The sequence below is a fragment of the Coregonus clupeaformis genome, chromosome 11, assembly GCF_020615455.1.
Source record: "Coregonus clupeaformis isolate EN_2021a chromosome 11, ASM2061545v1, whole genome shotgun sequence".
NCBI lineage: Eukaryota > Metazoa > Chordata > Actinopteri > Salmoniformes > Salmonidae > Coregonus > Coregonus clupeaformis.
In genome coordinates, this window is record NC_059202.1 from 45,160,312 (window position 1) to 45,232,400 (window position 72,089).

Below are 72,089 nucleotides of genomic sequence, written 5' to 3' on the forward strand. Positions count from 1 at the left end.
CAGTGTTGTGGATGATGTGACAGCGCCATGCAAGGACATAGATGTTTGGATTTTCCTTTAACATTCTGGACGCGATGGAATTCATAGCACCTTTTAACAGGTCCCATGGTATGTTGTTCTCCTGCAAGCCCTATCTATCTTCTGGTAGATAACTTCACCTGTGCTGCACTTCGGCCCAGTGGTAGTGCACATATCAAGGAACCTGTGCACCCTCTGTTAGTGTCATATAAATGCACTGTGAGTGGGTTCATCTTTTCTCTTCCTGCAATGACAACATATAGGCTTATCAGTTTAAAGACTCACTCCTTTTGAGTGCATGGCCTACTATATAAAACAAGAGGGGAAAATAAACAAAAGGCCAAGATGTCAAACTTTGGAAACTATATCCATATGCGTTAATAGGCCTACCTGAATCGTTGGACCATCCGTGATGATCGTGTAAGGATTGTCTTTCATCTTCATCACCAGTTCTTTTTTAAAAGTGTGGTGCGACAGATTCTTTGATTATACAGGTGGTCTTTGTGCGGGCACAATCTGGGAATCAGTGAAACACTCCTTGAACAGAGGCCCAAGGTGATCCGCCAGCTGCACATTGTGCTTAACCAATGACATGGCCACCTTAACCTCTGCCCACCTTGTCTGCAACAGAAAATGGTTATTTGTATTAGATTTAAGTGTTACAAGTGTTCATGTTACATTCAGTATTTTTGTTGTTGTGTTGCCTATCCAGTACAGTCTTAAGCCTTACACTTTTCCCCCTGATTTATACTGATAGTGTGTATACCTTTGGCTTCTTGTGTAGAAAACCCACCAACAGAAGCGGCTACTGGGACAGAAAACCAGGCAATGTCACTTGCAGACTGCAGCACCTTTTGTTTCTCCTGGTGGCCCTGGCTCTTAATGTCTGATGACATCTGTAATGCCTTGGTGAGAACATGTGTTCTCCTGCCGACATATTGAACACCAATAATGCATGCTCGTGGTTCCTTTATTTATAAATGGCCATTTGGCTGTCCACTCATTTTTAAACATGGACTTATACTTAGCAGCTCCACTCAGGGCACTTTGCATTTTCACCGCTTCTTTTCTTGCTACCGTCTCTGGCTGGGTCTGCTGTACTGTCTCTTTGTCATCCTCTCTCTCTAGCTGCTCTGAAGGATAGGGCCCAGCCTCTCTCTAGCTGCTCTGAAGGATGGGGCCCAGCCTCTTGATCCAGCTGTTCAGAAGGATGGGCCCAGCCTCTCTCTCTGGCTTCTCTGAATGATTGCTGGTGCCTTTTTTGTTGGGGCCTGATATTTTGCTGCCCACATTAAAATGTATGTTATCTTCCCTGCCACTTTAGAAAACATATTTAAAACAGAGATTGATTGCATTAGCTAAACTCCAATCTGTTTTGATTGTTCAATGTAACTTTGAGATTGAATCAATCTAAAAAATGCTATAGCTAGCTAGCTGATGCAATTCATCACCACCATCATTTCTCAAAGGAGAGAGGGATGACTGACTGACTTCCCCAATATCCAAAGTAAACAAAGGGTGGATGCTTTTACACTTTTTAGGGTGAACTTGACTCTTTTGCAAGCCAGCACTAGCAGGCTAGCTAGCATGTAGCTAAGCTAACCTACCAACGTTTTACTAAAATAAAATGTTAGCTAGCTTTTTAGCTAGCCAACATAAAAGGTATAACGTGGTTCCAGGGACATCACCGGATAGAAAATCCAATATGGCTGCCAACTCATTGCAGCCATATTGGTAGCTCTACTCTCATTGGTCCTAACCCTTTGTTTATGTTTTTTGCATTTAGCTTGCAACACAGCCGTCAAGACATCATGGATTAGATCAATGGATCATCAGAAATGGGTATAGGTAGATATATAGCTACTTAGCTAGATTGCAACAAGTAATATATATATATAACGTTATATTTTTTAATAAAAAAGCAAATCTGAATGCGATGCTCACGAGTTCTGTTCACAAAACGATCAGCTAGCTAGCTAAGTTTAGCTGATCGTTTTGTGAACAGAACTCGTGAGCATCGCATTCAGATTTTGCTTTTTTATTTAAAAATATAACTTTATATATATATATTACTTGTCAGTCAGTCATCCCTCTCCTAAGTTAAGTTAGCTACAAATAGTTAGATGGGTAATAATGGCGCATATTTAAGGTGTTAAACAGGGAAAAGAGTGTTAAAAGTGGTTTTATATTATATATATATATATATACCTCCTCCATTGTCAATACATTCACACAAACACACCAAAGGATTGGGATAACCTGGTTTGGTTATCTTGTTCTATCTGGGTGTAGTCGCTCACCTCTCTCTCTGTCATTGTCAAGTGTGTTTCTGTGCCCGGGCTGTGTTCAGTAGAGAACAACATTGTCTAAAGTTCAGATAGAAATTAATTGTCTAGATATTATCTTATGTTTCTCTCTGCCAGGTAGGTTTAGCAATTAATCATATAATCTCTATTCATTACATTAGGCCTACTACTATCTTCAATGTGTGCATTGCCATCCATCTGAACTCAACCCTGTTGATGCTGTCTTTATTGAAGCTGGGTTGTGTTCATTAGAGCACACACCATAACAAAATGTGTTGCAAAAAAAAAAAGCATTTGATAGTTCAGATAGTATTCTACCTCCTGTTTCACTGTGTTTTCTTACGTGTTGTGCCTTCTAAACATTACCCTGTCCTTTATTGACTTATTCTCTGTCTTTCTCTGTAGTGGCCTGTTGTTGTATTGACGATTTTGTCTTCAGTTCTTATTTCCCCAGAGGCCATGGCTGCGTTGGGACGGGCTGTGAGGTAGTGGTGGTCTCTGGGTGCTGGTATAGGCGCAGAGGCAGGAGGAGCCTGCAGTGGAGGAGTGATTGTGGGTGTTGAGGTGGTGCCCGTGCCAGTCCATGCCCGGGGGCCGGAGATGGCCGAGTAGATAGCAGCTGAGCTGCTTTGCTCTGCCCTCCCAACAGACACTGGTAGGAGGTAGCCTCAGCAACGGACCTAGGAACAGGTGAGGAATGGATGAAGGGGGACGACATACAGAGAGAGACACATACACACACACACACAGATGTGGTACAGTACTGTACTACAACAAGCAGGCTTAACATCCCCTCCCCTCCCCAAATACACACATACCTATTTACGCAAGGCTCATTCCATGGGAAATTAAATGTGTAGGCCTATTTGATCCGACCCCCTTTAGCGAAATTTTTTGAAGTTGACTATCAGTCTGCAACTACCACAAGACGGTCATATCTTCTTCCTTCCCATCCTGACTGTGATTTACATTGACATTTTTTGTCATTTAGCAGACGCTCTTATCCAGAGCGACTTACATGAGCAATTAGGGTTTTAAAGTGCCTTGCTCAAGGGCACAGACAGATTTTTCACCTTGTCGGCTCGGGGATTAGAACCGGCGACCTTTCGGTTACTGGCCCAACGTTCAAACCGGTGATGTAAGATACCTGCCTTTGAATATTCTCTCTCATCTTCTCTAACATAGTATAGGTTAGGTTAGTCAGAAAAATCATTGATGTGACTGAAGGGGAGTAGAGATTATTTACCTTGTCTGAAATATTTCACCTGAGGGGTAAGAAGCTATAGCAACACAGATAGGAGGAGAGATATCTTCCACTGTTCTCTTCTCGCCACAACATGCTTTTCCGCACACTCTCTCGCTCACACACACACTCTCACACACATTCCTCGCTGTTGCAGACCTTAGCCTGAGTCCCAGTCTGTTTGTGCCATCATTCCAACTCCTTGTCACTCATGGTGATGCCAAATGTTTATCTGGTTATTAGTAATATAGACAAACACTCGCACACGTAGTCACACACACACACACCTGCTGCCCTCTACCTCTCTGGTGAGCAAATTCACATACACGCACACACACAAACACACACACTCATTCCTTCAGTCTGTTTATGTTGTCTCATCTCTCTGCAGAACTTCCATCTGATGGACTACCACCTCACTGTGATGTTGGCCAGGAGACTGGTGTGGACTATAGTGTCAGGGGTACTACACCTATCTATCTCTATATCTCTCTTTCTCTCTATCTATCGCTAGGGTCCAGGAGACTGGTTATTATGTTAGAAATGAAAAGGCTGTTACATTATTGGCAGTTATTAGGAGAGGTGTCGTACCCAGTGTATTCCTGGGTGATATTAGTTTGGGAGTGGGACAGAGCTTGGACAGTGTTTTTACACATGCGTTTAAAAAATGAATGTCTGATTTTTTTCATCTCTGTATTTCTGTACATGCTGTTTTTTTCCGTTGTTATTGTCCTTCCCCCTTGACAACATATAGAGGATTGATCCACTGATGTTACCTGCATGATCAGAGGACAGGCAGACAGGTCCTCATGCATGTTGCCTGGCAGCCAGTGTTTTTATAACATAAGGAGTCTACTGCAGAACTATATGTATATGGTACCACCCATTGTGGAATAGTTTCTGTACAGCAGATATTGTAGCTAACACCTCACGAGAGATAGACTTACATGCAAGGCAGGTCTCAGTTAACCCACAGAGGTCTCATTTAACCCACAGTTTTACTCCTTGATATTTACTCCTGTACTCCCTGTTCACCCACGACTGTGTGGCCAAACACGACTCCAACACCATCATTAAGTTTGCTGACGACACAACAGTGGTAGGCCTGATCACTGACAACGATGAGACAGCCTATAGGGAGGAGGTCATAGACCTGGCAGTTTGGTGCCAGGACAACAACCTCTCCCTCAATGTAAGCAAGACAAAGGAGCTGATCGTGGACTACAGGAAAAGGTGGACCGAACAGGCCCCCATTAACATCGACGGGGCTGTAGTGGAGCGGGTCGAGAGTTTCAAGTTCCTTGGTGTCCACATCACCAACAAACTATCATGGTCCAAACACATCACAGTCGTGAAGAGGGCACGACAACACCTTTACCCCTCAGGAGACTGAAAAGATTTGGCATGGGTCCCCAGATCCTCAAAAAGTTATACAGCTGCACCATCGAGAGCATCCTGACCGGTTGCATCACCGCCTGGTATGGCAACTGCTCGGCATCTGACAGTAAGACGCTACAGAGGGTAATGCGTACGGCCCAGTACATCACTGGGGCCAAGCTTCCTGCCATCCAGGACCTATATACAAGGCGGTGTCAGATGAAAGCCCAAAAAATGGTCAAAGACTCCAGTCACCCAAGTCATAGACTGTTACCGCATGGCAAGCGGTACCGGAGCACCAAGTCTAGGACCAAAAGGCTCCTTAACAGCTTCTACCCCCAAGCCATAAGACTGCTGAACAATTCATAAAATGGCCACCAGGACTATTTACATTGACACCCCCCCACCCCCATTTGTTTTTACACTGCTGCTACTCACTGTTTATTATCTATGCATAGTCACTTTACCCCTACCTACATGTACAAATTACCTCGACTAACCTGTACCCCCGCACATTGACTCGGTACCGGTACCCCCTGTATATACAGTTGAAGTCGGATGTTTACATACGCCTTAGCCAAATACATTTAAACTCAGTTTTTCACAATTCCTGACATTTAATCCTAGTAAAAATTCCCTGTCTTAGGTCAGTTAGGATCACCACTTTATTTTAAGAATGTGAAATGTCTGAATAATAGTAGATAGAATGATTTATTTCAGCTTTCACCACATTCCTAGTGGGTCAGAATACACTCAATTAGTATTTGGTAGCATTGCCTTTAAATTGTTTAACTTGGGTCAAATGTTTCGGGTAGCCTTTCACAAGCGCCCACAATAAGTTGGGTGAATTTTGGCCCATTCCTCCTGACAGAGCTGGTGTAACCGAGTCAGGTTTGTATGCCTCCTTGCTCGCACATGCTTTTTCATTTCTGCCCACAAATGTTCTATAGGATTGAGGTCAGGGCTTTGTGATGGCCACTCCAATACCTTGACTTTGTTGTCCTTAAGCCATTTTGCCACAACTTTGGAAGTATGCTTTGGGTCATTGTCCATTTGGAAGACCCATTTGCGACCAAGCTTTTACTTCCTGACTGATATCTTGAGATGTTGCTTCAATATATCCACATAATTTTCCTTCCTCATGGTGCCATCTATTTTGTGAAGTGCACCAGTCCCTCCTGCAGCAAAGCACCCCCACAGCATGATGCTGCCACCCCGTGCTTCACGGTTGGGATGGTGTTCTTCGGCTTGCAAGGCTCCCCTTTTTCCTCCAAACATAACGATGGTCATTATGGCCAAACAGTTCTATTTTTGTTTCATCAGACCAGAGGACATTTCTCCAAAAAGTATGATCTTTGTCCCCATGTGCAGTTGCAAACCGTAGTCTGGCTTTTTTTTATGGCGGTTTTGGAGCAGTGGCTTCTTCCTTGCTGAGCGGCCTTTCAGGTTATGTCGATATAGGACTCGTTTTACTGTGGATATAGATACTTTTGTACCTGTTTCCTCCAGCATCTTCACAAGGTCCTTTGCTGTTGTTCTGGGATTGATTTGCACTTTTCGCACCAAAGTTCGTTCATCTCTAGGAGACAGAACGCGTCTCCTTCCTGAGCGGTATGACGGCTGCATGGTCCCATGGTGTTTATACTTGCGTACTATTGTTTGTACAGATGAACGTGGTACCTTCAGGCATTTGTAAATTGCTCCCAAGGATGAACCAGACTTGTGGAGGTCTACAATTCTTCTTGGCTGATTTCTTTAGATTTTCCCATGATGTCAAGCAAAGAGGCACTGAGTTTGAAGGTAGGCCTTGAACTAAATCCACAGGTACACCTCCAATTGACTCAAATGATGTCAATTAGCCTATCAGAAGCTTCTAAAGCCATGACATCATTTTCTGGAATTTTCCAAGCTGTTTAAAGGCACAGTTAATTTAGTGTATGTAAACTTCTGACCCACTGGAATTGTGATACAGTGAATTATAAGTGAAATAGTCTGTCTGTAAACAATTGTTGGAAAAATTACTTGTGTCATGCACAAAGTAGATGTCTTAACCGACTATAGTTTGTTAACAAGAAATTTGTGGAGTGGTTGAAAAACGAGTTAATGACTCCAACCTAAGTCTATGTAAACTTCCGACTTCAACTGTAGCCTCATTATTGTTATTTTATTGTGTTACTTTTAATATTTTTTTACTTTAGTTTATTTGTTAAATATTTTCTTAACTCTTTCTTATAATATTTATAATAATATAATATGCCATTTAGCAGACGCTTTTATCCAAAGCAACTTACAGTCATGTGTGCATACATTTTTACGCATGGGTGGTCCCGGGCATCGAACCCACTACCCTGGCGTTACAAGCGCCATGCTCTACCAATTGAGGTACAGAGGACTGCATTGTTGGTTAAGGGCTTGTAAGTAAGCATTTCACGGTAAGGTCTACACCTGTTGTATTCGGTGCATGTGACAAATAAAGTTTGATTTGGTTTTTAAACCACATTCTAACCTGAAAGGGCAATATGATCCTGTTGATAGACTCCTTTGGGGGAGAGTTTCAACCTGGCTTTGAACTGGTCAAAACTTAATCCATTTAAGTTATTAAGACCATGTAAGCTCAGCCCTCTTGCTTAAGAGCAGGAAATAGAGGTGTCTGAATACAAAGCCAAATGTGCATATGTTTTTCACCATTTAGATACAACCAACTAACATTCCATTTTGGATCACCCTTCCATGGATCGTTTCTTCATTCATATTGAGGTTGTTTTTTCAAGCACTTGAATTGAATGATGTAAATAATAATCCAATCGTCTCGTCTCACGTCATCATTACATCTGTCACTCTCGCTCTCACCATAAGGTCACGTTAAATTGATACTTTTCATAACCTATTTCGCATACAAAAGTGGGATTTTATGTTATTCACTCAAGACTACTCATTAAAAAAAAAACTGTGCACCACCTTATTTTTCCCAATACTCTGTTTAATCGTCCATCATTTTAATGTATGTACGAGAAACAGCTTGTCCTGGCAACCTTTGGGGTCTAAGATGTTGAGAAAAGTGGCATTGATGAGTCTGACATGGAATATCCTGCCAACCCTAATCTGTGAACAATTAATGTACTACCACAATATCCAACCTACCCCCAATTCAGTATGTTCTTCAGTGAGGTGTACAGCTACATGTTTCTGTCCTCCATGACATCCATCTCATTAGATCAGAACAGGATGGACCAACAGTGATTAATATCTCTGGTTTACATCCCAAAAGATATTGTGTTCATTGTTTTCACAGCCCTTTATGTAATGAGAATAAGGACAGGTGTCACATGATGGTTAAACATGTTCGGAAATATGACATAGTGGTTCACAACTTGCTATACATCATGAGAAAAATGCAGTTTAAAGCCATTCACCTTTGGATAAAAGTGTCATATGTCAGTCTACAAGGTTTTCACTGTAATCCATTAGGGAGTCGTGATGCCTGTTACCCTATGAGTAAACCTGCTATTCAACATGTTTGGCTTGCAGTATGTTTGGCTTGGAGTCTTGCATCGGCAGTTATCTGGCTGCTGTGGTGATGGCAGTAATACTGGAGGTCCTTGGTAAACCCCAGGTTGTAGACCACAGGCTATAGAGTAAGTATTTTGTCAGGCCTTATCTATTCAGATTTGCCAGTCCCTCTATCTGAGAATATGGAGACACCAACAAAAAGTTGGGTCAACCTCACAAAGCAATCGGTCTATAAAGGAACAAGATGTTTTTCTCATGCTATTTTGACAATCAGGGATTCAACAGTCTTAGTCAAGGGTTTCATAAAATTGCTTTTATTTAATCAGGTACTTTTTCATACAGTATGTTAACTGTTTTCACACACACACACCCACATACTTGTTTATATGGTTTATGAGGTCAATCAGTTTATAACATGGTTTATGGAGACCTACCTTTCCCATGGTCCTATCAATGAAATTACATTTTTTTATGTAGAAGACACATCTGACCTTAGATTTGTTCATATTGAAATAACATACCTGTAAATACACACACACACACACGCACGCGTGATATCATTCTCCTCACTCCTACTCTTGAGGAGGGCTGGATGGAGGGCAACTTCAACCTGAAAAACAAACACATATTGTCCACATACACGCTCAGGTTGTACAACACATTTTAAAGTTGGTTGGCACAAAATATTTACACAACCGTTGTGTCAAATGCTTTGTATATCAGTTGTACAACCTGAAAAGCTGTAATTTCAATAAACTTGACATTTGTAAAGTCATATACACTGAGTGCACAAAACATTATGAACTGCTCTTTCCATGACATAGACTGACCAGGTGAATCCAGGTGAAAGCTATGATCCCTTATTGAGGTCACTGGTTAAATCCACTTCAATCTGTGTAGATGAAGGGGAGAAGACAGGTTAAAGAAGGATTTATAAGCCTTGAGATAATTGAGACATGGATTGTGTATGTGTGGCATTCAGAGGGTGAATGGGCAAGACAAAAGATTGAAGTGCCTTTGAATGGGGTATGGTAGTAACTAAATTTTAGAAAGGTGTTCTTAATGTTTTGTACACAGTGTATTGGTTGGTGGTGACATATTACTTACTTTTCTTTTAGCATAGGGCCTCAACAGCATTGAGGGTTAAGCCCACAGGGTCATGGAGACACGTGATGCATGCTGCCCCACTATGACAGCATACAGTCAGGTCCAAAACTATTGGCACATGTCTCCGTACTCTGCAGCACACACCCTAAACCCTCACCCCAACAATGATCATGCCTTCATTTGGAGAATTTGTAGAAATGCTATTCCTTTCTACATTACCAAAAACTGTAAAAATGTTACTTCAAAGACACTGTTTTATCATGAACAATGCCTGAATTAACAAAATAACATGAACAGATCGAACATTGCAGTATGAACAACTGCAAAAGAAAGTCATTTCACGTGGAAAGAATATACAACTTATTGTAGCATTTATTTGGGTAAAAAGTATACTATTTGGGCAAAATATTACTATGTGATGTTGACTTCACTTTCCATGTGAAATGTGTATCTAATGATTGTTATTAACATACCTGCAAGTCTCCATGTGGGTTCAATCCCTTTTGTAGGGAAGTGAACCCAAGTGGCATTCACAAGAGGTGAATGGCCATACCTCTCCTCACTCTCCCTACACCACTATGCAGTTAACGAGGTAACATAAATGATCACTCATTGAACCACAAGATATGCTGTCTTTTTATCGATGCGATCTAAATACACTTATAAAGTCACAAATATAGGCTATATTCTATTTAAACATACTCTTCGTTAGATAAGGTAAAATGATCTGTTATCCTTAATTTATAATTCTTCTTTACAGACCTATATTGTCACTATATCTGTCAAATAACAAAATAATATTGTACTTGACAGGCTACTGTGGTATTGTAATGGTAATAATGACATTTACCTCCACTGTTTACAGCTCTCATTTCTCGGCCGGAAATTGGGTGTCTTGGAGACAGAAGTAAATATAATTAAGAAACATAATGAACACAGTCGGAATGGTTCTACAGGCATTACAGTTGTGGAACACTGGAACAATTCTCAAATACTGGAGCTAAGGTGGCTGACAGTTTTGCCATCGATTGGATGCTGGAAGACATCGGCCACAAGCTTGACCCAAGTCAGCTTGGATGCAAAAAGGGCAGGTCGACGACAGATGTCTTGATCAGCCTCCTATACATTATGTAAAATCCACTGATGCAAGTAAGACCCTTATATATGCACTACAATAACAGTAGATTTTGACAAAGGCTTCAACAAAATTGACTCAACAGTGGTAACAAAGTGCCTGATTCAGTCCCTTATCCCCTGAGCTGTAGCTTCATCTCCAAAAGGAAGCAGAGGGTGAGGTACTAAGGCACCCTTTCACCATGGCAACATCTGACCTGTGGAGTGACTCAAGGTCCACTTCTTGGACCCCTTATCTTCCTGGCCCTCATCGACAGCGCACTTCAGAAGTTCGCTCACAGGTGGAAATACATTGATGAACTGAACATTGCAGAGTGCATTAGGGTGGGGCAGCTCTCCAGCCTTCAACATGGTCTAGAAAAGTTGTGCTCCTAGGTAGATGAGCACTCCATGCAGCTCAACCCAAACAACTGCAAAGTCCTGCATGTTTGCTTTACAAACAACCCACCCCCTTTGGAACCCTTGTAACTAAATGGGAACACTCTGCAAACAACATCTGATATTAAACTGCTGGGATCCAGGATGACGGGAGCTGGACCAACGTGTGGAAAAGGGTAACCAGAAACTCTTTGTGGTTCTCTGTGGCTCAGTTGGTAGAACATGCCCATGGGGCATGCAACGCCAGGATCGTGGGTTCCATTCCCAAACCCGGCCTAGTCACCATCTACACCACCAACTTTGGGCCTGTACTAGAATACAGTGCCCCTGCATGGCACTACTATCTCACCTCAACCATGACTGGACAATTGGAGTGAATAAAGAAGCCATGATACAGCAGCTACACATCAGCACACTCAACCCTCAACCTCTGCCCACTTATTGAGAGAAGAACCCAACTCCTCCTCCAGTTTGCCCATCATCTCCTCCAGTCTAACAGGAACCTCCTACCACAACCAATCATCACAACCTCTAGAAGAAAAACACACCACTCACACAAACATCAGGCCTGTCAGAGCAAGAACTGAACGATCTAAAAGATCATCCATCCCCTACATGACTCAATTATTGAACGGCAACTCATAGCAACATCCACAACAATAGTTCCCTAAACGTATGTTGCATGCATGTTAATCTTTTTTTAAATCATGCAATTCAGAATTCTGCCATGTGAATGAATTTGAACTTGTAATATCTAATGAAAAAATAAGGACAAAGCCCTAGTCATGTCTAATAGATATGTCACTGTGTAATTTTTGCCATGAATTTGCCATGAGCCATAGCATCCCGATAAATGTTCTAGATGGCTTGTCATCCACACGCCGGACAAGGCTCCATTGCTATCACAGTATGACAGGGTCAACAACGTTAGGAGAATGGCCTTTATCTTCTCCCAATGTATTTACAGCTATCGTACACACAGAAGGAAGGGATAGAAGGAAGGGGTTCGAGTGTAAACAATCGGCTTGTGAAATCGCCCAGTGTGAAGGCTACCATCAGGCCATGTTGTGCAGTGTGCTTTGAATTTGAAGTGGAGATCTAATTGCATAGTGTGAGATGCTGCCACCATTTCAGATTGGTGAAATTGTACTTAACATACATCTTTCTCTCCACGGCCCTCCTCTCCATGCGCATCCTCTCTACTTGGCTCCTGAACTATTTCAGAGCGAGAAATATTATTAGATACACACATAATTGATCAGATACATTTTGCAACATGTTGTTGTACTGTAAAGTTTCCTCCTCCACCAAACTGTAAAGTTTGGTGGAGGAGGAATAATGGTCTGGGGTTGTTTTTCATGGTTCGGGCTAGGCCCCTTAGTTCCAGTGAAGGGAAATCTTAACGCTACAGCATACAATGACATTCTAGACAATTCTGATTCAGTTTGTGGAAGGCCCTTTCCTGTTTCAGCATGACAATGCCCCCGTGCACAAAGCAAGGTCCATACAGAAATGGTTTGTCGAGATCGGTGTGGAAGAACTTGACTGGCCTGCACAGAGCCCTGACCTCAACCCCATCTAACACCTTTGGGATGAATTGGAATGCCTACTGCGAGCCAGGCCTAATCGCCCAACATCAGTGCCCAACTTCACTAATGCTCTTGTGGCTGAATGGAAGCAAGTCCACGCAGCAATGTTCCAACATCTAGTGGAAAGCCTTCCCAGAAGAGTGGAGGCTGTTATAGACAAGTTTACGCGCTGTATCCCGGGTGGCGCCATAACTCTACACAAATGCATTTCATTTCCGCCGGAAGTTGTTTGCGCAACGTCTGCCGGTGTAAACACAGCGATGTCGACGCTAGCTTGGGAACAAGCTTGCCTGCAATGGTCCAAAAGGCTACTACATGCAGGTACAAATTGGGATGCACTGCACAGGGCTTCAGCACTCCAAGTTGGTGATCTGGAACAAAACTGAGCACCTAGAAATCGAAGTACCCTTCGACCAAGGCTTTGTCCAGGGGCATATCATAAGGCTGCGCACATTCTACTTTGCCCACATGCTCCTGAAAATTGTTGATGATTTTGTTGAGGGAAGGTTACAGTTCTGCAGTAAATATCTCAGCATTTTAAAACCAAAATAAACTGCCTTATTTAGGTCATGCCCACAGGAGCCAACAGATGTCCATTGTTTACATGATCTCTTTATGCTGTGCAATATATCAGTGTGCCTACTGTTTGAGTGAAAATAAAGTTTGATGTAATTTCAATCCTTAGAGTGCTACAATTTATTTTAACACAGTTCATAATTCATAGTAAGCTCATACTGTACATAAATAACACTGGATTAATTAATTGTTTTGAGGAAACTAAACAAATGGCTTCAACAAGAAAGATTGCGTGTTTAATCTTAACAGGTATTAAAAAGTAAAATACAAAAGCAGCCCACACAATTACATCACTATGAAAATATTCATATATAATATTAAAAAATACAATGCACGCAGTATTTGTTGTGTTTATCTGTATTTAATGAACAACATGGCTGGGTGTTGGTAGACAGGGACACAGGGCAAGATTCTAAACCTCACTGATCAGTGAACTCTTCAGGCCAGCACAGATGATTAAGATGTTGTCGAGTTTCGGTGCCATGCTGATGGGAACATTCTGGGATAAAATCTTAAACACCTTCAGTCTCTGGATTGCTCTTTCCACATGTATGCGGACATTGGCTACTCGCCTGGTGCGTGTCGTCTCCTCATTGGTCAACTGATTGCGCCTGTAGGTGAAAGCAGGGATGTTCAAACTGACCCTTCTCTCATCAAGCAAGTCTCGAATGGTGAACCCACGGTCCGCCATGACCTCATCACCAGCCCTCAGATAGTCTAGGAACCCACTGTCCATGGTGATAAACTTATCGCTGCTTCTGCCAGCATAGGCATCAGATATAAACATGATTAGCCCATTAGGGGCCACAGCGACGAGATATTTCACAGTGTTGCGTGATTTATACTGGCTGAAAGTGTCACTCCTTGAGTCGTGGTTTGTGGCTCTCTGCATGGCACTTTTGGCACAGTCAATGATGCAGGTGGTTCGAGGGTAGTTCCTCTGAAACGACAAGGGCATGGTGGCACGAATGGTCTCTCTTGGAAGCCAGGGGATCAGGACTTTGAACTGTTCACCCATCACGTCAATCCAGTGACTAATCACAATGCTTGCCATGAATGTAGACACATTGAAGCGGTGAGCAATATCTCCTAATATTAGGTTTAGTTTTAGTTTCATCAACGTCATAAGTATTTGGTCAACAACAGGAAGGGTAATTGATGGCTTACTGAAAGGCAACAACACCGTCACCAGGGTGAAGAATTTAACCATAAATACTCCTGTATACAGCCGGGACCTAGCATCATCAATGACCGTGGTGCTGGTCACAGTAGGACCCATTTCTACCTCGCACTGTGTGGCCTTGTCCACTTTAACAGACTGTGTTGTTGAACAGTAAATGTGATCAATATGTGACGGATCCTCCCATTGGGTCTGGGCATCTCGAAATTTTGGTGTAGCAGGCTCGGCCTCACAGACAGGCTGACAGGTTTCTGGAGCATCTAAAAAGGGGAAGAGAAAACATGGATGGAGCAAAATGAATGCAGGCATAGAGTCCTCTCACTACAAACATCACAATGGAAAAATGTGTACTACAACATTGCACTCACACGCACACACACAATCATCATCACAACAGCCTGGCACCTTGCATTGTATTTATGATGTAGACTAAGGCACACGCAGGCAGGCACACACACACACACACACACACACACAATTAATGATGTAGCTATCGTGGGCATTGTTTGTCCCATCTCCAAAACAATCAACTGCCTTAGCAAAATACCGGTAGCAATGTTAATGTATGACAACTTCTTCATAATTAACAGTATTGTCAACTAAAGTTGCTGAACTTACCCTCAGATTCAAGTCTGCGTTTCTTTATCTGGGGGGAGGCAGTGGTCCGCTGGGTGAGTTGACGCCTCTTTGGCTGGGGAGGGCGATTGTATCCCAACCACAACTCTGGGAAAGGATTATCCTTGGTAGGTTTTTGGTCAACAAAGTGATAGGAACAAACAAAAACGTTGAGGGGTGGTTTCTTTAGATTCTGTGCCTTCAGCCAGGTCCTTGATTCCGAGTCGGTATCAGGCTTGCGAAAAAATGTAAACAATGGAGCGCATGGACATTGCCTCTTCGTAGCTGGTTTGTGGTCGTAGCACTCTCTATCTAACCACTCGTTCAGGTGCTTTCTCAAGTTTTTGCAACCAACTACCGCACACGTCGTTCCCGAACCACTTTTCTTCATGTTGTAATTGTGTAATTTTTATATCCTCTTTGTCACTGCGATATCAGTGCTTTGTCGGCACAACGGAGCTAGCTAGCAAAACAAACCCAGCCCGGCAGAACGGAAGTGGATTGCATCGACAGGAGGAGTTCAGGAAGTAGAGCGGAAACGGCTCAAAAACTTGTATAGCAGCAAAGGGGGGACCAACTCCATATTAATGTCCATGATTTTGGAATGAGATGAGCAGGTGTCTATTTTCTCAAAGAATCTACCGATAGTTCAAAAACTTGGCATTATATTTTTGTCCTGCTGCTTTGTTGACAACTCCAACCACCTCACGCCCTGGATATTCAACCAATCAGCGGCCGCCACTGCTTTGGTTATATCACATTATCTGGCGTACAATCTGTAGCTATCTCAGGCCCTGCTGACCACCATCAACCAATGGACACTCCCTGGCCTGGCAACCAGCTTTTGTCTCATGTCACTTCTTATAAAACAGGCATCTGGGAAAGGTTATGAATGTTGAGTTGGCTGGTGGCACGGTACAGATTGAATGGCAGGAGCTAATGTGAGCCTTTGAAAATTCTGGAGATTCAGCAACACTTGGAGGACAAATCGAATTAAATAAAGCTAATTTATTGCAAAAAGTAGAACCAACATGTTATGGCTTTTGGATAATATTTATGCAAATAAATATTATGTTAACATGAGGTTAAAACAGTTATAGAAAGACTGATCGATTGTGAGTGCATGTTGCACTGACCAATTGAATAGGAAAACACATAACTCATCCAACCTATCATTTCATGTTATGTGAAGCTGACCAATTGTTATTAGCATAGACCGTTGTACTGACCAATAGAACATGTTGAAAGCATATATACCTGTTCTATTGGTCAGTACAACATGTTATCACAATATATTGGTCAGTCTATGCTAATAACAATCGATTGGTTGATCTTGCTACAACTGTTTTAACCAATCACAATGTTTTTATTAGCATATTCTTTATTGGTCCTTGAGGCCATTTTAAAAGCCTCCACTTATTTCTATAAAAATCCTCAAGGCCAAAAGCTGAAAATGCATTGGTTCTACTTTCTGTAATAAAGATTTAATGCCATTTGTCCTCCAAGTGTTGCTGAATATCCTCTCTCCCCGTTTGCTCCCCAATTGGAAAAGTGAAGTAGCGGCAGTGATCCCTTCCTGTTGCAAGATTCAAGCACACCCTTTAAAAGTAAATAATGAAATTACCATAACATGGTGTCAGTGGGTGGGGTATGCCCTACCTACATTATATGTTTTATTCCAAGGTCATAGAGGAACATTACATTGTACCAGGTATGTAAATATAGGCAGTTACCTAGTGCTTACCATAAAGGACTATATTTACTAGCTTGGTACAGGGTAATTGCATGGGAAGTAATAACAGTATATGACAACTAGAGAAACATCTAAAAAAGTGTAGGCTTTATTATCAGTATAGCATTACACGGGCACTCTGGCAGGTCGAACAGAACATACAAATAATTGCCAAATGCACTTTAACAAATGCACCTAGGGATCAGAGACTGTCATTTCTGCTAGTGTAAACATATATTTAAATAGTATTGTATAGAGTTGCCTATCAAGTGGTGTGGATGACATTTAATGATATATACACACACACACATATATATAGAAAACATATATGTATGTATGTGTGTGTGTGTGTGTATATATATATATATATATATATACACACACACATATATATACACACACACACACACACACATACATATATATATATATATATATACACACACACACATATACATAACACATATGGAATCATGAAGTAACCAAAAAAGTGTTAAACAAATCAAAAATTGTTTTATATTTGAGATTCTTCAAATAGCCACCCTTTGCCTTGATGACAGCTTTGCACACGCTTGGCATTCTCTCAACCAGCTTCATGAGGTAGTCACCTGGAATGCATTTCAATTAACAGGTGTGTCTTCTTAAAAGTTAATTTGTGGAATTCTTTCCTTAATGCGTTTGAGCCAATCAGTTGTGTTGTGACAAGGTAGGGGTGGTATACAGAAGATAGCCTTATTTGGTAAAACACCAAGTCCATATTATGGCAAGAACAGCTCAAATAAGCAAAGAGAAACGACAGTCTAAGACATGAAGGTCAGTCAATATGGAAAATGTCAAGAACTTTGAAAGTTTCTTCAAGTGCGGTCGCAAAAACCATCAAGCGCTGTGATGAAACTGGCTCTCATGAGGACCGCCACACGAAAGGAAGACCCAGAGTTACCTCTGCTGCAGAGGATAAGTTCATTAGTTACCAGCCTCAGAAATTGCAGCCCAAATAAATGCTTCGCAGAGTTCAAGTAACAGACACATCTCAACATCAACTGTTCAGAGAAGACTGCGTGAATCAGGCCTTCATGGTCGAATTGCTGCAAAGAAACCAATTGAGATGGTTTGGGATGAGTTGGACCGCAGAGTGAAGGAAAAGCTCCAACAAGTGCTCAGCATATGTGGGAACTCCTTCAAGACTGTTGGAAAATCATTCCAGGTGAAGCTGGTTGAGAGAATGCCAAGAGTGTGCAAAGCTGTCATCAGGCAAAGGGTGGCTACTTTGATTACTACATGATTCCATATGTGTTATTTCATAGTTTTGATGTCTTCACTATTATTCTACAATGTAGAAAATAGTAAAAATTAAGAAAAACCTTTGAATGAGTAGGGTGTGTCCAAACTTTTGACTGGTACAGTATACACACAGTGCATTCGGAAAGTATTCAGACCCCTTTACTTTTTCCACATTTTGTTGCCTTATTCTAAAATTGATTAAATTGTTTTTTCCCCCTCATCAATCTACACACAATACCCCATCACGACAAAACATTTTTTGCAACTTTATTTTATTTTTTTAACCTGGAAATATTACATTTACATGAGTATTCAGACCCTTTACTCAGTAGTTTGTTGAAGCACTTGGGTATGACGCTACAAGATTGGTACACCTGTATTTGGGGAGTTTCTCCCATTCTTCTCTGCAGATCCCCTCAAGCTCTCCAGAGATGTTCGATCAGGTTTAAGTCCGGGCTCTGGCTGGGCCACTCAAAGACATTCAGAGACTTGTCCCGAAGCCATTCCTGCGTTGTCTTGGCTGTGTGCTTAGGGTCGTTGTCCTGTTGGAAGGTGAATCTTCGCCCCAGTCTGAGGTGCTGAGCGCTCTGGAGCAGGTTTTCATCAAGGATCTCTCTGTACTTTGCTCCGTTCATCTTTCCCTCGATCCTGACTAGTCTCCCAGTCCCTGCCGCTGAAAAACATCCCCACAGCATGATGCTGCCACCATGCTTCACCGTTGGGACGGTGCCAGGTTTCCTTCAGACGTGACGCTTGGCATTCAGGCTTATTGGTTTCATCAGACCAGAGAATCTTGTTTCTCATGGTCTGAGAGTCCTTTAGGTGCCTTTTGGCAAACTCCAAGCGGGCTGTCATGTGCCTTTTACTGAGGAGTGGCTTCCGTCTGGCCACTCTACCATAAAAGGCCTGATTGGTGGAGTGCTGCAGAGATGGCTGTCCTTCTGGAAGTTTCTCCCATCTCCACAGAGGAACTCTGTAGCTCTGTCAGTGACAATCGGGTTCTTGGGCACCTCCCTGACCAAGGCCCTTCTCCCCCGATTGCTCGGTTTGGCCAGGCGGCCAGCTCTAGGAAGAGTCTCAGTGGTTCCAAACTTCTTCCATTTAAGAATGATGGAGGCCACTGTGTTCTTGGGGACCTTCAATGCTGCAGACATGTTTTGGTACCCTTCCCCAGATCTGTGCCTCGACACAATCCTGTCTCGCTCTACGGACAATTCTTTTGACCTCATGGCTTGGTATTTGCGCCGACATGCACTGTCAACTGTGGGACCTTATATAGACAGGTGTGTGCCTTTCCAAATCATGTCCAATCAATTGAATTTACCAGAGGTGGACTGCAATCAAGTTGGAGAAACATCTCAACGATGATCAATGGAAACAGGATGCACCTGAGCTCAATTTCAAGTCTCATAGCAAAGGGTCTGAATGCTTATGTAAGTAAGTTTTTTTTTTAATGTTTAATAAATCTTTAAACCTGTTTTTGCTTTGTCATTATGGGGTATTGTGTGTAGATTGATGAGGATGTTTATTTTATTTTATCCATTTTAGAATAAGGCTGTAACGTAACAAAATATGGAAAAGGTCTGAATACTTTCCGAACGCACTGTATGTGTATATATAGATAAAACAAAAATATAAACACAACATGTAAAGTGTTGGTCCCATGTTTCATGAGCTGAAATAAAAGATCCCAGAAATTTTCCAAATGCACAAAAAGCTTATTTCTCTTAAATGTTGTGCACAATTTTTATTTACTTCCCCGTTAGTGAGCATTTCTCCTTTGACAATAATCCATCCACCTGACAGGTGTGGCATATCAAGAAGTTGATTAAGCAGCATGATCATTACACAGGTGCACCTTGTGCTAGAGACAATAAAAGGCCACAGAAATGTGCAGTTGTCACACAACACAATGCCACAGATATCTCAAGTTGAGGGCACGTGCAGTTGGCATGCTGACTGCAGGAATGTCCACCGGAACTGTTACCAGAGAATTGAATGTTAATTTCTCTACCATAAGCCGCCTCCAATGTCGTTTTAGAGAATGTGGCAGTCAAACCGGCCTCACAACCGCAGACCACGTGTATGGAGTCGTGTGGACGAGCGGTTTGCTGATGTCAACGTTGTGCACAGTGTGTTCCATGGTTATGGTATGGGCAGGTTTATGCTACGGACAACAAACACAATTGCATTTATCAATGGCAATTTGAATGCACAGAGATACCGTGACGAGATCCGCACGGCCCCATGTTGCGAGGATCTGTACACAATTCATGGAAGCTGAAAATGTCCCAGTTCTTCCATGGCCTGCATACTCACCAGACATGTCACCCATTGAGCATGTTTGGGATGCTCTGGTTCAACGGCGTGTTCCAGTTCCCACCAATATCCAAGAACTTCGCACAGCCATTGAAGAGGATTGGAACATCATTCCACAGGACACAATCAACATGCGAAGGAGATGTGTCGCGCTGCATGGAGATGTCACCACTGACTGGTTTTCTGATCCACACCCCAACTTTTTTTTTTTTTAAGGTATCTGTGACCAACACATGTACAGTGGGGGAAAAAAATATTTAGTCAGCCACCAATTGTGCAAGTTCTCCCACTTAAAAAGATGAGAGAGGCCTGTCATTTTCATCATAGGTACACGTCAACTATGACAGACAAAATTAGATTTTTTTTCTCCAGAAAATCACATTGTAGGATTTTTAATGAATTTGTTTGCAAATTATGGTGGAAAATAAGTATTTGGTCAATAACAAAAGTTTCTCAATACTTTGTTATATACCCTTTGTTGACAATGACACAGGTCAAATGTTTTCTGTAAGTCTTCACAAGGTTTTCACACACTGTTGCTGGTATTTTGGCCCATTCCTCCATGCAGATCTCCTCTAGAGCAGTGATGTTTTGGGGCTGTCGCTGGGCAACACAGACTTTCAACTCCCTCCAAAGATTTTCTATGGGGTTGAGATCTGGAGACTGGCTAGGCCACTCCAGGACCTTGAAATGCTTCTTATGAAGCCACTCCTTCGTTGCCCGGGCGGTGTGTTTGGGATCATTGTCATGCTGAAAGACCCAGCCACGTTTCATCTTCAATGCCCTTGCTGATGGAAGGAGGTTTTCACTCAAAATCTCACAATATATGGCCCCATTTATTCTTTCCTTTACACGGATCAGTCGTCCTAGTCCCTTTGCAGAAAAACAGCCCAAAAGCATGATGTTTCCACCCCCATGCTTCACAGTAGGTATGGTGTTCTTTGGATGCAACTCAGCATTCTTTGTCCTCCAAACACGACGAGTTGAGTTTTTACCAAAAAGTTCTATTTTGGTTTCATCTGACCATATGACATTCTCCCAATCCTCTTCTGGATCATCCAAATGCACTCTAGCAAACTTCAGACGGGCCTGGACATGTACTGTCTTAAGCAGGGGGACATGTCTCGCACTGCAGGATTTGAGTCCCTGGCGGCGTAGTGTGTTACTGATGGTAGGCTTTGTTACTTTGTTCCCAGCTCTCTGCAGGTCATTCACTAGGTCCCCCCATGTGGTTCTGGGATTTTTGCTCACCGTTCTTGTGATCATTTTGACCCCATGGGGTGAGATCTTGCGTGGAGCCCCAGATCGAGGGAGATTATCAGTGGTCTTGTATGTCTTCCATTTCCTAATAATTGCTCCCACAGTTGATTTCTTCAAACCAAGCTGCTTACCTATTGCAGATTCAGTCTTCCCAGCCTGGTGCAGGTCTACAATTTTGTTTCTGGTGTCCTTTGACAGCTCTTTGGTCTTGGCCATAGTGGAGTTTGGAGTGTGACTGTTTGAGGTTGTGGACAGGTGTCTTTTATACTGATAACAAGTTCAAACAGGTGCCATTAATACAGGTAACGAGTAGAGGACAGAGGAGCCTCTTAAAGAAGAAGTTACAGGTCTGTGAGAGCCAGAAATCTTGCTTGTTTGTAGGTGACCAAATACTTATTTTCCACCATAATTTGCAAATAAATTCATTAAAAATCCTACAATGTGATTTTCTGAAGAAAACAATTCTCAATTTATCTGTCATAGTTGACGTGTACCTATGATGAAAATCACAGGCCTCTCTCATCTTTTTAAGTGGGAGAACTTGCACAATTGGTGGCTGACTAAATACTTTTTTTCCCCACTGTATATCTGTATTCCCAGTCATGTGAAAGCCATAGATTAGGGCCTAATTAATTTATTTCAATTGACTGATTTCCTTATATGAACTGTAACTCAGTAAAATCTTTGAAATTGTTGCGTTTATATTTTTGTTCAGTATATATATATATATTTATATACACACACATACAGTCTTGTACGGCTAACCTTGTGGGGACACACAATTCAGTCCCATTCAAAATCCTATTTTCCCTAACCGCTAACCCGTATTCTTACCTTAACCCAAAAACCTAACCTTAACCATAAACCTAACCCTAGCTCCTAACCCTTAACGTAATTCTAACCCTAACACTAATTCTAACTTTAACCCTAAATCCCCTAGAAATTGCATTTGACCTTGTGGGGACTAACAAAATGTCCCCAGTTCGTACATTTTTTGTTTCTTTACTATTCTTGTGGGGACTTCTGGTCCCCACAAGAATAGCTAAACACGTCCACACACAGACACACTGCAATAAAAAATAAAAAAATGAGCGCAACCTGGCGCAACATAAACATTGTAGCGGCTTCTCTTTCAGGGTGCAACCTCGCACAGAAGCACTCTGTGCTCATTACAGCTAGCACCAATTGAATGACTTTGCACTCCCTGTGTGTGCAGGTTAACCTTATGAAAATGATCACAAAATGCTGGGGCCTGGTGACATAGAAACCTGTTTGTATGTCTTGTGCGCACTGAATCACCTACAGTACACCCCTTCACCTTTTAGTTATGGTTCATTTTTCACAGCTTATCAACAAGTCTCTCAAATATGGAAAGCAGTTTCTCTCTCTTTTCTATAGTGGTTGAGTCCAGTTCCACATCAGCAGAGCCGTTGTTCCTGGAAATCTTGTTTTTCATTAGGGCTTCCTTTTCTTTCTGCAGCTCTGCCCTCTCTCTCTCGATTGACGCCCTATCCCTGTCCAGTATGGCTCGCTCCCGTTCCATCGCTGCTCGCTCCCTGTCCATCGCTGCCCTGTCCTTGTCTAGTGACGCTCTGCCTCGCTCAACAGCCACCCTCTCTCTGTTCACTACATCCCTCTCTCTGTCCAGTATCAACCTCTCCCTGTCAAAGTCTGCCTGCTCCCTCTCTAACACTTCTCGCTCCTTCTCCAAATCTGCTATCTGCCTCTCTAGTTCAGCAGTCTCCCTCTCAATGTTCCTGCCAGGGTTTCTCACCAACATGGCTCTTCCGTCTTCAGCTATGGTCTCTACGTCCTCAGCCATGGTCCTCCCATACCCACCCACTGGCATCTTGTCAGGCGCGGCCCTCTCGTTCTGAGCTGCACCCCTGCCCTCCTCTCGCAGGGCCCTCTCGCACTCCACCGCTGCCCTCCGGATCTCCTCTGTAGCTGCGTCTGTGTACGCCACCTGTCCATCTGTTACCGTGTTCGCAGCACCAACACTCTCCCCCAGCTGTGCCTTGGCCCAGAACTCAAAAATGTTTGTCCCCTCACCCCCCTCCGGCCTCATACATAGTCTCTTGTTGGCTATGGGAGAGGTAGTGGGAGAGGATGCAAATGAAACGTCCCCAACTTCCCCAAAATCAAACAGTGAAGGGTTTAAGATACGGGCAGACCCAGCTAGGCGGCCCTCAATGGCATCGTCCATGAGGTGGAACCAACGCCAGGACATTGGATTGACTTTCTCCATGCCAAGAGGAGGGTACTTAAAATCCTACACAGAAAAGGGACAATGGGTACAATCAGGTTAATGCTCTATATTGGTCTTGGGTCTGCAGGAGTTTGTACCAGGCAGGCCTTATGACACACTTGATTCAACACATCATTGAGCCGTTGATTAGTTGAACTGGGTTAGTACTGAGCTGGAACAAAAGCCTGGAATCGGTGTTTAAAATAGTGAATTCAAACAGAAGGCTGTTGCCTGCTCTCACATGCATTCATAATCATTACCTTATATTTCTTTTTAAGGTTTTCCCACTTCTTTTTCAACTGCCCGGTTGTAAGCTTTCCTTCGAGACCCAACTCCACTAACATTGCTCTGCAGAATCAAAGTGAGACAAGTCAGATACTACAGATAGGGTTTGATCTTCATAACCAGCTCCTACTTAACACAATGACTTTCGCATAGTCCTTTTTCAAATAACATTGTAAGTAAAAGCACATCAGTGAATCAGTGAATCAACATTGATTCATGAATTAAATGGATACATATTTTGTCCTCAAACATCCATTACAGTCAACAAAATGGCATGTGACAGTTCATTTTGAGGTACAAACAAAAGCCAAAACAAATTGTGCTGGGATTATCATGCCAACAAACAGAACATTCACTTGAGCATCATTGTATCACTCACCTCCAGGCAGGCATGGCAGAGTTTCTCTTCCCAGTGAAGATGGCGTCATTCGTTGCACGCAATTTGATCAATCTGGATATGTCATTTTCCGACACTTATTGGGGAAAAATAAAACAATGTTAATCCATCAGCACACGCATAACTTTGACAGACCCCAACTCAGCGACGTCGCAAACGAATATGGTTAACATTAACAATATTAACATTATATTTGAGAACGACATTCATTGTTAGCAATACCATAACACTTACTTTTATAGTTATATTCTGCACCAAAAGGTCTTTTATCCATTGCTTCCATCATGATCAAATACAAGTGTACTAAATTGAAGGGTACTCGAAACAAAGCCCGTATCTTGTAGTGCACTAGCTAGCAAGAGCAAATATGGCGGCGTCCCTCGATCCCCTCGTCCTCCTTCGTGAAGAGCCCTATTTATATAATCCACATTTAAATGAAACAATATACGGGATTTCTTACTATGAATGATTTACTGGTATGTGATTACAGACTGATGTGTAATCAAGTAAAAAGTCTGGATAAATTCGACTCAGAATCTAACCTATTTGATAAGTGTGGAGGAGGGTTTTTCACAAGGGCGGTAGAGAAGAAGGCTGCGTCGAGAAATAGACAAATTCAATTGGTTGTGCGCGATACTTCCTTTTAGCTTGCTCAGTAGCTTACGTCCCAAAGGGTAGGCCACAAAAAACTATTAAACCTACAGTACCACAATATTTGGTAATGCCATTCAACATATTCTATTTCCAACTAGGCAGAACTGTCATTTTACGATTAAAGTGTGAAACCTCACAGAATACAGTTCAATCCCCCAATTGTGGCCTATGAACAACCCCGTAATAACGTTTATATATTTTACATCATATAATGCACACTATAAAGTAAGCAATGTGCAATAAAAATACAAAATTCCGAGTTTAATTTAGATTTATACTATATCAAACAGAGCGTTCCAGGGTTGATTGAGCTGGCTGAACGCTTTGGAGATAAATGTGTGAATTTATTAAGTCAGTAAACTGCTTGCTTACTGCATTAGATTCCAAAGGTCATCTCTCATTCTCATTTATAGGAGAAGTTGACTTTATGATCTTCATCAAAGACAGTAAAACTGTAAGTGGCCTTGCACAAGCCTTGGGTTGTGCGAACTGAACGGCTCAAACGGCAGGACAATCTCCTGTTTTTGAAGCATGTACCAGAAACAGGAAATGTTGTAGTGTTATGTATATTATGTATGTTATGTATATTATATTATATTATGTATATTGTGTATTTTATTTGTTGTTTTGTTTCCTGTTTGGACCCCAGGAAGAGTAGCCGCTGCCAGGGGATCCTAATAAATAAAAAAAGAACCCCATTAAACTACAAAAATACTCAGTTTACTATTCCCTTAATCATTTAGCAGACTACGCACTGTAGTATCCCTTGTGTAGTACTTACTTTAGAATGTTGTAGTATAGTAGAATACTATACTGAACAAAAATATAAACGCAACATGCAACAATTTCATTGATTTTACTGAGTTACAGTACATATGAGGAAAACAGTCAATTGAAATGAATTCATTAGGCCCTAATCTATGGATTTCACAAGTGGGAATACAGATATGCATCTGTTGGTCAAAGACACCTTTAAAAAAATGGGCCTCAGGATCTCGTCACGTTATTTTTGTGCATTCAAATTGCCATCGATAAAATGTATTTGTCCGTAGCTTATGCCTGCCCATACCATAACCCCACCGCCACCATGGGGCACTCTGTTCACAACATTGACATCAGCAAACCGCTCGCCCACACGACGCATACACGTGGTCTGCGGTTGTGAGGCCGGTTGGACATACTGCCAAATTCTCTAAAACGACGTTGGAGGCGGCTTATGGTAGAGAAATTAACATTACATTATTTGGCAACAGCTCTGGTGGACATTCCTGCAGTCAGCATGCCAATTGCACACTCCCTCAAAACTTGAGACATCTGTGGCATTGTGTTGTGTGACAAAACTCCACATTTTAGAGTGGCCTTTTATTGTCCCCAGCACAAGGTGCGCCTTTTTAATGATCATGCTGTTTAATCAGATTCTTGATATGCCACACCTGTCAGGTGGATGAATTATCTTGGCAAAGGAGAAATGTTCACTAAAATGGATGTAAACAAATTTGTGCACAACATTTAATAGAAATAAGCTTTTTGTGCGTATGGAACATTTCGGAGATATTTTATTTCAGCTCAGGCAGGGGTAGGTAACCCTGTGCTGTAAGTACTGCAGGATTTTGTTCCAACTAGGCATCACACGTGAGCAACTGAGCAAATTTATCAGTTTAGTGATTTCCTAAATTCAACACACCTGGTCTTCCAGGTCGGTTAAATCAAAAACATGAAGTGTCTGCGGCACTCCAGGACTAGGGATGCCTACCACTGCACAGGTATCGGCAAAACGACAAAATACAGATCAAAGTATCAAAAATAATACTTGTATTTTTTAATGTATTTAATTAAAATACATATATTTTGTATTTTAAATACAAATACATTTGTAACTAGCCGGCCTGAACAGCAACAATATTCTCAGTAACGGTTACAGAAAAGTTTTACTTGCTAGGACTGTGATGTTGTTGTTTATCTACCTTAATTCACTGACTAAGTCATTCTGGATAAGAGTGTCTCCTAAATGACCAAAATGGAAAAGCTGTTCAAAAGAGGACATTGTATTATTTCTTTGTACTCCCTGACGAAGGCCATGCAGCCGAAACGCGTCAGATTTAAAAAAAAACTTGTTTCTATTGAACATGCCATACAAATAAAGCAATTTTAATTAATTATATGAAGAGTGCCTTGGTCCTCCTTTCTTTTTGATGACACTATATACAATATTGAGCCTGATTATGGGTCAGGGTTCTCTGTCTTCATGCCAATGCATTGAAAATATTGTAAATATACAGGTCAAATGCAGATACTGAACTAAACAAAGGTCATGTAACAAAGAGTGAACAGAGTAAAACTAACTATTTACACATACCGGTACACAATGTATGACACTTCTGGTTCTTGAGAGCAACGGTATTGAAGGGATGCCACTTTCCCAAGGGAGCGGGGTCCCAATGTTCCAAAGAAAGGTCAAGATTGGGAGCAGGACTAAGCTGGAGATAACCAGCATGTTTGAAGGGAACATTTTGAGCAAGGCAAGGCACAGAATCACTAGTCCTGATCACATAATGAGGAGTTATTTGGAATGCAAAGTGATTTGTAGAATAGTTATTCTGAGCAGTTCATGCCTTAGCCATTCTGGGACATCAGTATCGACGTGAAAAATGGTGGGGTCATAGAAAGAGTGAAACTCCTCCTGATCCTCTTCATCCGGGTGGGAGTCACCCGACTCAACCCCATCATCAGTATTGTCAGAGTCCCAGGAATCCTGCACCACCCGACGCAGCATATGGGGTTTGGGCACCGGTACCATCTCCGACGGAGCCATCGCTGATGGTGGCGTGGCATCAGGTGGCAGAAATGTCTCACATACAGAGGTACTCCATGACACGAGTCATCCAGGTCTCATTGTGTTGTACTTGCAGCATCCTGTAGAACCCGGTGATATTTTCTCCCCACATTATCCTCACCACATCTTGTTGCAAGACAAGCTGTTGTACGCAAAAAGACACACACAATCAAAGGTTAGACAGGATCATCAAAAGGAAGTGAGCAGAAGCAATAAACGTAGATGAGGGAGTTCGATTAAGCTGAACCGCGGTGCATTGGGTTATGGCCCGTGACGTGAACGGGCAAAAGCGGTGAGGGAGAAGCACACTTCTCAAATCGAACGTAATATGCACCGTTCGGTCATGTTGTCAACAAGGCAGCATGATACATCGTTCAGAAACATATCTCTTTTCAATAAAATATACACTAAATTGTACAAAACATTAGGAACACCTTTCTAATATTGAGTTTCACCCCCTTTTGCCCTCAGAAAAGCCTCAATTCGTCGGGGCATGGACTCTACAAGGTGTCGAAAGCGTTCCACAGGGATGCTGGCCCATGTTGACTCCAATGCTTCCCACAGTTGTCTCAAGTTGGCTGGATGCCCTTTCGGTGGTGGACCATTCTTGATACACAAGGGAAACTGTTGAGCGTGAAAAACCCAGCAGCGTTGCAGTTCTTGACACAAACTGGTGCGCCTGGCACCTACTACCATACCTCGTTCAAAGGCACTTACATTTTTTTGTCTTGCCCATTCACCCTCTGAATGGCACACATATACAATCCATGTCTCAAGGCTTAAAAATCCTTCTTTAACCCGTCTCCTACCCTTCATCTACACTGATTGAAGTGGATTTAACAAGTGACATCAATAAAGGATCATAGCTTTCACCTGCATTCACCTGGTCAGTCTATGTGATGAAAAGAGCAGGTGTTCCTAAAATTTTTTACACTCAGTGTATGTTCGAAGTTTCAAACTAGTTTTCATTGAGAAAGCAGATAAAGTGTTTTTATCAGAAGCAATCATTTTTGCATGTGAAAACATTGAATCCTACTCATTACTCCACGTGCTTAACCTACGTCACTTTTGTTTTGAGACGACTTCGCCGTCGGCTCACGCCTGGGAGGCAGTCCGGTTCCAAAAATAATGCAATTAGCGCTAACCCGGTTCACCTGGGGAAGGCCCAGTGAATTAATCGAATCCCCACATTAGCGCATCAGGTGTGCGGACAGACAAACTTTAGGGGACACTTTCCCAGAGATGAGCTGTTGTAGGCCCTGCCCCCACCTATGTGTTCTTTGTCACCTGGGGCCAAATGGCATAATTGCCCCAACTCTCTCTCACACTATCACCACTACACGTCAAATCAAATCACATTTTGTCACTTGCTTCATAAATAACAGGTGTAGATTAACAGTGAAATGCTTACTTACAGGTCCTTTTCCAACAATGCAGAGTTAAAGATAAACAAATATTTATATACACAGTACCAGTCAAAACTTTGGACACACCTCATTCAAGGGTTTTTCTTTCTTTTTACTATTTTCTACATTGTAGAATAATACTGAAGACATCAAAATGATGAAATAACACATATGGAATCATGTAATAACCAAAAAAGTATATTTTAGATTTTAGATTCTTCAAAGTAGCCACCCTTTGCCTTGATGACAGCTTTGCACACTTTTGACATTCTCTCAACCATCTTCATCTGGAATGATTTTCCAACAGTCTTGAAGAAGGAGTTCCCACACATGCTGAGCACTTGTTGGCTGCTTTTCCTTCACTGTGCGGTCCAACTCATCCCAAACCATCTCAATTAGGTTGAAGTCAGGTGATTGTGGAGGTCAGGTCATCTGATGCAGCACTCCATCACTCTCCTTCTTGGTCAAATAGCTCCTTACACAGCCTGGAGGTGTGTTGGGTCATTGCCCTGTTGAAAAACAAATGATTGTCCCACTAAGCGCAAACCAGATGGGATGGCGTATCGCTGCAGAATGCTTTGGTAGCCATGCTGTTTAAGTGTGCCTTGAATTCTAAATAAATCAGACAGTGTCACCAGCAAAGCACCCCCACACAATCACACGGTGGGAACCACAAATGCGGAGATCATCCGATCACCTACTCTGCGTCTCACAAAGACACAGAGGTTGCAACAAAAAATCTCAAATTTGGACTCATCGGACCAAAGGACAGATTTCCACCGGTCTAATGTCCATTGCTGTGTTTCTTGGCCCAAGCAAGTCTCTTCTTCTTATTAGTGTCCTTTAGTAGTGGTTTCTTTGCAGCAATTCGACCATGAAGGCCTGATTCACGCAGTCTCCTCTGAACAGTTGATTTTGAGATGTGGCTGTTACTTGAACTCTGCAAAGCATTTATTTGGGCTGCAATTTCTGAGGCTGGTAACTCTAATGAACTTATCCTCTGCAGCAGAGGTAACTCTGGGTCTTCCATTCCTGTGGCGGTCCTCATGAGAGCCAGTTTCATCATAGCGCTTGATGGTTTTTGCAACTGCACTTTAAGAAACTTTCAGTGTTCTTGAAATGTTCCGTATTGACTGACCTTCATGTCTTAAAGTAATGATGAACTGTCGTTTCTCTTTGATTATTTGAGCTGTTCTTGCATAATATGGACTTCTATAGGATTGAGGTCAGGGCTTTGTGATGGCCACTCCAATACCTTGACTTTGTTGTCCTTAAGCCATTTTGCCACAACTTTGGAAGTATGCTTGGGGTCATTGTCCATTTGGAAGACCCATTTGCAACCAAGCTTTAACTTCCTGACTGATGTCTTGAGATGTTGCTTCAATATATCCACATAATTTTCCTTCTGATGATACCATCTATTTTGTGAAGTGCACCAGTCCCTCATGCAGCAAAGCACCCCCACAGCATGATGCTGCCACCCCCGTGCTTCACGGTTGGGATGGTGTTCTTCGGCTTGCAAGCATCCCCCTTTTTCCTCCAAACATAACAATGGTCATCATGGCCAAACAGTTCTATTTTTGTTTCATCAGACCAGAGGACATTTCTCCAAAAAGTACGATCTTTGTCCCCATGTGAAGTTGCAAACTGTAGTCTGGCTTTTTTATGGCGGTTTTGGAGCAGTGGCTTCTTCCTTGCTGAGCGGCCTTTCAGGTTATGTCGATATAGTTGTCGTTTTACTGTGGATATAGATACTTTTGTACCTCTTGCCCCAAGCATCTTCACAAGGTCCTTTGCTGTTGTTCTGGGATTGATTTGCACTTTTTGCACCAAAGTACGTTCATCTCTAGGAGACAGAACGCGTCTCCTTCCTGAGTGGTATGACGGCTGCGTGGTCCCATGATGTTTATACTTGCGTACTATTGTTTGTACAGATGAACATTGTACCTTCAGGCGTTTGCAAATTGCTCCCAAGGATGAACCAGACTTGTGGAGGTCTATCATTTTATTTCCTGAGGTCTTGGCTGATTTCTTTTGATTTTCCCATGATGTCAAGCAAAGAGGCACTGAGTTTGAAGGTAGGCCTTGAACTACATCCACAGGTACACCTCCAATTGACTCAAATGATGTCAATTAGCCTATCAGAAGCTTCTAAAGCCATGACATACTTTTCTGGAATTTTCCAAGCTGTTTAAAGGCACAGTCAACTTAGTGTATGTAAACTTCTGACCCACTGGAATTGTGATACAGTGAATTGTAAGTGAAATAATCTGTCTGTCAACAATTGTTGGAAAAACTACTTGTGTCATGCACAAAGTAGATGTCCTAACCGACATGCCAAAACGATAGTTTGTTAACAAGAAATTTGTGGAGTGGTTGAAAAACAAGTTTTAATGACTCCAACCTAAGTGTATGTAAACTTCCGACTTCAACTTTTTTTTTTTTTTTTGTAGGTAGGGGTAAAGTGACTAGGCAACAGGATAGATAAGACAGTAGCAGCAGTGTGTGTGGCTTCAGTATGCATGTTTTGGGCCTTCCTCTGACACTGCCTGGTATTGAGGTCTGACTACTTAAACTGAAATGTTTGGTATCAGACCAGCAGTATAGTATGCAGTATGCATTGATCACCTATAGAGGGTGCTGTGAGCCAACTATTCAACTACAGCTACACTGACAGATTTGCAGGCTCCGAGCAACTCATGACCAAGAATGAGTTGTGAATACACTTCATGACTGTTACTACTTACAAACCCTTAAAAATGATGTCTTATTGGTAGAATGTTCTAAGTTATCACATGTATTGTTCATTGCAATTTTGTGGAGCGCATTTCCCATGCTTAAAGCATTAAGAACACCTGCTCTTCCCACTGATCAGGTGAAAGCTATGATCCCTTATTACATTTACGTCATTTAGCAGACGCTCTTATCCAGAGCGACTTACAAATAGGTGCATTTATTGATGCCACTTGTTAAATCCACTTTAAATCAATGTAGATGAAAGGGAGGAGACAAGTTAAATAAGGACTTTTAAGTTGAGACAATTGAGAAATGGATTGTGTATGTGTGCCATTGAGGGTGAATGGGCAAGACAAAAGATTTGGGTTCCTTTGAACGGGGTATGGTGGTAGGTGCCAGGCGCGCTGATTGCAAGCCAAAAGGTGTCAAAAAAATGTAATTTACCCAAAATTGACACGAAACACAGGTCATCATTGTGAAGGATGCCGTGGTTTCACCACAGCAACTCTTTTATTAGCAAAAGAATGGAAATGAATCCACTAACGTCCCCATCCAATGGAAACAGAGGGGTGAGGTTAGGGGGATATGTAACCTGAAACCATTACAAATCATATCGTCATCATCATAACAGTGCACTTCCACCCATCCACCTCCTGTTGTCTATCTATGCACTTCATATCTATGATCCGGTCTGCTACAAGGCTGTAGTTGTCATCCTCTTTTCAAAGTTTCTTTAAAATGATTTGGTGTAGGAATGTTACAGCCCGAAACATCACCAACGACCTGACGTCGCGTTACATTTGAAGTTGTGTTTTTGGTCACTTTTCCAGAAACCAGATAGAGAAGGATGACAAGTAAAAATAAGAAAGTCCCTTTGTATTTATATCCACACACATTCAAACACATTCATGCATGCAAAGTCACACAGCCAAACACACAGCTGCACACATGCACTCACTCACACAAGCAAACAGTGATGCAGCAAAGGCACTCACACACAATCATGCACACAGACACACAGCTCTCACAGTCGAGAGCAAGTTGTTCTTAAATTGGCCTATTCCATTATTTCCATGGACACTAATTCTCTAATGCCATCATAGTCACGGAAACCAAATATTGATATAATGTTGTTGTTTTTTTGGGGGTGTATTCAATTATAACATCTACCATTTAGCCCCAAAAACTGCAACTAATTCGCAAGTACCTACAAACAGAAGAAATTAGTGTCCATTCCAAGAAAGGAATGCAAAGGCCCCCCCCCCTTTTAATTTTTTATAACTTGACTGGTTAAAACAAAAACAGTGAAAAACTCCAGCCATAGTGACAGTTGTACAAATATTTTACACAAACGTTTTTCTACATGGCATTTTAAAAACTTTTTGAGATGAACATAAGTTAAGAGGTTAAAATTGATGTTCTCTACAAAGTGTCCATCATCCGACCCCCTCCAGCCACAGACGTCCCCAAGAAAAGTCACTGAGCACACGCTGGCCACCACATTGCCTGTACAGAAAGAGGGTAAAACACAATGTTAAGAGAACACCTCTGATATACTAGGTGCCATGCCATACTGCCTAAGCAATCGTTTCAGACCTACACAACTGCGTCGGGCTAGGGGGGCTGATTTGGAATTGAGCATCTGTCCAGGCCTGACTCTAGAAAGTCTTATTACAAACTTTATTACTGTATGTATTTGCCTTTCAAGAACATTGAGTGTAACAACACGTTATAAGATATATCCATGTTCAGCCTACCCTAGAAGAGGCCACAGTCCTTCAGGTTGTTCTTGATGATGACGTCGGTGACTGCGTCGAAGACAAACTGCACATTCTTGGTGTCGGTGGCGCAGGTGAAGTGGGTGTAGATCTCCTTGGTGTCCTTCCTCTTGTTCAGGTCCTCAAACTGACACTGGATGTAGGCTGCAGCCTCCTCGTACGTGTTGGAGCCTTGGAAAGTTGGGGCAAGGAGGAAGTGAGACAGAGACCGAGAGAGAGAGGGAGAAAGAGACATTCCCATAAGTTAGTTTAGGTATTTTAGGGATGACGGTGTCTGTTTTACCTTCACCATTGTGAGTTCCTGAGATGTTAAAGGCCCTATGCAGCCATTATATCCATTTCAAATCATTTCTGGGTAACAATGAAGTACCTTACTGTAATAGATTTCCATTTTTAAAAAAAAGGGCAAAATAGCTTGTTAGCAAAATATTTCTCAATTTTGTAGGACTGTCTGGAAGTGGTCTGAGTGGAAAACTGAAAACGATTAGTTACCGGAGTGTAACTCCAGTTCTATGAGTGGAGCGGAGCCCCATAGGGGAGCTCTGCTCCTATTGGTTTACCCACTGCCCTAAGGCAGCATCAGCCTGAGACAAAATTATGCACACACCTGCAGCCAATAGGAGTACAGGTGTCCCTATAAGAGGGGATGCCTCCCCTCAATCAGCCTCCCGAGATATTTATCTTCAGCGAGACTAGAGGGGGTCGGCAGGGCCTTAAGTCCTATGGGGCTCTGCTCCACTCATAGAACTGGAGTTACACTCCGGTAACTAATCGTTCTATATTGTGGAGCTCCGCCCCATAGGGGAGCTCTGCTCCTATTGGTTTAAGGCGGAGCGTAGAGCCCAACACTTCCCATCCAAATGAAAAGGTCAGGCCTAGCAATGGCTGCAACCAATTCCCGCAGTACTGCAACCACTGTAACCATACAAGTGTCACAATATACTGCGTCATCGGTTAAAAACCCGCCCCACCTAGTCCAATGGCAACACCAATGACTAGTGGGCAGATCACCAGAATACAGGCCATACTAATCTGTACTAGCAGATAGATGGTACCCTAATATCCTGTCACAATCATACCGACCACTAATGGAATGACACAAAGTGTCACTCTACATTGTGTATACGGTAGGCCGCCTCACTCAATCAATGGAATCCCAGAGATTAGTGGGCAGTTCCCAGAACATGATTTATACTAATCTGAACAAGCAGATAGATGACGTCACATTCCGTCAAATTGTCATGACCGGTCTAATAGTATCGTAACCCAGGTTACTACTATTATCCCTCATCATTCCGCCTCAACCCAGTGAATCACTGGTGGGCAGATCAATACATGCCCTCTACTGTACTGAACCTGTCAGTCAGGAGTCATGTCAAACATGATGTCCTTCTATCAGAAGCGGACCTGAAGGAGACCTGTCTCCACAGTCCTGCATTCCTCCCTCCTAGCTCAAGTTCTCCCTTCAGCTACGCTGAGTACAGACTGAGCCAAAGAGTTAGAAGACATATCCAAGAGATAGAAACGGATAAATGGAGACGGTGTTGACCATGACGCCGCTCTACATATATCCTCTACCCCTGTTCCTCTGAGAACGGCAGTAGAAGCTGCTACTCCACGAGTGGAGTGAGCTCTGATACCCTGAGGCAATTGTCGCCCGCTGCCTCATAAGCTGTCTCAATGCCCTCACAAAGCCAATGAGACAGACGCTGTTTCGAAAGTGGTCTACCTAGTGCAGCCGCACCGTGACACACAAACAGCTGAGGCGATGACCTAATCGCTGCTGTGCGCTCAACGTAACACGCCAAAGCATGCACTGGGCACAGGCGATGGAGCCTTTCCTCACTCCTCTCCCTCTGAGGAGGGGGAGAAAAAGCCCACAGCTCCACGGTCTGTGATCTATATGAGCTCTTAATAACCTTCGGCACAAATGCCGGGTTAGGACGTAACACCGCTCTGCTCAGATCGCCATTAATGGCAAGGCAGTCGGGTCTCGTCGAAAGAGCACACAAATCACTGACACGCTTAGCAGTAGTCAAAGCGAGCAACAGTGCCGTCTTCATAGACAGCATCTTGAGGGGTATTTGATTCAATGGCTCGAACGGCGACTTACATAGCGCTTCGAGTACCAAAGCCAAATCCCACTGAGGAAGCGTGGCTCTAGGCGTTGGCCTAAGCCGCCGCGTTCCCAATAAGAAACGTTTCACTAGAGGGTGGCTGAAGACATTGTCTCTGCCATACCCCTCGTCACAAGCTGAAATCGCCGCTGCAAACACCTTAATGGTGGCGGGCGATCGCTGCTTATCAAACATAAGCTGTAGGAAAGAGAGAACACTCTCAACCTGACAGCTCATGGGGTCTACACCTTGTGTGACACACCATCGTGAAAACACATTCCATCTCCTGGCATACATCCTAGAAGTGGAACTGGCACGTGCACCCTGTATGGTTCTGATCACTGCATCAGATAACCCACGGCGCTCTAGCCTGTCCCTCTCAGCAGCAAAGCCTTCAGTGGTTGGCAAATTATGGGCAACTGCCCTATCGAGCCCCCCACCTGAGACAATGCGTCCCGTCGATGTGGAATTGGCCAAGGTGGCGCAATCAACATCTGACTCATCTCCGCAAACCAAGGAGCCCCTGGGCGATCGGGGGCTATCAATATCACTGACAGCCCTCCTGACCTCACCCTGGCTAACAGTGGGAGAATGCAGGACAGCGGAGGGAATGCATACAGAAGAACTCTCGGCCACGGGTGGTGCGCAATGGCGTCTCTTCCCAGTGGCGGTTCGTCCTGTTCCCTCAGAGAGAACCATAGGGGACATTGCGCGTTCCACCTCGGCTCTTCCGAATTGTTCCCAAATTTTTAGAACAATGTCCGGGTGCAGACACCACTCGTCATCTCGAGGACCCCCTCGCGACACGAGGTCTGCCCCTGCGTTCAAGTAGCCCGGAATGTGTGCTGCTCTCAATGAGCGAAGGTGCTCGTGAGCCCACAGCCACAATTCCTCTGCCGCCCGATGGAGAGCAGGAGACCCGACTCCTCCCTGGCGATTTATGTGGGCTACTGTGGTCCGGTTGTCTGACCAGACCAGCACATCGCGACCCCGAAGGGTAGACGCGAAGTGGGTCAGAACCAGTCGAACCGTTTCCAACTAAGAGGTTGATGTGGCGACTCGAAAGAGGCCACACACCTCCTATCGCTTGGGTCTGACATGTCCCTCCCCATCCAGTCAGAGAGGCATCTGTGAACACTGGAATGTAAGAGGACACTTTGCCTATCGGGACTCCGTGCGTGAGAACGCGTGGGTTTCTCCAATAGTTCAGATCTGCGGAACCACAGAGTGGGCTGACGACATGAGACCCAAGAGTGACATGATCGACAGTGCCGTCACCGTGTGATTCGGACGACACTTCCTCAGGGCTAGCAACAAGGCTACCCTTCGAGGGTCCGAAATTCGAGCCCTCATCATTACAGTGTCTAGCTGTATCCCCAGGTAGACAATCTGATGACTGGGCCAGGGCGCGCCCTTTTTCCAATTCACAGCGAACCCCAGACGTGTGAGATGAATCACTGTCTGTGTTGCGTGAGTGATCGCCAGCTCTGCTGACGGGGCGAGAACCAGTAGGTCGTCTAGGTAGGAAACTTCCTGTGACGTGGCTGTACCGGCACATGAAAGTACGCGTCCTTTAGGTCTATGCTTGTACAAAAGTCTCCCTTCTGGACACATTCCAGCAGACGTTTTGTTGTTAGCATTCGAAAGGGCCGTTTGGTTACGCTCTCGTTGAGAATGCGTAAATCCAATATCGGCCTCGTTCCCCCCGTCTTTTTGGGCACCAGGAAGTAGGGCGAATATAGCCCTTTGTTCCTTTGCTCCTGGGGAACTACTGTGACCGCCTCCTTCGCCAAAAGTTCCGTAATCTCTGAAACCAGAGCGGCCACTTTTTCGGGCGTTTTCATCACCGTCTCCACCACTCCCCTGAATGGGGGTGGGGTCCGATGGAATTGGAGGGCATAACCCTTCTGCAACGTCTGGTCTAGCCAGCGTGAGAGGGTACAGCTTCGCTGCCACTGCCAGCAATGCAGAGAAAGCGGGCGAGCGCGAAGCTGTGGTACATTCAGTAGGAAGGACCTGTATTCCTCTATGGCCCTTGCCGCCGCTGTTCTCCAACACTGAGGTGGTGGAACAGTCCAAGGTGGGCCTCCCCTGAAAGGGAGAGGAAACATCAGTGCGCTCTGAGAGAGGAGGGGCAGAGACATCGGTTAAACCCGTAACCGTCGTATTCCTGCCCTCCGTGAACGCAGCGCGGGTCTGAACTGCACTGACCGAGGCCACAGCCTGCGACAGGGCACCATCCCCAGCGAGCGATTGCGTCATCATCCCAGACTCTGGCTGTGACTGCAATTCGCTATTAGAGCCCCTCACTACAATACTCCTAGGAGTCTGTAATGTGAGGTCTCTGAGGTAACACAAGGCGGCGCCTTGATACCTTCTTAACCTTCACCTTCTGTGTGTGTTCAACTCTGCACCTCTGGTGGGTTGAGCTACACTCAGCGTGGTGAGCATTAGTGCGTTCTGTGAGAAACGGGGGCGCCGATACGTTGGTTATTCCCGTAACCGTAGTAATCAGGCCCTCCGTGAACGCAGCATGGGTCTGAATCGCACTAACAGAGACCTTAGTCTGCGATAGTGCGCCATCCCCAAATAGCGGCTGCGTCATCATGTCAGAGTCTGACCGAGACTGCTGCCTGCTATGTGAAGCACATCTTATACTTGAAGTGTTATTTGTACCTACTCTGAGTGCCTGTTCAGCAACGCACCCTTGGTGGGCTAAACGGCGCTTAGAGTGGTAGGAAAGAGAGGGTGAGATATGAACGCTCTCGGACGTATTATGGAAAAGGGGCTCTTTTTTGACAAAGTCAGGTGGAGCCAACTCTTTATTGTACACATCACAAAAAGCATTATCATCATCACCCATCCCTTCAACCGAAGGGTGGGGGGGGGAACAGTGGCCACGTTCGAATCCGACGTGTCCTCCATCCGCTCCCCCGCGTCCCGTCATGTGCGCCTCCTCTTGTGGCCTCCCTTTGGGGGCCAGGTCGGCGCTCTCACCACTTCTCTCGCCGGCTGCAATGGGGCCACCGTGGCTGCTGGGGGGCTGGGCCCGCTCTCCTGCCTCCTGTGGCCGCCGGATGCGCCGCAGATCCCTGTCTACCCTGGGCGGCGGAAGTGGACGGTCTTTGTTGAGGTGCAGGGCCTAACCTCCCTGCCAGTGGCAGGTGTCTGGCCAGCTGCTTGTTCTCCTCGTCCAATCTCGAAAACCTCTGTCGCCTCTTTGACGGCAACTCCGAAGAGCCAGTCGTCAGAGAGGGGGGCGTTCAAGAGGGACGTCCTGTCTGCCTCTTTCATGGTCGTCAGAGACAACCAGAGGTGTCGCTCCGCGACCACCGAAGTGGCCATGGACCTCCCCGAGCAGACGGCCGATGCCGGTGTTAGGTGCAGGATGGCGCCAGAGATTCTGGACGCTTCCTCCACCTCCTCTGGTTCCAGCTCAGTCTTACCTGTGGTTAAACGGGACAGAGCGGCTGCCAAGAGGGCAATGTTATTGGCTGCTGCTACAGCCTGGGCTCCCAAATTGAAGGACTTCTCTAACAGCTGTGCTGTGAGACGGTCCTTCTGAGATGGCAGAGTGGCCTTCTTGGAAGAGGGCCAGGGACTCGAACCCGGTACGAGATACGCCGCCATGGCGCTCTCTAACCTGGGGATTCCTCTCGCTGGGCCCTGGAACCTTCCCTCCACTCTAGTGAATGGGAGGTACGATTTAGCCGGCGAACGCGCCGCTAAGGGTGCCTCCCATGAGCCCTCGACGTACTTGGCCAACGAAGGCATGGCTGGAGCCAGTGGCTCTGCCGCTCTCCTTGGCCTGGAATAAGGGCCGCCCTCCATTAAATCAACCTCCGGTGCGGAGGGAATAGGGGGCAGCGCTATATCCAGCCGTCTGGCAGCTCTCTCAATGAGACCGGGAAAATCCGACCTCAGAGAAGCTGCGGCGAAGGACAGGGCTTCTGATTTCTCAGAACCCGTGTCGTCATCACCATAGGAACTGCAAGCCCTCTCACTAACCAAAGGAAAGGGGGGCTTGAACGTATGAGGGACGGGGTCAGACTGTTCCATTGGAATGCCTGCCTCCTCCTCATAGTCCCCATCATCTCCAGAATCTGCGCCGTCAGATGACGCCTCTGAAGCAGAGGCTAAAATTGACAACACATCTTCTAGAGGGATATCCTCCCTAAAAAAACGCCCAGCGCTGCTTCCTCTCCCTTATAGAAAGGAGGGCGCAGGAGGCGCAGTTCGAGGGACTGCTGACGCCCTCTCTGGCATGCTGAGACCCCAAACACACGAAACATAAGTCGTGGGAGTCACCAGCCGCCATGGAGGAGCATCTGCATTGAGCTCTGAAAAGAGCTTTTGGGGGTGGAAAATCTCCTGGTGTGCTCATTTCTATGGACGACGTCGATGAACTGGAAATCGACGGCGTATCTCGTCCTGAGTCTTTCTTTGTGTCTTCTTGGCTTCTCCAGTCTAGTCCAGTCGCTGAAGATAAAGAGAGGCTGATTGAGGGGAGGCATCCCCTCTTATAGGGACACCTGTACTCCTATTGGCTGCAGGTGTGTGCATAATTTTGTCTCAGGCTGATGCTGCCTTAGGGCAGTGGGTAAACCAAATAGGAGCACAGCTCCCCTATGGGGCGGAGCTCCACGATATAGAACTAGCGGTTATTGGCAGAGGTTTGGAACTCTTATTGGTCTATTAAAACAATTTAGCACATGGTGATGTCACCATGGAAAGCCGAAACTTCCGCCCATGCAAACCTGCTGATTAGAAGGTCCTGTGTAGATAGTTGCTGGTTGAAAATTCAATCAGGAAATAACACTGAACAAATGTTTTTACACTTAAAGTGATAGTTTCATCAGCTGTTGTACAATATGATATAAAACACAGGAAAAACAGAATTGACTGCAGGTGTTGTGAGATCTGATAATCTTCACAACGCGACTGCAATTAAGACGACCTGGAACATGCTGTGCGATCAGTCTGAGCAAGGCTTAGCACGGTATCACTAAAATGTGGGATTCAAGATGATTTGTAGAGTAGCTGATAGTGATGTGTGTGTGTCTCTTACCTGCGTACTCCGGGTAACAGATAGTGAGAGGACTCTTTTGGATCTTCTCCTCGAACAGATCCTTCTTGTTAAGGAAGAGGATGATGGAGGTGTCTGTGAACCACTTGTTGTTGCAGATGGAGTCAAACAGCTTCATGCTCTCATGCATCCGGTTCTGAGGGACAATAAGACAACCACACAATGCTTTTAGTTACACATGTCCATCGGTCCCATTATAGCCTGGTCCCAGATCTGTTTGAGCGGTCTTGCCATGAGAATGACCATCGTATTGGCAAGACCGCACAAGGAGATCTGGGACCAGGCAGGCTAGTCACATTATCCCAAGAAAGGAAATTAATCTGTTTGTGGGTACCACACCATACAAGTTTGCTCTTTGAAATAAACCGTTTTTAAAAATGCATATAACATATTTCACAAGTGTTGCTATCGTTCTGATGACGTCGTTGTCTTCCTGACGCAATAGGGGCAGAAAATGTGAAACTGAATCTGTGGATAAATGAACACTTGTTTCATACGAGAAAGAACGAAAGATGACTGAGGGATGACAGTAAATGAGACGAGAAAGAGAAGGATGACTGAAGCGTGAGTGAGAGTCGAGGAGGGGGATGAACAAAGGATGAGAATGAACAAGGTATAAGGATTACAGAGGGAGTGTGGGAGCGCAATATCAATGACTGATGAGCAAGGGCTGAGTGAGAGGGATGAGTCTCACCATCTCCTCGTCCTCGGCCAGCACCAGGTCGTAGTCACTGAGCGCCACACAGAAGATGATGGCGGTGACTCCCTCAAAACAGTGGATCCACTTCTTCCTCTCAGACCTCTGACCCCCCACGTCAAACATCCTGGGGAGAAAATACACATACTGACTGTTAGCATCCATGTGCAAACGCACAAAAAACTAAACTCAAAGTATTTTCAAACAGCTCTACATTAAAACATTTTGCCATCTCCCACAAACCATCACACTCCTAATGAACACTACAGCTAGTAAACTTCAGCCCTGAACTGAACCCTCTGTAGACAAGAGGGTGTCATCAGCTGGCTTAAGGCATCGGCATGCTTCCCAGCTGAAACAGTTCGGAAGAGTTTGTGCAAATATTATGACAACATTTTGTGACGTTTCTGTTTGTTTTGGACTTCGGTAAGGACTTTTTCGGCTGTTCGGGCACACAGAATTTTTTCTCGAGGCCAGTAGAAGTTCGGGAGCCGAAGTCTACGCCCCTTGTCTGTGATTGGTCAACTGTAGGGATTCTTCAATAAAGTCTTTGTTGTCATTCAACGAGAGACTAGTCGTTTTCATGCACATTTTTTCATTGAGAAATACTGCACCAATCAGCTTAGATGTAAAATTGCGCGACTAAGATCTCCTTGACAAAAATGTCAAAATTAATGACAGATTTCACAAGTTATCTTAGATTAATTCTGACAGCATCTCAAAATAGACAAACAGTACATTATGCTGCTTTTTTCTAGTTTTTAAGGGAGTTTGCGAGCACACTTGTTCGGTTCGCCTAGCCACCAGCCGAACTGAAGCATGCAGACGCCTTTTGGCCTGTTGAGAGACCCTTATGGCGCATTTCCAAACAGGATTTACCCCAGTGTTTTACCCAAAAGGCTCAGACTTTTCTGTTTCCATCTACGCGGGCCGGCACACGTGTCTCACTGGGCCATGGCGGCGGCAGCGGACCTGCTCTCACTTGGGGCCAAAGCCAGGCCACTGGTGCTTTTACATAACAATGGCTAACTGAACTTTAACACCTTCTCACAAAGCAACTGTTTTGATTATGCAGAGGTTGTTGATGCTGCTCTTCACAAGTCCTCACTGCCAGCCCTAGCTATGGAAACACAATTTCCCTTGTATAACGTAAGGGTGTATACACTAGTGTTAACACTGGTGTTAGTCGAAAAGCAGCACTAGAGTGGGTACAGCTGTTAAAGGATGTTGTTTCAGACACACTATTGAGATGCACCCTTAGAGTGGGTACACAGGAGACTGTCTCACTTGAAGTGGAGATCTTTGAAGGTGAAATGAGTCTCCACGATGCCGGTGGTCTTCACCCTGGTCCTCAGCACGTCCTGCTGGGTGGGCACGTATGCTCCGTGGGCTATCCTGTCCAGGTCATTCAGATAACTGAGAGAGAATTATGGATAGGGAGGTCAGTGTTAACGGTTTGTTGAATGTTGCAGTTGTGTGAAGGAGGTTAGTGTACTCTCTGAAGCAGGACTGTGTGTGTGTTACTCACTAGGCGGCTGAGTCGTTGAGCTGGTACTCTCGTGAGCGGCCGAAGCAGGCCTGGACCCCCCTGTCCTTCCAGAGGCGCTGGATGACTCCGGCCAGCTCACCGGTCATGAAGCCCTCCTCTGCCGATCCCGCCAGCACAAACAGCTGACGAGCATCATCCTGGTGGGGGACAGGAGACACAACCAACGGTTAGGAGGCAGAAGCAGTAAGGTAGGGTTTATTCAGACATCCTCCCTATCGTTTTAAACCTAAGATGCCTTGCAGACCCTCTGGTAACCTTTCTGGGTGAAGTTGCGCTATATTGTTTACGTCCACCCATCAACATCTTCCATCTATGAAATAACACCAATTTGTATATTTTTTAGGTCAGGGCTAGGGGTTGCGCTGGGAATTACTTTTCTTCACCTCTCCATTAAAACTACCATCAACCCTCCCCGTGCTTCTTACAGCCAAACCCTATCCCCTGCCATTTGACCTCATTGACTAACCACCTCCACCACTCCTGAACTCCCAGGCACAGATCTAAGATCAGCTTGCCCTCACCAAAACCTAACCTCAACTATAAGGAGTTAAAAAGCACAAAACTGCTCTTGGATCAGTGTCTAGAGCTCCCAGTGTCCTACTCCACTCACCGCTCTGGCTGCTTCGGCGAAGTCGATCTTGAGGCGCCCCATGGCTCTGATGATGGCGATGATTGACTGGATCGTGTTGCTGTACACCACCGCCTTGTACTGCTTACACTCCTCCTCTGAATAGCCCGCCTCATGGATGATCCTGGGAGAAAGAGTGAGTTGAATGGGAAAGTAGAGTGGAGGAGCAGGATAGCAGGAGAAAGAAAGCATGAATAAACAACTAGGCCTATTGCCTGTTATTCAAATGTGTTATGGAATGACATTGGATAGATTGATACATAGAAAGTTACATGATCATTTCACCTAAAGTAAACATTTCCGTAAACTATTTAGATAACGAGAAACTTACTTCATCTGTTTGACAATGGTACTCTTTCCTGACTCCCCAGCACCTGATAGAGACGGACAGAGAGGGAAAGAGAAGGGAGGAGGCCAATTAATGAGTGATAGACATTACACATTATCCATTCATTCATGGCTGTTTTGACTTGAGCTATTGGGCTGGATCCTAATTTGAGATCCACACACGTAGGCCTAACTCACATTTTGCACAAACTTACAGTCCAGAGACTGAGACTGAGTAGCTAATAGCTATTCAGCATTGGGAAACCAAGTGTCTGATCTGCCCAAACAGGAGAGTTAGCCAGGCTTTAGTTTAATTGGATTAATCAACTGGATCCTCCTACCAATGAGATTATAGCTCTGGCGTGCCAAAGATTTAGCAACCTGCATTATACTCGCTCAGACCAACTGGTTGTGTACACCATCCACAGAGTCACATCAACTTTGGCAAAGATTGATATGAGTAGGATTGTCACGATAACAGCATTTTACAAACGATACCAGGTCAAGTATCATGATATTGAGTAGCATCGCGATACCACAGTAAAAAAATAAAGATTTACACTTCTACTCAATGCAACACATTGATTTTAACTTCACACTGTTCAGTGTATAATAGAATACTGTATAGAATGGCTGATTTGCTAACATTTGCAAAGGCCTACCTGTGATTTGGCTGGAGGAATGGGAGGGAGAAATATACATCAGTGGAGGCTGCTGAAGGGAGGACGGCTCATAATAACGGTTGGAACAGCGCAAATGGAATGGCGCAAATGGAATGGCATCAAACATAGAAACCATGTGTTTGATACCCTTCCACCTATTCCGCTCCAGCCATTACCACGAGCGCATACTCCCCAATTAAGGTACCACCAACCTCCTGTGATATACATGCATAAATGATATGCATGTCATTGTGTCAGTAAGGGGAAAACACTGCATGAAACCTTTACTCTTCCGTTAACAGACACACACAGTCTCCCTCACGCTCATACACACGACTTTCTCTCTCCCACAAACACACATTGCACCTTTTCTAAACGTTAGCCACCAAACAGAATTTAAGGAACACCAGAAAGAAATAGATTTTAGGCCTATATGAATCCTACCTTTTGAAGCACATCTCATGAGTAGCAGAGCCTTCTCCTTTCTTCCTGTGCCAATCAAATTAGCCTAAACCTATTGTCAAGTTACCAGGTTGTTAGCTAGCTAGGTAACATGACTGAACGTTGTTCGTTATCAAACCAATAATTAGCTCAATTTTCCCTCTCTGACACTCAGTGGCTGCATGACAGTGAACTTGCAAAGTCCACTCAGACTGATCGGTGCTCTTGGTAATAACAAGCGATGTAATTATACAATGTATCAACATTGCTCTCTTTGAGCTCTGCGCCAATGTCTAACAGAAGAATCAGAGTCTGCATCCCCGCTCACCATCACAGCTAAATTATATTTAAAAAAACTGAAGGTGGAATAGATGCGTGAAGAGTGGACGGAGAGAAACAGGTGAGTCAGGCGCTACATGGTCATTCCGTCGCATTGTCCGTGCAGCATTTAGGGTGCATTCATACTTATTGTGCTTCGCCGAGCAGTGCAGAGCTATTGTGAAGTCAGTCAGTTTGTGTTTATACAGGACCTCCCGCCCTCACCTACTGTCAACCAATCATGTCAATGCGGAGTGCTTAATCTACACACTATACGCCATAAATGACAAAGCAAAAACAGGTTTAGAAATGTTTGCTAATTAATTAAAATAAGAAACTGAAATATCACATTTACATAAGTATTCAGACCCTTTACTCAGTACTTTGTTGAAGCACCTTTGGCAGCGATTACAGCCTGGAGTCTTGGGTATGATGAGTTTTTCCCATTGTTCTCTGCAGATCCTCTCAAGCTTTGTCAGGTTGGATGGGGAGCGTTGCTGCACAGCTATTTTCAGGTCTCTCCAGAGATGTTCGATCGGGTTCAAGTCCGGGCTCTGGCTGGGCCACTCAAGGACATTGAGACTTCTCCCAAAGCCACTCCTGCGTCGTCTTGGCTGTGTGCGTAGGGTCGTTGTCCTGTTGGAAGGTGAACCTTCGCCCCAGTCTGAGGTCCTGAGCACTCGAGCAGGTTATCGTCAAGGATATCTCTGTACTTTGCTCCGTTCATCTTTCCCTTGATCCTGACTAGTCTCCCAGTCCCTGCCGCTGAAAAACATCCCCACAGCATGATGCTGCCACCACCATGCTTCACCATAGAGATGGTGCCAGGTTTCCTCCTGATGTGACGCTTGGCATTTAGGACAAAGAGTTCAACTTGGTTTCATCAGACCAGAGGATCTTGTTTCTCATGGTCTGAGAGTCCTTTAGGTGCCTTTTGGCAAACTCCAAGTGGGTTGTCATGTGCCTTTTACTGAGGGGTGGCTTCCGCCTGGCCACTCTACCATAAAGGCCTGATTGGTGGAGTGCTGCAAAGATGGTTGTCCTTCTGGAAGGTTCTTCCATCTCCACAGAGGAACTCTGGAGCTCTGTCAGAGTGACCATCGGGTTCTTGGTCACCTCCCTGATCAAGGCCCTTCTCCCCCGATTGCTCAGTTTGGCTGGGTGGCCAGCTCTAGGAAGAGTCTTGGTGGTTCCAAACTTCTTCCATTTAAGAATAATGGAGGCCCCTGTGTTTTTGGGGACCTTCAATGCTGCAGACATTTTTTTGGTACCCTTCCCCAGATCTGTGCCTCGACACAATCCTGTCTCGGAGCTCTATGGACAATTCCTTCGCCCTCATGGCTTGGTTTTTGCTCTGACAACTGTGGGACCTTATATAGACAGGTGTGTGCCTTTCCAAATCATGTCCAATCAATTGAATTTACCACAGGTGGACTCCAATCAAGTTGTTACAACATCATCAAGGATGATTAATGGAAACAGGACGCACCTGAGCTCAATTTCGAGCCTCATAGCAAAGGATCTGAATAGTTATGTAAATAAGGCATCCGTTTTTTATTTATTAATACATATGCACAAATGTCTAACAACCTGTTTTCACTTTGTCATTATGGGGTATTGTGTGTAGATTGATGAGGACATTTTTATTTATTTAAATCAATTTTAGAATAAGGCTGTAACGTAACACATTTTGGGAAAAGGGAAGGGGTCTGAATACTTTCCGAATTTACTGTAAGCCCTATGCGCGTCGCACAGAGCAGGGCTCGAGATTTAGGTAGATTTTTGCCAGTGGCACACCGGGCCAGTGCCAACTGAAAGCTACTGGCCCGAATGAAAAGAAATACTGATCCGGCTCAAGATCTGACAGGGAAGCGAATGATGCAGGTATAATTTCAATAGCAGGTGATTTTATATTTAATTTGCGGGCTGAGCAAGTAGCCTATATAGGGTAAATACAGATATTGGCAAGTCAAATTACAGGACTTCATATTTAATTGTTGTAACTGCCTATAGAAAAAAAACTCCTCCAAATGTATTTAAAAAAAAGTATGCATTACCACTAAGAATGCAATTTTTAAGATGCTTCCAAATGGTATTATGCATTGCCATTCACATTATTTTGCCATTCAAAGAAACATAAACGTGGGCATTGCCTTACTAAATAGACAGCATGCTCCCGACACAAACACACTATTAAAGTTTGTCCACTTCGTAGCTAGTCAGTCTCGCCATTTGAAAATGTTGAGTTATTGAGGGGTTAATGTATCATTACGAGAAAGTTACCTCAAAAAAAAAAATATTTGGTTTATTTTTGGTAAATTTTATCATCATGATTTATTTAAAACAGTAAATTGTGAACCAAAAGCTAAACGTGACCAGGTAAAAAATAAATAAAATAATAATAATTCAACCTTGCAACCAATAAAAACAATGTGTCAAACGATCGCAAATGCAACTATTTTGGTCGCAGTATCGAACCCTGAAAAATCATTCATTTATCTGCATGTCCAGCCCTTACATGCAGCCTCACAATTAAGTGTTTTGCCATTGTCTTTTTAGGACAACAAGTAGAACACAAAACAATGACAGACAGTTGACAAATGTCAATAAATAAATAAATAAATAAAAAGGTCCACCAAGCAAAAACCTGATAAAAATGAATTTAAGAATGCCGTAAGTAGAGAAATGGTTTGCTTCGTGGGAAATTACTATCCAACTAGTCAACTTTTATTAGTCATATGTATGGGATACACATGGTATACACGTCCAACGAAATGTTTACTCGCAGAAGTATATCATTTGTATCTATTATTTGCAAAGTTTGCCATGAAATGAGCAGCAACATTCCTCACTCGCTAGACGCTCAAATAAGATGGGAGTTACTCATTTTCTTATTTTTGGTCTGGAAGAAAACTGTGTGATTTAAGCGTTGACAGACTCAGAACATGCAATTTTGTTGTTTCTCTATTAACAATTGTAAATTAGTAAAAAAACATTTAAAATCTAAAACCAGGAAAAATAAAACTGACAAAACATAAATTAGGAAAAAAAAAATATATATATATTTTTTTAAATCGGATTCTAGGGCCCCCCTTAGTTGTTTATTTAAGCAGTAAGGCCCGAGGGGGTGTGGTATATCCACGACGCAACGGGGAGTGCTAGGACACAGCCCTTAGCCGTGGTATATTGGCCATATATCACAAACCCGAGGTGCCTTATTGCTATTATGAACTGGTTACCAACGTATTTAGAGCAGTAAAAATACATGTTTTGTCATACCCATGGTTTACGGTCTGATATACCACAGCTTTCAGCCAATCAGTATTCAGGGCTCGAACCACCCAGGTTATAATAACCATTACTTTACCAGGTATATTGACAGAAAACATTATTTTGTACACTAATGACCCGGGGAAGAGTTGCAGGGGAGAGGAAAAGAGAAAAATGTGCCTATTTGAAAGCTAGAAAGATTAGTAGCTCGCAATTTTTGTATTTATTTTTAAGTAGCTCTCATGCGAGAAAAGGTTTGAGACACCTGGTCTACTGTGTGGAGTTTGTGACAGCAGCTATGTGAGCTTATTACAGTATTATAGACACCATGTCCTGGGATTTCATATGATCTTTTATGTACCAAACTTATGGGCGATTCAAGAGATTTAAAAAAAATCTGGTCAAGATTTTGAGTGAAAACCTCCTTTCATCAGCAAGGGCATTTAAGATGAAACGTGGCTGGGTCTTTCAGCATGACAATGATCCCAAACACACCACCCGGGCAACGAAGGAGTGGCTTCGTAAGAAGCATTTCAAGGTCCTGGAGTGGCCTAGCCAGTCTCCAGATCTCAACCCCATAGAAAATCTTTGGAGGGAGTTGAAAGTCCGTGTTGCCCAGCGACAGCCCCAAAACATCACTGCTCTAGAGGAGATCTGCATGGAGGAATGGGCCAAAATACCAGCAACAGTGTGTGAAAACCTTGTGAAGACTTACAGAAAACGTTTGACCTGTGTCATTGCCAACAAAGGGTATATAACAAAGTATTGAGAAACTTTTGTTATTGACCAAATACTTATTTTCCACCATAATTTGCTAATAAATTCATTAAAAATCCTACAATGTGAATTTCTGGATTTTTTTTCTCAATTTGTCTGTCATAGTTGACGTGTACCTATGATGAAAATTACAGGCCTCTCATCTTTTTAAGTGGGAGAACTTGCACAATTGGTGGCTGACTAAATACTTTTTTTCCCCCACTGTGTGTGTGTGTATGTGTATGTGTATATATATATATATATAGAGAGAGAGAGAGATTTTTTTTCATGTTCTCTGAATAAGTTTTGTTGTACAATTAAAGGTCAAATACACTGCATTTCAAACAGTCCGCAATAATCGAATGAATTCAGGGCTTGTGAAGTTAGACCTAGGCTAAATATAAGCTTCCACAACCATAAGACCCACTAATATCCTAATTATTTTAGCAAAATAGTTTAACCTGCTTTTTTTGCAATAATCACAGATCTGGCTTTCAAGTCAATGAAAATGCGTAGTTGACACATAAAAAGGGTATCGTTAGAAAGGTTAACGTCTCCTGTATTACAGTAAAAAATAATGTCTCAATGTGTTTCAGTGTCCATATGACCGATTCTGTTGGACCAAACCTCAAATAGCGAGTTGAAACCGCTTGTCTGAGGAAAAAGTGATCTCACCTTTGTTGTTGTGAGTGGCAGATGGAGGGGCTTGGTGTGTTTGTAAACCATAGAGGAAGAGGCGAAGAGAGGTTTCAGTCTCTAAAATCTGTTATTTTGGACCTAAGCTTGTCGCCTGCCTTCCCACATTTGGGACAATGACTCATTGTCAGGGCAGAGACGTGCATCTCGTCATTATATACAGTTCTCTGGTGTAAATGGGAAGGAGACAAGACCAAAAAGACAACACTAGAACAAGCGGACATTAACGCTCATAAAAAATGTAAATAAAAAAAAACGTGATTCTTGCAATACAGGCATTTAGAATATCGTGCAAAAACATTAACTCAAATGAATTTGATATATCACCCAGCCCTACCCAGGGGGGAAATTAAGGAAGTATGGTCCAGTACGGCATCCCGGCAAAATAAATAGTGGGGTACCAGTAAAACATGAGCCTATCACAACAATTAAAACACAAAATGTCAACAGAACTGTAGCCTATTACACCACTTGTTATCATTACAGCATGTCAGAGGCATGAAAAATTAGCGAATGGACTTGAAAACAGGTGGTATAGCAAACACTCCAAAATGCGTTGTGGTTCGACGAGAACACTGAAGGGTGTTGCATGAGTGTCCGACCCACGGACAGCAGTGGACGCATAAATTCTAGCCTAATGACAATCGCCAAATGTTATTACACGTTTCTTTCCATTCACCACTATTTGGAGGCTGGAAATAGTTTGCGAGTGGATGTACGTGCGCGGGGTAGCCTAGTAAAGGAGTCCATTGAGGTGATTGTTTGACAATCGGATGAAAACATGACCGGTTGCATTTATGTAACAGTAAAAAAGGTAATACATTTTAAAAGCTAAATGACAAATGTTTATGACTAGGCCTACAAGAGATCCTATTGAATTAATAGGGATTCTATATGTAATTCTATGATTAGTACCAGGAAGAAAATAATTAAAGACTTTCACCCCCCTTGTACCTCAAACCATTCAAACTAATAGTTATCGACGAATCCAATGGTACAACCCAGAAGTCTGTTTTAAAGGGGTTAGAAGGACTCCGACATTTTATGAGCCCAAAAAATCCCAAATGATTGTGCCATTATCTAATACATATGATAGGCTAAAGGCTACCGTACATTACACTAGTGTTGCACTGTATACCGAAACTCTGGCTACCACACCTTATGTTGCACAGTACACCAAAACTTCCGTACTTTTTCGTTACTAGAACATAAAAAACAGTTAGGTACTAGAATTTGTTACTTTCAGTACTTCTGTCAAATGGGTCTTTCAGATCAAATCCATCAGCACAGCCGATGTCCCCCTTATAGCGCAAAAGTACCGTGCCTACTGCACTTAGCCTGCACTGGGAGTCTGGGCTGCATCATGTTAGCTCCCCACTCAAGCTGGACAGAAGTTAACACAATTGAATAATGTGACATGGCATGTAGAAAGGTTGAAACTTATAATTACTGTTCGCAAAACAATGTCTATACAGGCTAGAACACTTTACAAACCAAGAAGATACGGTAGCTTCCAGCTTTGTAGGCCAATTTTTCTTGCTAGCTTACAGCTGAAGCTAACATCAATTCACTATCCTAGTACTTTGTGATAATATACAAACCATAACTCAAAATATGCTGATTTCAAAGCTGATTGCCACCAACATTTTATTAATTCACTTAAAACTGACTGTCTGAATAGGGCTTAGGCAGCCGCTCCCCTCTTGCCTAGTGAATGACCCATTACTGGTTAAAGAGACAGCACACATTAAATAAGCTACTTCTATGCAAATGGTGTGAAAATTCTGGTATCGTGATAACACTAGGTTCCTACCCTGTCACAACAACTTCTACTGTACCTGGCTTTTTCATTAGTTGTCATGACAAACACCAACCATAGAATCGGAATACTAATTTTATTTATATGATCCCAACAGTACACCCAAGCGTTTTGATCTAAATTATTTGCCCATATCGTGCAGCCCTACTGAGATGCGCCGTCTTTCCCCACCATAAGCATTTATTTTGGGAGATTGCAAAATGACCTTTTCGATCAAGACATGCTAAATATATAGTTTCAGGTGATACTAAAACATGTTTTGTTTAGTTACTTTTTCCTCAACTTGTTTCTCAAACTTTATCGCAAGACAAGCTAGCGTGCACTGCAGAGCAGCCAGCTAGCTAAATGCTAAACTAGGTTGAAGATATCATTGTAGCTAGCGACCTCTACCTAATAATTATCGTCAAAAACAAAATGACATTTCCATCACAATAAACTTAAGATACAATGCGGTATCTTCAACATAGCCTATCTTATAGCTAGCTGCTCTACAGTGCAAGCTACCCTGACCTCCTATAAAGTTAAAGAAAGAAATTGAGGAAAAAGTATCTAAACAAAAACAGGGTTTATCGTCACCTGAACAATACATTTATCCTGTCTTGAATGAAATGGTCAGGCTCTCCTCCATCTTGCGTTAGAAACACTACACTAGTCCGTTCAGTAGCGAGGCAAGACTGAAGATGTACGGCGTAATGAAATACATCACTAGTGTTGTACTAGTAAACTAGGCATTAGAACAGCCAATACGCGTTCACACAACTGGGAGCTCGGAAATCTCCGACTTTCGACTTCAGTGTGTTCAAGACAACTCGGAAAGGGAAAAAAACGAACTGGGAAAAATCGTTTTGAACGGTCTTCCGACTAGGAATTCCAAATTGGAAACTTCGGCCTCTTTCTAGAGCACCGACTTTAAGATTACGGACGATTTGATTTGACCTCGATTTTCCCCAAGTTCCCACTCAGTTTTCTTGAAAGTACCATTAGTGCGTCGTTAGTTGCTTTCTTGCCCTCCCGTGTCACTTTATACACAGAAGATCTCCGCTAAACATAGAATCACATGGTTTATCCGTATCTCTGTGGCCGCCGAGAACTAGTTGACTACCAATACAAAGTTGCCGATGCCTTTGTAACTGATAAACAAGCGACGTATAAACATATGCTTCAAACGAAAACCGAAATATATTTAATGTTAAATCAATTGAGTTATATTTTCTTCTGTAGGCTACTGTTTGTAATTTGTCTCAATATATGCCTATTTCATGATGTGTAGCCTAACATCTGCACAATGTGCCAAATCGGTGATTTATTAAATGTATTGGGTTAACTCTCGGAGATGATCCGTCGTTAGTATTGTGAAATAATAAGGAAATATTTGAATGGAGGAAGCTGATCCGAGAGCAGCGCTGGCTTTCTTTCAATCCTATCAGTAAAGACATGCCCAACGACCGATTTCTCTGCGTGGTGTATTGGTTAACGCAATTACATCTTCGGCCGTTGTAGGAAAGATGCATCGTGAAAACACTCGTAAACCTAAATTCAATCGCTATCGGGAAACCGGGCCCTGATTATTGAGACTAAGGTTAGCTAGCCGTGACACCTGAGATAGCTAGAGATTAGTTAGCCAGTTAAAAGCTAAGGATGGAGTAGTTAGCTTAGCTAGCTGCATGGCCAGTAGCTTGTTATCCCAACAGGACTAGCTAAGTAGCTAGTTAGCGAATTAATGACTAGGCTAACATTAGCTACCTAGCTATTTAGATTTGTTCAATGTAATTTCATTCATTAAAGTTTCCAATGTTATCACTATCAAACTATTGTACACCAACTGTATAAAACTGTTATCTAACTAGTTAAGCAAGGCAACCAAATGGCACAAGCTAGGTCAGGCTAGCCAGTTAGCTAACTTTTCATTCAACCATTCGTTCGACACTCCGTCTTGGTCTCACCGAGCAGAAGCAGCTTGACCTCCCGTGCTGCTTTTTCCCCGTCGTCCCGTAAATTCCTGTCGATAATTTTACTGCGCTCCTGCGCCGCCTTATCACCCGTGCTCAGAGTACACCCCATCTTCAAGCCGATTCCCAAAAATGTGTAAAAGTAAAAAAGATAAAATGCAACAACATGCACAAGCTAAAAGGAGGGCGCCTCCCTCGAGACGGAGATTCAAACACAACCCTTGCCTCGCACCCAGGCTAGCCAAACAATTTGTTTCTCAGCAGCACTTCTAAAATTACTTTATTTGAAAACAAATGTTCGTTGTGGTTTCTGTCTCTGTTATCTGCCGATGTAGAAGTATTCGGATGTTTCGGTAGTGTTCACAATTTTCACGTTTCTTTACGCTTTTGAGCTGTTGAACGGGTTGTTTCCTGTTCTTCAAATACCCGATGTATGCGCATGCGTGATAGCGCGCAGCCCCTATTCATCCCCGCATCAAATTGTATTTTCTGTCTGGCACCAAAGTGATAATATTGCTGCTCTCTTGAGTTGATGCCCTGAACCCATTGAGATGAAGGCAAAATGTTGTACCTGTGAGTTTATAACATACATGACAGGTTCAAAAAGCAGTACATACAATAGCCTATCTATCTCTGTGTTATCTTTACAGAAATGCAGAAGTCAAGAAAGTAGCCTACCTACCTAATAGTGCAGTGCCAGGTTTTAGAGCCTGGCCCAAAGATTATATAGCCTACAAACAGTGTAGCTATCTGGATGAAGGTCTATTTATTGCACCATAATAGTCATTGTACTCCATCAATGTTAAATCCTAATTGAGACAATGCTAATAATTCACAATATAGTTCAATTATCAAATCAAATTGTATTTGTCACATGCGCCAAATACAACAGGTGTAGACCTTACAGTGAAACGCTTACTTACAAGCCCTTAACCAACAATGCCGTTTTAAGAAAAATAAGTGTTAAGTAAAAAATAGATATGTAAAAAAAAAAAAATGTTTTTTAAATAATTAAATAATTAAAGAGTAGCAGTAAAATAACAGTAGCGAGGCTATATGCAGGGGGTACCGGTACAAAGTCAATGTGGGGGGGGGCACAGGTTAGTCAAGGTAATTGGGGTAATATGTACACTACCGATCAAAAGTTTAGGGTCACTTAGAAATGTCCTTGTTTTCGAAAGAAAAGCAATTTTTTTGTCCATTAAAATAACATAAAATTGATCAGAAATACAGTGTAGACATTGTTAATGTTGTAAATGGCTATTGTAGCTGGAAACGGCGGATTTTCAGCAACCATCAGTCCTGTGTTCCAATGGCATGTTGTGTTTGCTAATCCAAGTTTATCATTTTAAAACATTACATTTACGACATTTAGCAGACGCTCTTATCCAGAGCGACTTACACATTGGTGCATTCACCTTATAGCCAGTGGGATAACTACTTTACAATATTATTATTATTATTTTTTTTGGGGGGGTAGAAGGATTACTTTATCCTATCCCAGGTATTCCTTAAAGAGGTGGGGTTTCAAGTGTCTTCGGAAGGTGGTGAGTGACTCCGCTGTCCTGGCGGCGTCATGAGGGAGCTTGTTCCACCATTGGGGTGCCAGAGCAGCGCACAGTGTTGACTGGGCTGAGCGGGAACTGTGCTTCAGCACAAAGGCTAATTGATCATTAGAAAACCCTTTTGCAATTATGTTAGCACAGTTGAAAACCAGAAGCAATAAAACTGCCCTTCTTGAGACTAGTTGAGTATCTGGAGCATCAACAATTGTGGGTTCGATTACAGGCTCAAAATGGCCAGAAACAAATAACTTTCTTCTGAAACTTGTCAGTCTATTCTTGTTCTGAGAAATGAAGGCTATTCCATGCGAGAAATGGCCAAGAAACTGAAGATCTCGTACAACGCTGTCTACTACTCCCTTCACAGAACAGCGCAAACTGGCTCTAACCAGAATAGAAAGAGGAGTGGGAGGCCACTGTGCACAACTGAGCAAGTGGACAAATACATTAGAGTGTCTAGTTTGAGAAACAGGCGCCCCACGGGTCCAGGATGCTGACCTTCTAGGCAGAGTTGCAAAGAAAAAGCCATATCTCAGACTGCCCATCTTAATCTTTTATTTTATTTGGCCAGTCTGAGATATGGCTTTTTCTTTGCAACTCTGCCTAGAAGGTTAGCATCCCGGAGTCACCTCTTCACTGTTGATGTTGCGACTGGTGTTTTGCGGGTACTATTTAATGAAGCTGCCATTAAATAGGATTTGTTTGTAAATATATGTTATTTTAATGGACAAAAAAATTGCTTTTCTTTTCGAAAACAAGGAAATTCTAAGTGACCCCAAACTTTTGAACGGTAGTGTACATGTGGGTAGAGGTTATGTGATTATATGCTTTATAAGGTCAAGTGCTGGGGGTTGAATGTGTAGGGCCTATGTAGTGTACCCAGACAGGCTAGCCAGTGTAATCTAAAATGGATTATGGAGAGTTAACGGAGACTAATGGAGATTAGGCATTCAGTTAATAAATGGCTTTGCCTGGCTGATGTTTGTTTCTTTGTTTGTTGGCTGCGGTGGGGGGCTTGTGCTCAGTCAAGATGCTCAGCCAAAGTGATGACACTTTGTAATGTGTTTATGGATCCCAGGCACGTCCGGTCCGCTCATTAGGCAGGATTAGGTGGCAGATTGACGAGGGTAGCATTTTCTGAGCTAAACTGACCAAGATGCACCTCCAACAACAACACATAAAACCTCACATAGTTCTGCCCAAAACAATGACAATTTCTCTAAACCAGTGGCATATGGGCTTTTTAGGTGAGCGCTGATGCCGCCCGTTGATAAGCAGTTCCCACTTTGTCAAAGGCAGGGGCACGAAATATTTTGCTTGTCCATTCCCAGCGTGCCTCTCCAGGGTGCTGTTGGAGAGACGCATCTCTGAAGCGCTCCACCAACATAAATCATGTAGCAGATATAGGATATGTAGAAAGAGTATGTGGCCTTTTCTGTCGCCTACAGGCTGGAGATAAATGTATGACAATGTAATAAGACGGACACTTTTTACATCATGCAGGTTTCTCCGATCAAATAGCCTAACCTAAATGACAATCAATCAAATAAAAAATGAGCTGTCATGTTAACCAACAACATACCCTAAAAACAGGACAGGTCAAAAAGTAAATATGGAATGGACAATAACAACTGTTATCCAGGAGTTTCGCCCCATTGTCATGATCAGTTGTTTCAAGTTTGTATTATCAAATGTTGACAAGCTGATCATAGCGAAAAATAAAATACTTCTGCATTTCCCGCTGTGTAAACACATTGCAAATAGGCTCGAGATAACTCCTGATAAATTTGGGTAGCTGATATTCAGAGCTTAAATAGCCAAATTGATTAGTCACAGGAATCAGGACTGTTAAAGCCAATGCAAAGGCCTGTTTTACAAACAGTGGGCCTACCACATGGATGGGCATTCGTAAAATTCCATTGTGGGCCGACATGGTAGGCTAGACCTCAGTAAGCACGGACCGACGCTGAAGCCTTTTGGAAGTCTTTGTTTGGTGATTTCCACATCCACGGACATTGGTTTTTGGTCCTGTACGCACCAAATCTGAACCAATCATTGATGTTTATGTTTAGTTTAGATTTGGTGCGGTCCAGACCGGCCTTGATTTCAACGTCCATGGACATCGATTTTTGTCCGGTCTGGACCAGCCTTGATTTGGCCCAAACATAGATCTCTATAAATTACTTAATTTCAACTTTAATTCAGAACCAAAAATGAGCCTGATTTCAACATCCGGAAAATACATATTTTCAACGTCTGTAAAATACATATTTTAAACATCAGTAAAATACATATTTTCAGCATCTGTAAAGTATATATTTTAAACATACGGAAAATACCTTTTCACCTTTCATTCAGAACCTAAATTGAACCTAACGTCAACGTCTGGAAAATACGTATTTTCATGTGCGTGTGTGTTCGTAGTACATGTTTGCGTGTTTGTGGAGATTTGAATTTATATTTCATCGATCCTGTCATGGTAACTGACAGAGTTAATGAGCAGGAGCAGATTTGCATTGAACGCTACAGCCACAATAATAACACGAGTTATACACAGCAGCCCTATATACTGTCAGACAGAGATGCTATTCAGGGCCATTGGTTGAGAGCGAAAATAAGCTTTCTTATTGGACATGATCAGGTAGTAGTCTAACGTCCTGTTTCACTCTGTTTCAACACCTTGCCTACTGAACATGGCCCTGGTGTAGGAGACTGGACTGGAGTACCAATGACATAAGGGTCATAACCCTTGGGTAGTTATTTCACTCCAACCACATCCAGAGGGAATAGACATTCAAATGACTGTGTCCTGACAGACGCCTAATGACTCATAGAATACACAGAGAGTGAACCTCAGTCATAGAAGTAGAATGAGTAGAATAAAAAATAGACATTCCATTCAAAGCAACTCTCTGTGGTGTATGGACCACCACAGCCATACTGGGTCACGGTGGACCATTTGGAATGTTTGATTAATTGCAGCTAATCTCATTGCTCAGAATATTGTGCCTCTTTCCATGCTTCACACATGCAGCTATGGAATATTCCAGTTCTATTAAGTATTGTGTAAATAGCTCTATTCTATTGATTCTATATCTATGGCTTCAGTATTATGCCCTAGTCATACAGGTGCACTGCTAATGCTGCGTTCATAACCAAGTGGGAAGGTGGTAATTACCAGTTGTGAAGTCATAAATACCAGTTGGATGCATTTACGTGCTTTGAACTCATTGAGAAACGCAGATTGGCTAATGGCCAACAAGCTGTGTCAACCATAATGTCACGTCTCCTCCCGTTGCTCCCCTCCGGTGCTGCGATTCGCCGGTCTACTGACCTCGGCAACACCGGAATGGAAACCCAACGCACTCTAATCACCTCCAGCGCACCTGCACCTCATCATCTCATCACCACCCCTATTTAGCCCTGGACTGTTCTGGATGATGTTGTGTGTGATTGTTAAGCTTCGTGTCGTTTACGCTGTCTTTGTTATTTCTCTTGCTCATTGTTAAGTAAACCTTGACCTCTTCGTATACTCAGTACGCGTCACAGAATTACACACCAAACGAAAATGGATGCAGCAGGAGTTTCCCAGTGCCTTGACCAGCACCAGCACTAGCTTGCCCAGTTGAACGCCGCCATGCAGTAAGTGCTCCAAACTCTGCATAATCTGCCCAGCGCTCCAGTTACACCTCAGGGAGCGGCGAGTGCCCCCAATCACCCACTCCTACGGGAACACTCGCCTTACCGGAGCGCTATGACGGTAAAACTACTAAATGTAGCGGCTTCCTGCTACAGGTTTCCCTTTATCTGGCGCGTCAGTCTGGGGTATATCCATCTGACCAAGCCAGGATAGCGCTGGTGATTTCGATTCTTAAAGGAAAGGCGCTGGATTGGGCCACGGCAGTCTGCGAAGGAGAGGAGGCAGTGGCACTTCCCTACCCCACCTTCCTCGCTAGGTTCAGGGCGGTGTTTGATCATCCCACGGAGGGAAAGGACGGGGGTGAGCGTCTCCTCCATCTACAACAGAGAGAGGGGCCTGCGTCCGAGTACGCTCTTAGCTTTCGCACAGTGGCGGTGTCTTCCGGCTGGAATGAGCGTGCTCTGCGCCCAGCCTTCAGGAGAGACTTACGGGAGGACATCAAAGACGGAACTCACATGTCGGGACGACGAGATGGACCTTGATACCCTCATCACCACGTCCATCCGTCTTGACGACATGTTGAGAGAGAGATGGCGTTCCCAACACCTCCCGGAGCCTCGACGCTCACCCCATCTGAGCTATGGAAGCCGCCCTGCTTCCGAGTCCTCACCCATGGAGGTGGGCAGCACCCCCTACACCACCATGGACCACAGATCTCCTGGCGGCTCCCTATCTAGGCGGTATGACTCCCGTCGCCGCTCCATGAGTGTTACGTCAGCTCCTATCACAAAACCATTGTTTTTAGTTCCCATAACGGTGACTGGTTATTCCTTCTCTTCCATTTCTACCGCAATGATAGATTCCGGATCAGCGGGGAACCTTATAGATAGGGAGCTGGTCTCTGAATGGGGGTTGCCCACCGTGCCACTGCCATCTACGCTACACATCACCTCACTGGACAATAAACCCCTTGGATCAGGCACCATTACGCACGTCACTCTCCCCATCACCATCACCATTCCCACACTACCGGAGCACCATCTGTATTCCAGTCCTTCGTCAATGACGTGTTCCGGGACATGCTGAGTAGACAGGTGGTGGTGTACATCGACGATATCCTGATCTACTTGGCTACGTTCGAGGAGCGCGTCAGGGACGTCCGAGCTGTCCTACTCCGCCTCCGGGAACACAGCCTGTTGGTGAAGGGGGAGAAATGTGAATTCCACCAACAGGCCATCTCCTTCCTGGGATACCAGATCAGTCCTCAGGGGGTGTTCATGGAAGGAGTGAAGACGGACGCCGTCAGGTCATGGCCAGTTCCCACCACCATCAAGGGCCTACAGAGTTTCTTGGGCTTTGCTAATTTCTACCGGCGTTTCATCAGGTCCTTCAGCTCCATAGCCGCCCCGCTCACCTCTCTCCTTAAGGGTGGGCCTCAGAAGCTGGCCTGGAACCCTGAGGCTGATGCTGCCTTCAAGAGGCTGAAGGAGAGGTTCACTACAGCGCCCATCCTAAAACACCCAGATCCATCTCGTCCTTTCATCCTGGAGGTGGACGCATCGGAGGAGGGCGTGGGTGCGGTCCTCTCCCAGCGGCACGGTAAGCCAGAGAAAATGTATCCCTGTGCCTTTTTCTCTAAAAAGCTTACCCCCGCAGAGAGGAACTATGGAGTTGGAGACAGGGAGCTGTTGGCGGTGGTCCTCGCTCTGGAGGAATGGAGACACTGGCTGGAGGGCGCAGTCCATCCATTCCGGATTCTCACTGACCACCGGAATTTGGAGCACATATACGGGCAGTGAAACGGATGAGCTCTCGTCCAGCCAGGTGGGCCCAATTTCTCACTCGCTTCCAATTCATTCTGTCCTACCGCCCAGGAGGCACTCTCCAGGATGCACCATACTGGAGAAAGGAAGGATCTGGGGGGTCCTATCCTGCCCTCGTCTCTCATTGTTGCTCCTGTCATTTGGGATGTGGACGAAGACAGCCGCCTGGCGGCTCAGGAGGACCCAGCGCCTTCCAATGCCCCTCTGGGGCGCATGTATGTACCCACCAGTGTCCGTGACTGCCTGCTGATCTGGGCGCACACCACCCTTACGGCAGGGCACTCTGATATTACGCGCACCCTGCATTCTCTAGCCCAAAAATACTGGTGGCCCACCTTGGCTTCTGATGTCTCCCGCTACGTCAACTCCTGTTCCGTATGTGCCCAAACGAAGACACCTCGGAACGCCCCAGCAGGCAAACTAGTTCCTCTCCCAGTGCCTCAGCGACCTTGGTCACACCTGTCCATAGACTTTGTCACGACCTTCCACGTTCTGACGGCTTCACCACAGTCATGGTGGTCGTAGATCGGTTCTCCAAATAATGCTGTTTTTTGCCACAAACTGGTCTTCCTTCTGCTCTCCAGGTCGCTGAGGTCCTGTTCCAACAGCTCTTCCGGCATTATGGACTTCCGGAGGACATCGTCTCGGACCGTGGCCCCCAATTCACCTCCAGAGTGTGGAAGGCTTTCCTGGAGAAGATCGGGGCCATGGCCAGCCTCACTTCCGGGTATAGGCCTCAGGCAAATGGGCAGGTGGAGCGCATGAAACAGGAGCTGGGGAGGTTTCTTCGTTGCCACTGTCAGGACCGGCAGGGTGAGTGGGCGAGGTTTCTTCCTTGGGCAGAACTCCCTCGTTCACTCTTCCACGGGGCTCACTCCCTTCCAGTGCATCCTGGGGTACCAGCCGGCCCTGGCCCCTTGGACACCCAGCCAGACCGATGCGCCCGCTGTCGACAAGTGGTTCCACAGGGCTGGACAGGTCTGGGACTCCGCCCATGTCCATCTCCAGAGGGCCATTCGTCAGCAGAAGGACCAAGCCGACGCCACCGCAGTGAGGCCCCTGTATTCCAGTCTGGGGATCGTGTCTGGCTGTCCACAAAAAACCTCCCTCTCCACCTGCCCTGCAAGAAACTGAGCCTCTGGTTTGTGGGGCCGTTTAAGGTCCTCCGGCGGATAAATGAGGTATCAAACCGGCTGCTCCTTCCCCCTCACTACCGTGTCTCACACACTTTTCATGTGTCTCTCCTTAGGCCGGTGGTTCCTGGTCCTCTGGCGGAGGCCGTCCCCCGGGGTACGCCTCCTCCACCCCTGGACATTGACGGGAGTCCAGCGTATGCGGTGAGGGACCTGCTGGGAAGGGTACTGGGAAGGGTATTGTCCTGAGGAGAGGAGCTGGGTTCCAGCTGGGGATGTTCTGGACCCCAACCTATTCGGGACTTCCACCGTCGCCGCCCTGACCGGCCCGCTCCTCATCCTTGGGGTCGTCCTCCTGGCCGGTGATGTCCAGCGGCTGGAGCCGCGTGTCCGGGGGAGGGGGGGGGTACTGTCACGTCTCCTCCCGTTGCTCTGATTCGCCGGTCTACTGAGCCACCAGTCTGAGCGCACCACCTCGGCAACACCAGAATGGAAACCCAACGCACCCTAATCACCTCCAGCGCACCTGCACCTCATCTCATCACCACTCCTATTTAGCCCTGGACTGTTCTGGATGATGTTGTGTGTGATTGTTAAGCTTCGTGTTGTTTACTCTATCTTTGTTATTTCTCTTGCTCATTGTTAAGTTAACCTTGACCTTGTTAATTCCTGCGTCTACGTCCTGCCTCTTCGTATACTCAGTACGCGTCACACAAACTAAAAGTACAGCTATCATGCTTGTAAACAAATTATAGTGTTAAAAAAAACATACTACTAGATTGCTTTTTATAAATTGTTTTTTAAATTAAATTTAACTGCCGAAAATGCTGTTATCAAGGTCATTTCCTTAGTAGGTGACGTCAGAGGTCAGCATGTGGGAGAAGTCAGAGCTCATTGATGATAGACGAGTTTCCCAATAGTAATTACGAGTTGTAGGGGCGTTCAAGTGGATTTATTCCAGTCGTATGTGGTAAATACCACCTTCCCACTTGGTTATGAACGTAATATTGGATACAGTATATAAAGGCAATGGGAGATATGGTCATAATCCACCTCCTTGCTTTACATGACATTTCCATTTCAGATGGAGCTTCATGCAAACTAGTGGCATCATTTTTCAAATGCACTCACAGTGAAATATTTTCCTAAGCAACCACAGGGTAAGAGAGCACAAACAAAAACAAAGCTCAGTAGGGATCAACACAAGGGGCTTCCAATCAAACACAAAGTCTAATTTCCCTTTAAACTGTTGTCTCACACCCTGTGCCCTCATTAGACTTATCTCCAACACCATACCAGTGTCTACTATATTTTGAGTAAACAAACTTTTATTAATTATAAAGATTGTCTGTGATTTTTCATGAAACTTTAACACAGTGAGTTAAATCTGAGAATAGCAGTTGTACCATTTTCTGAGGGGGCAAATACTGGGTAAGAGGCTGGTTTAGTTTTACACAGGATTGCCATGTGAACAACCCTATCACTAAGGTCCCAGCTATGCTGTGTTTCCTTTTAGCATTAAGTGATAGCATTCCCAGTATGCGTGGTGAATGGAGAGTTTAAATTAGCGCCTTGTTAGCACTGTGGTACTCATTATGCTCATAAGAGAACTTGGCCTCAATGTGGGACTGATTAGTGTGTGTGTGTGTGACATGCACAGGGTCCCATAGGGTGGAGAGAGATGCGCAGTCAGCCAATATGCTTCTATTCAATTTCCTTTAGGGCTCCTTTATGATTACTTGGTCTTCCAACTGGGGGATGAGATACTGTATACTCTCTCCCTCTCAATCTCTTTCCACCCTCTCTCGATGCTCTGTCTATATCCATTTCTTATGTCTCTTTCTACTCTACCCCTTTGCTCCCTCACTCCAGAACCAGTAACTCATTGCTAGAGTGAGGGAAAAAAGTATTTGATTCCCTGTTGATTTTGTACGTTTGCCCACTGACAAAGAAATGATCAGTCTATAATTTTAATGGTAGGTTTATTTGAACAGGGAGAGACAGAATAACAACAACAAAAATCCAGAAAAACGCATGTCAAAAATGTTATAAATTGATTAGCATTTTAATGAGGGAAATAAGTATTTGACCCCCTCTCAATCAGAAAGATTTCTGGCTCCCAGGTGTCTTTTATACAGGTAACGAGCTGAGATTAGGAGCACACTCTTAAAGGGAGTGCTCCTAATCTCAGCTTGTTACCTGTATAAAAGACACCTGTCCACAGAAGCAATCAATCAATCAGATTCAAAACTCTCCACCATGGCCAAGACCAAAGAGCTCTCCAATGATGTCAGGGACAAGATTGTAGACCTACACAAGGCTGGAATGGGCTACAAGACCATCGCCAAGCAGCTTGGTGAGAAGGTGACAACAGTTGGTGCGATTATTTGCAAATGGAAGAAACACAAAGGAACTGTCAATCTCCCTCGGCCTGGGGCTCCATGCAAGATCTCACCTCGTGGAGTTGCAATGATCATGAGAACGGTGAGGAATCAGGCCAGAACTACATGGGAGGATCTTGTCAATGATCTTAAGGCAGCTGGGACCATAGTCACCAAGAAAACAATTGGTAACACACTACGCCGTGAAGGACTGAAATCCTGCAGCGCCCGCAAGGTCCCCCTGCTCAAGAAAGCACATATACATGCCCGTCTGAAGTTTGCCAATGAACATCTGAATGATTCAGAGGAGAGCTGGGTGAAAGTGTTGTGGTCAGATGAGACCAAAATGGAGCTCTTTGGCATCAACTCAACTCGCCATGTTTGGAGGAGGAGGAATGCTGCCTATGACCCCAAGAACACCATCCCCACCATCAAACATGGAGGTGGAAACATTATGCTTTGGGGGTGTTTTTCTGCTAAGGGGACAGGACAACTTCACCGCATCAAAGGGACGATGGACGGGGCCATGTACCGTCAAATCTTGCGTGAGAACCTCCTTCCCTCAGCCAGGACATTGAAAATGGGTTGTGGATGGGTATTCCAGCATGACAATGACCCAAAACACACGGCCAAGGCAACAAAGGAGTGGCTCAAGAAGAAGCACATTAAGGTCCTGGAGTGGCCTAGCCAGTCTCCAGACCTTAATCCCATAGAAAATCTGTGGAGGGAGCTGAAGGTTCGAGTTGCCAAACGTCAGCCCCGAAACCTTAATGACTTGGAGAAGATCTGCAAAGAGGAGTGGGACAAAATCCCTCCTGAGATGTGTGCAAACCTGGTGGCCAACTACAAGAAACGTCTGACCTCTGTGATTGCCAACAAGGGTTTTGCCACCAAGTACTAAGTCATGTTTTGCAGAGCGGTCAAATACTTATTTCCCTCATTAAAATGCAAATCAATTTATAACATTTTTGACATGCGTTTTTCTGGATTTTGTTGTTGTTATTCTGTCTCTCACTGTTCAAATAAACCTACCATTAAAATTATAGACTGATCATTTCTTTGTCAGTGGACAAACGTACAAAATCAGCAGGGGATCAAATACTTTTTTCCCTCACTGTATACAGCAGAGGTGGATAAACCAGGTCCAGAGGAGCCACAGTGTGTGCAGAGTTTTGTTCCAACCCAGCTTTAAAAGATTGGATTAAATGATCAATCTATCATGATTAGTGGATTATTTGAATCAGGTGTGTTTGTAGTGCTGAGCGGGATCTAAAACTGTCACCACCGCAGCCCTCTAAAAAACATTTATAACTGCAGCCTTCAACAGTTTTGTTCAGACTATACCCATATCATTATTCAAATACACTTACACATGATGCAAGGTGTGTTAGGGTTAACATGAGAACAAATCATTGTCTGAGAGAGTAACTCAGATTTTCATGAGATTTAACTGCTATTGCGCCATCATGTTATTGTTACCTGAGGGTTGCTGCTGATATCACAGTTATTGTGAAACAGTGTCCCTTTGTCGTAGTAAGATGAACCACAACAACCTGTTAGGCTTTTGGAACTGAGAATGTCACCCGTTTTTACTTACTAATCTTGACCGTGTTTCTACTATGAATGGCCATGCTGGTCAAGAGTGTTGGTCTCTCTAAGTCTAAGTCTGGGTCTTTCCACAATTAAACTGGTCTTGGTCTTAATAAACAGGGTCTTGTTGGTCTGTCTCAAGAGGTTGTCTTGGTCTGGTCTTGGTCAGGTCTGGTATTGGTGAGGTCTGTGTCTGGTCTGGGTATTGATCTGGGTCTTGAGGGTTCTTCTAGTCTTGACTCCCATCTCTCCTATCAGTTAATACTGGTGGTGTCCTGTCAGTACTAAAACACTAAAACAATGATCCACTAGATGGCAGTGGTGTCGTTAAAACACAACTGATCTAGCCAGCAGGTGAAATGTAGCCTATATGATCATGCATTCCCTGATTGTAAACGTATTCATCCAACCAATCATTATATCATAAAAGAGTACACATCAATTTTTTTTACTTTTTTTACTCAAACCACCCACAGGCCGTATGTTTGACACCCCTGCTCTAGTTATATATGGCCTCTCTGCATTCAAGCAGCTACTGCGGATCGTAACAGAGTGACCTCATTTCCTTTGGTACCTTGGGGCGTTTCTCCATATAGAGTCAAAGTGGAGAGCCCTCCATTGTTCACTGGTCTTTTCCTCCTCACATACAGATTAGTGGAAAACCAGCTTTCATGGGAACAGTGTCATGAAGGGGCATCCCAACATAGAATGGAACACATAGCACCCCTCTTGAATTTAAACAGCACTCTGGTACGTGGGGAGGTGTGTGTGTGTGTGTGTGTACGTGTGGGTGTTATTACCGAGTCTTGGATTAGAGTTCATGCCCCTTCGGCACAACTGCATCTCTTTTATAATTATAACATGTTTTACCTCTGAAAACACATTAATCAGAGCTCATAAATGTACACACAACACACTGGACACAGCATTTGGGTTTTCTGAATGTATGCACCTCCATTGAGTAACTCCAGGGATTATGTATCTCCATTCGGAAATACAGTACCTTCAGAATATATTCATACCCCTTGATTTATTCCACATTTTGTTGTTACAGCCTGAATTCAAAATGGATTAAATAGATTTCCAAAAGCAGAGTTTGGTCGGATGGCCAGCTCTAGGCAGAGACTGGGTTGTTCTATATTTTTTCCATTTCCCAATGACGGAGACCACTGTGGTCTTGGAAACTCTAGAAATTGTTTCATATCCTTTCCCAGATATATGCCTCATCACAATTCTATCTCGGCGATCTACAGACAGTTCCATGGACTTCATGGTATAGTTTCTCATCTGACATGCACTGTCAACTATGGGACCTTATATAGACAGGTGTAATACTTTCTAAATCATGCCCAAACTATTAAATTGGCCACAGGTGGACTCCAATCAAGTAGTAGCAACGTCTCAAGGATGATCAAAGGAAATTGGATGCACCTGAGCGCAATTTTGAGTGTCATAGCAAAGGGGTATGAATACTTATGTAAATGAGATATTTCTGTATTTCATTTGAAATACATTTGCAAAAAAATCTTAAAACATGTTTTCACTTTGTCATTATGGGGTATTGTGTGTAGATGGCTGAGAAAAAAACACCAACAATTTAATCCATTTTGAATTCAGGCTGTAACACAACAAAATGGAGAAATTAATACTTTCTGAAGGCACTGTATTATTATTCAAGGTATAAAAATGTTACTGAAGGCTATGGCCCTCTCGCACAGGTTTATTATGGAATGAGACTGCTCCAGTGCCTATTTCCCCAATGGCCAGTATAACTAATGCAGGAACAGATTTCCTCCAAAAGTGAAAGGTACTTTGTGGTATTTACACACTCATAGTCATTTAACATCTTCATCAAAGAGCATCCAACAGAAAGGCACTGTCCCATTCACACAATGAGGTTGCTTTGGGCAATAATGGAAAGAAAATACCAGATAGAAATCCAATAGAGAATAACAGGGCGAGAAAACCAAGGCCTGACATTTATTTGATCGGGAGGCTTGGCTCAATCATCTGACTAGTCTAACCAACCGTTTATCAAATCTAGGAAATCTGCATGACTCAAAACTGTATTAACCCACTGAGCCGAAGCCTAGGTGTAAGAGCTGGGAGCTAACACTTCAGGTCTCAGGCAAAGGTGAATCATTAAAGAAACTACCTGTGTTACACAAGCACTGTAACATAAAACACAGCATGATGCACCTTTGGGCATTTATTAATAATTGTTACACAGAAATGTATTTTTCCTGTCACAATACAATACCCAACACCCTGGGACACAACGTAGCCTACTCATACACAAAGTTGAAAGCAGACACAGAGATGCTCCCCTGGAGCAGCTGATGGGTTACATTTCTTGCGTGGCAGTAGATAGCATCTGAGACTGCGATATCAGCAGCAACCCTCAGGTTGCACACTCACATCCCTAAAGGTTTTCGTGCCAGACCTGGAATTCGAACCAGCAACCGTGTCACGGTTTACTAAGCCAGAACCCAGAAGCAGACCAGGACAAGGTAAATTGAAACAAAGGTGAGTGTTTATTTAATAGATCCACGAGTGAGGCTGAATAATCCAGGGAACAGAGCGGGTGGCGTGGATGGGTTGTTGAGGGTGCAGTGGTAGGTCCAGTAATGGCTCGGCAGCCGCCGACCATCAGGCAGAGGTTAGGTGAAGGTTCCGGGTGAGTGACTGCAGATAGAACAAAACGGAGGTAAGTATACAGCATGTCAAAAAGGTGCAAAACAACAAAACTAACGCTAGAAGTTCCAAGGCTGATACACGGACAAACATACTGTTCATGGCTAACGATCCGGCAGGGAATGGATGTTAGGACAGAGCCTAAGAAGGGTGATGATCAGGACCAGGTGTGCAAATTGCTGATGGGATGCAGGTGCGGAAATCAAGAGAGCTCCCGCCTAGCAACGTTGCCCGGCAACCAGGCAGGGAGCGTTCCAGAACCCTCGGGAAACTGGAGATCCCGAGCAGAAAAACTAATACCCAGACAGACCCCGACTCAGACTGCAGGGATCGTTACAGTACCCCCCCTCCGACGAACGCCACCGGGCGGACTCCCCGGAGCGCCAGGATGGAGGCGGTAGAAGTCACGAATGAGGTCAGCATCTAGGATCTGTCGCCGCGGAATCCAACTCCTCTCTTCAGGACCATACCCCTCCCAGTCCACGAGATACTGGAAACCCCGGCCCCGCCGTCTGGAATCCATGATGCGTCGCACCGTGTAGGCAGGACCACCTCCGATCATCCGAGGAGGAGGAGGAGGAGGCGGAGGAGGCAACAGAGGACTGAGGAGAACAGGCTTGAGGCAGGAGACATGAAAGGTGGGATGGACTCTGAGCGTCCTCGGTAGTTTGAGTCGAACTGCCACCGGATTGATCACCTTCTCCACCACAAACGGACCAATGAACTTCGGTAACAACTTCCTAGCCTCAGTCCGTAGGAAGATCCCGTGTGGCCAACCAGACCCTATCTCCGATGGTATAGGTGGGAGGCGGGGATCCGGCGACGATTCGCCTGGAGCTGATACCGGTCCGAAACTCTAAGGAGTGCCTTTCTGGCCCGATGCCAGGTCCGGTGGCAACGACGAATATGGGCCTGAACAGAGGGCACTGAGAGCTCCTTCTCCTGAGAAGGGAACAAGGGAGGTTGGTAGCCATACAGGCACTGGAAGGGAGACATCCCAGTGGCAGATGTAGGGGAGAGTATTGTGGGCATACTCAGCCCAAGGCAACTGAGAGACCCAGGAGGTGGGGTTGGAGGAGACAAGGCAGCGTTGCGTGGATTCCATCTTCTGGTTGGCTCTCTCCGCCTGACCATTAGATTGGGGGTGAAAACCAGATGTGAGGCTGACTGTAGCTCCAATGGCCAAACAGAAGGACTTCCAGACAGCAGAGGTAAACTGAGGGCCACGGTCGGAAACGATATCACTGGGCAAACCGTGGACCCTGAAAACCTCCCCTAACCAGGATCTCGGACGTCTCGAGGCAGAGGGAAGCTTGGCAATAGGCACAAAGTGGGCGAACTTGCTGAATCTGTCCACGATAGTCAGAACGACCGTGTTTCCCTCAGAAGCGGGCAACCCAGTGACAAAGTCCAGGGCCAGATGCGACCATGGTCGCCGGGGAATAGGAAGGGGGTGAAGTAGTCCAGAGCTGGGCCGATTGGTACTCTTATTCTGCGCACACACTGGACAGGCAGCAACAAACCCCGAGTATCCTCGGCCATGGCAGGCCACCAAAAGCGTCTCGAAGAAACGCCATCGTCCGAGCCACGCCAGGGTGACAAGCCATCTTGCTGGCGTGGGACCATTTGAGGACAGCAGGAACGAACCGACTCAGGCACAAACAACCGACCGGGTGGACCGTTACCGGGACCGGGCTGCGTCCGAAGGGCCGCCATCACCTCCTCCTCAATCTTCCACCTAACTGCTCCCACGACGCAGTCCCGGGGAGAATTGTCTCGGTCTTGGACCCACTCTCCTCCGTCTTGGAGAACATCCGGGACAAGGCGTCCGCCTTGCCATTCTTAGATCCAGGTCGGAACGTCAGGGAAAAAATTGAATCGTCCGAAAAACAACGCCCACCTGGCCTGGACGGGAGTTGAGACGTCTAGCCGATTGCACGTAAGCAAGATTCTTGTGGTCAGTCCAGACAATAAACGGTTGCTCCGCCCCCTCCAACCAGTGGCGCCACTCCTCCAAGGCAAGTTTCACCGCGAGAAGCTCCCGGTTACCCACATCGTAATTCCTCTCCGCAGGCGAAGGCGACGAGAGTAGTAGGCGCAGGGATGGAGTTTACTGTCCGTGGAGCATCGCTGCGACAGGATGGCGCCAACTCCCACATCAGAGCCGCGTCCACTTCAACGGCCGAACTGACGGGCCGTGTCCGGTTGAGAGAGAATCGGTGCGTTGGTGAATCGCCTCTTCAAATCCAGAAACGCTCGATCCGCCTCCGGATTCCACTTGAAGATCCTGATACTGGAAGTCGAAGGCAGTTAACGGAGCGGCCACACGGCTGTAATCCCGGATGAATCTGCGGTAGAAATTCGCAAACCCCAAAAATCTCTGGAGCTGCAATCTCGTACCGGGCTGGGCCCATTCCAGAACCGCTCTAACCTTCTCCTGGTCCATCCTAATCTCTCCCCTGGAGATGATGTACCCGAGAAAGGATGTCGTGTGGGCGTGGGAAACTCGCACTTCTCGGCCTTCACGAACAGGGCGATTCTCCAACAATCGCTGCAGAACCTGCCGGACATGCTGGACGTGGTCGGAAGGTTCCTTCGAGAAGATCAGAATGTCATCCAGGTAAACAAACACAAAGAGACCGATCATATCTCTCAGGGACGTCGTTCACCATACTCTGGAATACCGCTGGAGCATTGGTCAGTCCAAACGGCATCACCTGATACTCAAGCGACCCATCGGTGTATTGAAACCCGTCAACCACTCGTCCCCCCTCTCTGATCCGGACCATGTGATACGCATTGCGTAGGGTCTAGCTTGGTGAACACCGTAGCACCCTGTAAGGAGTCGAAGGCAGAACTCATCAAGGGCAGGGGATACTTGTTCTTGACCGTGATGTCGTTCAAACCCCGATAATCAATACACGGTCGAAGAGAGCCATCCTTCTTACCCACAAAGAAGAATCCTGCCCCCAGGGGTGATGATGAGGGA

At 44.4% G+C, this 72,089-nt stretch overlaps 2 protein-coding genes and 1 long non-coding RNA gene across 3 annotated transcripts in view; 1 reads left to right on the plus strand and 2 right to left on the minus strand.

The window, feature by feature from the left end:
- LOC121577019 overlaps window positions 1-4,653 on the plus strand; it is a 5,349-nt gene extending 696 nt beyond the window's left edge. The window contains exons 1-3 of the long non-coding RNA XR_006002554.2: window positions 1-1,316; window positions 2,764-3,014; window positions 3,959-4,653. The exon at window positions 1-1,316 is cut by the window's left edge and continues 696 nt beyond it. This is a non-coding gene — a long non-coding RNA (uncharacterized LOC121577019). The remainder of the gene's footprint in view (window positions 1,317-2,763; window positions 3,015-3,958) is intronic.
- Window positions 4,654-22,645: 17,992 nt separating this feature from the next.
- Window positions 22,646-25,146, minus strand: LOC121577017. The gene is made up of 4 exons (XM_041890695.1): window positions 24,790-25,146; window positions 24,538-24,631; window positions 24,134-24,221; window positions 22,646-23,897 (listed from the first exon to the last, which is right to left on the minus strand). Exons 1-4 carry the CDS (start codon window positions 24,839-24,841, stop codon window positions 22,965-22,967), a joined length of 1,167 nt encoding a protein of 388 aa, XP_041746629.1. The 5' UTR covers window positions 24,842-25,146; the 3' UTR covers window positions 22,646-22,964.
- Window positions 25,147-33,333: 8,187 nt separating this feature from the next.
- LOC121577016 (guanine nucleotide-binding protein G(i) subunit alpha-1) lies at window positions 33,334-54,715 on the minus strand. The gene is made up of 9 exons (XM_041890694.2): window positions 54,272-54,715; window positions 44,371-44,413; window positions 44,022-44,163; window positions 43,391-43,548; window positions 43,150-43,278; window positions 41,860-41,989; window positions 41,148-41,301; window positions 33,942-34,133; window positions 33,334-33,690 (listed from the first exon to the last, which is right to left on the minus strand). Exons 1-8 carry the CDS (start codon window positions 54,387-54,389, stop codon window positions 33,943-33,945), a joined length of 1,065 nt encoding a protein of 354 aa, XP_041746628.1. The 5' UTR covers window positions 54,390-54,715; the 3' UTR covers window positions 33,334-33,690; window position 33,942.
- Between the last annotated feature and the right edge of the window lie 17,374 nt (window positions 54,716-72,089).

What these genes read in the sequence shown, in the direction of transcription:
- LOC121577017 (XM_041890695.1), bottom strand. Translation starts at nt 24,841, where the DNA reads ATGATGGAAGCAATGGATAAAAGACCTTTTGGTGCAGAATATAACTAT. An exon ending in TGCAGAATATAACTATAAAA is followed by an intron (nt 24,632 to 24,789) that starts GTAAGTGTTATG and finishes TTCCCCAATAAG; the next exon opens with TGTCGGAAAATGACATATCC. An exon ending in ACCTTAAAAAGAAATATAAG is followed by an intron (nt 23,898 to 24,133) that starts GTAATGATTATG and finishes TTTTCTGTGTAG; the next exon opens with GATTTTAAGTACCCTCCTCT.
- LOC121577016 (XM_041890694.2), bottom strand. Translation starts at nt 54,389, where the DNA reads ATGGGGTGTACTCTGAGCACGGGTGATAAGGCGGCGCAGGAGCGCAGT. An exon ending in GGTCAAGCTGCTTCTGCTCG is followed by an intron (nt 44,414 to 54,271) that starts GTGAGACCAAGA and finishes CGTCTCTATCAG; the next exon opens with GTGCTGGGGAGTCAGGAAAG. An exon ending in TCGCCGAAGCAGCCAGAGCG is followed by an intron (nt 43,549 to 44,021) that starts GTGAGTGGAGTA and finishes GTCCCCCACCAG; the next exon opens with GATGATGCTCGTCAGCTGTT.